The sequence below is a fragment of the Protopterus annectens genome, chromosome 3.part1, assembly GCF_019279795.1.
Source record: "Protopterus annectens isolate FY-2018-M chromosome 3.part1, PAN1.0, whole genome shotgun sequence".
NCBI lineage: Eukaryota > Metazoa > Chordata > Ceratodontiformes > Protopteridae > Protopterus > Protopterus annectens.
The window spans coordinates 523,613,080-523,685,168 of record NC_056732.1 but is presented as its reverse complement, the minus strand read 5'-3'; positions in this window follow the sequence as shown (position 1 = coordinate 523,685,168).

Sequence of the window (72,089 nt, the reverse complement as noted above, 5' to 3'; positions counted from 1 at the left end):
TAGGTTTGATGATGGTTGGGGGATTTTGTCTTAGTCCAGAGTTGCCAGGCGCTGCCTCTTTTGAGCATTAGAGAGTTAGTGGGTTGGGGTAGCCAGAGGGATTTAACTTTTATTTTCCTAAGAGAAGCAAGAGAGTTAAGTATTTTTAGAAAAGTGTTGTTGAATTTTTGTACAGCCTCATCTAGATGTAGGTATGATAGGAAAGACCAGTTTTGGGAGGAGAGTGTGTTTTTGAATGTGTCAAGGTAGAAGTTTATGATCCTGCCGTATTCTTTGAATTTGTGTGGCATAGGATGGTGGGGGGGATTTATGTATGCAGATAGGAGAGTGGTCACTAATGGAACCAGGTAGTGGTATAGGTCAGGATTTGAAACGAGTATCTGTTCAATGATATAACTGGTGTTGGTTGGTTTGTTGAAGTAGGTTGGTGTGGAGATAAGTTGTGAGAAGCCATGCAAGTTAATGCAAGAGCTGTGGGAGTGGGAGATTAGGGACCGCGACCTGATATTGAGATCACCTAGTAAAGTGGTTTCATTGTGTATATTATGTGTGAGCCAGGAGAGGATGTGTTCCAATAGTGGAATATTGTCACCAGGAGGGATATATATATATATTGCAGCTATGGTTAGTGTTTGTGGTCAATAAATTTGCAGTTTGCAGTTAGGAGTTCATCAGGATGAAACATGGGGGGTGGGTTGGACATTGGGTACAGGTTGAGATGATTAGAGCATAATATGGCAAGTCCTCCTCCTTTCTTGTTAGGTCTGTCTAGGCAAAGGATGTTGTAACCAGGGGAGAAATTCTTTTTCTGAGATGTGAGGTTTGAGCCAAGTTTCTGTGAGAGTTATGATGTCAGGAGAGTATTTGGCCATCCATGCATGGAATTCACTATTTTGTTAAGAATGCTGTATATGTTGAGTGAGGATATGGTTAGGTGTTTAGAGAGAGAGAGATGGGATGATGGGAGGGAAGATGTGAAGGTTGATTTTTTTGGATGTGGTGTTCGACAGGGGACCTGGTTGAGGTGTATATCACCTGAAAGGAGTAAGATATTGTAGAGATAGAGTAATGAAGGAGGTGATCGGGGGGTAGTGATGTTTATTTTTAGTTTTTATGGGAAAGGAGGGTGGAGGGAAGTTTTGATCCTAGGAAGGAGTGAGTTGGTGGTAAAAAATAGTGAGGGGATATGGTGAATGAGTAACAGGTTTGTATGTCTCAAGTATTTTGTGTGGAGATGGGAGAAAGGTGTAGGGGATGTATAGGGCTATGATAGGAGGAGAAGAGGTATAGCAGAAGAAGAAGAGGTGTGAAGAAGAGGATGAGAAGCATGTTGGGTTTATGATGAGTCTTACTGGTGAGCTGATTAAGCTGTGTGGATAGAGAGGGAAGTGAGTGCACAGGTGAAGGTGTAGGTGAGTGTTTTGAGTGAGAACATTTGGGATGAGTTTTTGATTTAGCTAGGAGAAATAGTTGTAGGGAGATGCAAGGAAAATGGAGGGAGGGCAAGTGAAAAGAGCTAGTGAGTTAGAGTATCAGGAGAAAGTGAAAATGATAAAGGTAAGCAGTGTAGAGTTGGTAAAGGAGGTGGATAGGGAGGGATGTAGAGATATAGATTGAGTTAGAATGGGTGTGAAGATAGGGAGATGTGTGGATGGAGGGAGATTTCTTAGAGTGTGGATGGATGAGGTGTGTGGAAGGAATGTAGAGGAGATGTTTGCTTTGCAGGGGGAGTGTTGATAGATAAGAAATGGGAGGGAAGAGGATGGGTGTGACTGGTTGAAAATGTGTGTACGAAGCCTAGTTAGTGCAGGGTAAAGGACAGAGGACAGTACTTAGGATTAACTACAGTATATTTACTGTGACTAATGAGGAGAACAAGACAAGGGGGATACTTAAAGTTAGGGAATAGATGCAATTCCTACTGAGGGTAAGTGAGTAGGAGTTAAAGTTGATGTAGAGCAGTTAGGTGAGGATGGAAGAGAAAGGAAAGGGAAGGGGTAGACCAGAAGAATGATGTGTGAGAAGCCTTAGCACACAGAATTAATGCAGTACAAAAGCAAAGGATGTTAACATACAATTAAGTTTTGTTCTTCGCAGGACCACAGTTTCTTGACAGGGAGGGAGAGATGGGGTAGTGGCTGAACTGCATTTGGACCTTTTTAACTGGAATGGCCAGGTCTTGTACCAATTAGGTTTTGTTGTTCACAGTTTCTTTGCAGGGAGGGAGAGATGGTGTGTCAGCCGAACTGCATTTGGATCTGTGTTCAGTTAACTGGAATGGCCAGGTCTTGAACCCTTAGTAAACAGTGGTCGTCAGTCTTATAACATAAAATAATGGCTTCCACACACCACTGGGACTGGGCAGAAGAAAGTGAAACAGCAGAATGGCAGAAAAAAACGTGTTTTGCTTTGGACTGTGTGAATTTAGGACTAGGGAAGCAAATTTAAACATCATATTGGAAATGAAATGAGCTAGCTTGGCAGATAAAGCTTAGTGCTGATTTTCCATCTAAACTTAACAACATAAGCATTAAAGTATTTCAAAATTAAGAAGTTTTCTATCAGAATAAATTTTAACAGTTCCTAAGGAGTAATTGACGTAGGTATTAGCATGTGTATTTTAAACAGGTATTTAAACAAGGAAGGCTTGTATTGTATTTTATAAGAAGTCTACATATTGTAAAAGTGGTGAAAGTGCTAATAAAGATTTATTTTCCATAATTCATCCTGAAACCTCACTTTCTAAGGTTTGGGTATATCAAAACTCTAATCTCACCAGGATTTCCCATTATGTTTTTGCTGATCTTCCCTCTTACAGTTAGCCATACATTTTGCATATTTTCCCATTACATAATACACACACTGCTCTCTCAATTATTTTATTTAATATGTTACAAATTTTAACCGGCATAATCTTGGTTAAGTTATGTTTGACAAGTGACATTATTTCCAGTGTATGTCATCTTTGTTTCCTTTTTTTCAAATCAATGTAGTAACACTGGAGTGCATTTCTGTCTTATAACCCCAAATTAAACAGTTGCTATAACACACAAGCTAATAACACTATCTCTCTTCAAATTTTTCATGAAAATCTTACATTGTATTTTGTCCATTTTAAAACAGAAAACAAAAAGACAGAAAAAGATAAAAGCAAAATAGAGAGAGTGAAAAATGACAACTATCAAACAAAAAAATAAGAAAATTGTAGCACAGTCAAAAATACATTTTCTTATATTTGGTAATACTATACCATAAAGCTGACACAAAGCTAAGAAAACATAAGTGCACCATTGGTCCAGTGGAAACAGAGGTAATGAGGTTTTCCCAAGTTCTAATATACAGTGTTTTGTAGGCATTATTTTCAAATCTGTCATCACCTGAGTTTATTATGCAGAAATAAAATATCAAAAACTTGTTAGGTGTACATGGAACATCAATTATTGATATTAAATAAATAAATCCCTCATTTTATTCCACTACTGAGTAATCTGTGGGCAATTATAATAACTCTGCATTGGGATATTCATAGTATATGCATTGCAGATCTATTTTATAACTCATTTTCCATAATCTAAAAAGTGAGTAATTGCATACAATTTATAATTTTATACTATATAGAAGCATTTTTATATATAGAAGAAAAATAGACACATTAGAAAAACTAGTCAAGCATATTAGTTTTGTTCATATACACAAATCTACAAGCCACATTTAATCTAAAAATAGTCAAAATTACCTTTCATCAAAACACTGTTCTCTCAAATCAGTAAACTAATCATGAAAGGAAAACAGTTTTCTTTTCTGTTCAATTAAACAAAAAAAGGCAACTAAATTGCAGAAAGAATTTGTCTGCATAGTGATATTATTTCGGAAAGGGTGTTTAGCACCGTAATGTGTAGAGATGGAGCTATGACAAGGGTACAGATATGGTTAGGGTTAACACACATGAGCAAAGTGGTGCAGGGGGGTGAAGTGAACACTCTTTCCCTAACAATACCAATAAACAAGATACAGACACATGCACATACAACCACACTTCAGATATGCCAGTATCAAGCATCCCAATACATCTATTCCCTTCTCTAGCTGTAACTCTATTCCTAACCTGCAAATTATATTCACAAACAGACGCAGATATAGGCACACACACACACACACACACACACACACACATGCAGACGCGCGCGCACACATACACACACTCAAACCCAGTGCAAAAACTTTTATTACCCACTCTGACTTACTCTACATTTGATGTTGCACAACTATTCCAGCCTTCAAACATATGAACATTCAACCAACTCTGTTACAAGAAATTTTTTTGAGCAATGATAAGCTTAGCCAAGTATATGTATCTAAAATTGACAAATCTTACTGCCGAAACTGAAGCTGTAACCCAAATATATATTTTTAGATTCATAGATTAGTACCAGGCTAACTGCCCTTGCAAGCCATTTTAAGCCTAGCCAATTATCTAATAAAACCCCAAGGTACACCTTCATTCATGTGTGCAAACTCTAACCATAACCCTGCTACAGCCTCTAACACCAGCCTTTTACATTGCCTTAACAAAAAAAAAAACCCTAACAGTACCATTATTTAGACAAAGTATGTCTTTGTGAACTGTTAGCTGTTTTTAGTTCACCAATAACAAAAGGAAAGAGCTTGTTTTCCTTTTGTGATTGGTTTGGTTTTGGTTACATTTTTTCAATTTGTGTGGGTTTCAACATGTAGAAATAAATGTAATGTGCATCAGTGCTTCTGCACATCAATAAATGATAAACTCATATAGTATTATATGCATTCATCTAATGCCATTTGGTCTAAACTTAGGCTTTATTCATTTGGTCTGAGTAAATTTGATCTTAACTTAATCGGTCTATATACAGTACTGTAAGTTTGCATTTTAAGTATTACACTGATGCTTGTTTCATAGAGTAATGCACTTTTTGACCACTTACATTTAGTTTTTTGATATTATTGTAAGTGTTTGTTGGGTTAAACTCGCTTACACATTTACACGTATGCTGAAATGTGGGTGCTCTTTGTGAGGTCTCACATAGTCAGTTATGCTGTTTTCCTCACTGCTGTGCAATTTTGGAGATGAAATATATAATTAGCAAGGCAAGGGCTGTGTAGGTGTGTGGGATATTACCTCCTGCAAAAACACTGTGTTTTTTTAAGGTTTAGATTAAATCAGTTTAGAAGTATTGAATTTAAGCAACCAGAACATGCATGGAGTGGTGCACAAAAGCAACTGGTAAAACAAACACCTGAAGCCAAAATCCCACAGCAGTCACAAAATGAATCAGTGTTCCAGTACTCCAATAAAGATATAAAGTTTAATGACAAGCAAAAATCCCAGCAGTAAATATTACCTACTCTCCGGATTATTTACTGCTGGGATTTTTGCTTGTCATTAAAATTTTTATCTTTATTGGAATACAGGAACACTGATTCATTTTGTGACTGCTGTGGGATTTTGGCTTCAGGTGTGGTGTTTGTTTTACCAAGTATTGAATTTAGACAAAGAGATTTTAGATGAATGAACACAGACTCATATATATGTGTGTGTGTGTGTGTGTGTGTGTGTGTGTGTGTGTGTGTGTGTGTGTGTGTATGTATATAAATATATACATATATATATATATATATGAATATATATACATGTGTAAATATATATATATATATATATATATATATATATATATATATATACATATATGTATATATAAAAATGGGTCTATTTAGTTTTATTTACATTTCAAAATGTTGAATCTCATATGGCCAAGACCATATGATTGACATTCTGAAATGTCAAACATTAGGCGTTGCAAGACTACTGTTTGCAGTAAGATTGCGGTACAGTTGGGATCAGGGAATTTGTTCTTTTCCCTACTGAAGTGTAGTCTCAGAGTCAGTATATATAATTAGCAGGAGTGAGGGGTTGCAGGGGCAACAGTGTTTTTTTCTTATTGTTGTGTTTTTGACTTTTTAGAATGTCAGTCATATGGTCTTAACCATATGAGGTTCAACATGCTGAAACAGTGATAAAACAAAATAGACACATATAGACAGGGAGATAGATAAAAACATACATACATGGTTATACACACAGATTTATACACATACACACACATACACACACACACACACACACACACACACACACACACACACACACACACACACACACACACACACTCACACAGGCACACACACACACACACACACACACACACACACACACACACACACACACACACACACACACACACACACACACACACAAAATGGATAAAACAGATGTGACAGATACATACACAATCATTCACACACACATATCTATATCTATATACCTATATCTCTCTATATTGTATAAACTCCATTGTGTGACAGCTGTTTCATTAACCATAGTTGAGCGACTAAGCAGATGATTGACAGTTATGCAAAGTCACATGATTCCCATGGTTGATGAAAATGCCCTTTTCCTAATTTTGTGCAATCTTGGAATTAGTATATATAATTAATAGAGGGTGGGGTGCAAGGGGGTTGCCCCCATCAAAAACCATGTTTTTAGTAATTTTTTGTTTGTTCTTTTTCCTTAGTTTTGCATGCTCCAAGATTTTTCCTTAGTGCATGCATAGTGGTGTGTCAATGTTGGTACTTTCAAACATGCCGTTGATGAATTATCAGTTTACATTTCTTTGTGTCATGCAGCTCAGGTAATCACACACACACACACACACACACACACACACACACACACACACACACACACACACACATATATATTCTTACAAATTTAAGAAACAAAATGTACAATTACCATAGAACTAATAACCCCTTTGCAGATTTTTGTCAGTATTTGGATGCTTAAGAAAAGTAATCACATAATGTTTGACCCCTATGCTACCTAATCTAAAGTCTGTCAGAAATACTAATCTAAAAAAAAATGAGCTACTATTAGGACCATAACTGGTAAGAAGTCTTGGGATATCATCCTTAGATTCAGTCCTAATGTGGCCATATTCCAAAATATATGTCCTAGCTTTATCCCCGGTTACATGACAAATATTCACATTCTTGCCATTATAGCTTATTTTCAGAGAAGTTGTTGTCAAGGTCTGCACCTCACTTTCAGAGTCTTACACAGTACTACAAATTTTCAGAATCCTTAAAATCTGAGACTTTTGAAATGTTCTTAACCAGATATCTGGAGTAGCAACTATGCACAGCCATAAGCTAATTACTCATTTTTATATGCATTTTTAACTGCACCAGTTCCTTCTTTTTTAACTAAACCATCCAAACATTTGATGGCCTTTTTATGAAAAGTGACACTGACAGTAAGCAAGATATTATGCTCATTGTTGTTCAAAAAGTACACAAACCTTGTAAAAGTAATCACATAACGTTTCCACACCATCCAATTATCCAGAAAACAATGTCAGACTTCAGTGTGTGGTAAAATGGGTTTAGTGATTCATGATTAATGTATAACTTAGCCCATAAAAATATTAACATAATAGGATGTGAAATTCTCACTGATTGCTGTTCCCTGATTTGAAGGCAACACTCCCCTTTGAAATAAAAAAAGTTCTTTGTTAATACTTCTTCCAGCAAAATATGTAAAAAAAAAAAAGCGTTGAATTCAACAGAATACAAATCTGAAATGTCCAGAAAATTCTTAATGGCTCATATATTCCCTGTTTGTGGTAAGATAGTACATAATGCTGTAACATCAAGGGTACTCAGAAATTATATAGCATCTCTTACTATATTGTCCATGCTTTTAAGAAGCTCAGTGGAATCTTTCAGTTAGCTAGAACATAAGCCATTAACAGTTTTAAGTAATGTTCCAAAAAGGCTAATAAATGCTCAGTCAAATAACATATAACAGCCCCTAAATGTCTGGGGGGGTCCTTATGCACCTTCGGTAATATGTAAAATGTTTATGGAAGTGATTCTTTAACTGCCAACTGCATCTTAACTTCACTAGAAATGATACCCATTTCCCCAGCCAAACTAAGAACAGTATCTACTTTTCCCTTGAAGAAAGAAGTTGGACCAAATCTAATTTGTGATTAAAAAATCCATTTGATAACTGACTACAAACCTCCCTATCATAATGATCTTTTTTCCCATATGACCAAAGCTCCACCATTGTTGGTTTTGCTTGTAACTGTGTCATCAAAATTATGAATATTTTCCAAAACTCCTTTTTCCTATTGAGATAAAAGTTATGACCATGATTTTCAAAAATATTAGCTACATTGTTATTCAGCTCTTTCATAATGTGTGCCTCAAATAATCTTACTGTGGGAGTTCAAACATTTGATTTCTTAAAATTAAATTCCATATCATTATTACTACCTTTCCCAGTAGTCTAGTTGGGGTGGGGCAAAGTAGGCAACTGCCCTGAACATGAAGTGTTTGGGTTGCGATCAGCCATCCAAGACTGGTCCTAATTGCTTTTACTGCATGCCAACTTTTAAAAGCTGGTATTGCATTTGCAATCAATCCTGAGCACTGTACAGCTCCCTCTGTGGTATAAACTGTAGCAACTGCACTATTGCAGTTTGCTACAGTTTTTGTTTCTTTCATTCTCTCACCCAAGAAAAATGTGAGGAAGGAGGGACAGGGCACAGAAAAGGGACCTGATTGGCACCTGCATTTCAGGAACCCCAGGTACCTAATCCTCAGCTGAGGAAGGGTTGGGTGTGATGCAGAAATAGGACCTGGTTTGCTGAATGTCTCCTGCATTTCAGGAGCATCAGTTTTTATTTATTTATGTATTTATTTATTTATTTATTTATTTATTTATTTATTTATTTTTGCAAGTGGTGGGGCGTACGTTCATTGGACTGGCACAGGACACTATTTGGACCAGCTATACCTCTGATCTTTTCTAGGATGCATATGAAACCATTATTTTAGATTCTGTCTTCTGCTAAAAGTGTTTAAATCACAAACTTTATAAGTGCAAGACAAAAAATGCAGGTACAAAAATGAATCCTTTATTTAATACAGAAATAACTTAATCTAAAAAAAAAAAAATCTGTTATATTAACAGCCAGGTTTTGTTCTACTTAAACATCTGAAGCATTTTTAACATTTTTTCTATTATTTCTGCCCCTCCCCTTGTAGAATTATCAAAAGGGGCAGAATCAGGAGCCACGTTAGAAGCAGATAGTAAGTTAGGATGTTTATTAGCTGAAGATAAGTCATAAGGATCCAAATCAATGCACATATTAGATGACCATTCAGAAGCTGAGTAAGTATTTTTTTTAAAGCAGACCCCCTCAAAGGAACTCTTTTATAAACATTTGTCATGCCCCTATTGTTTTTCCCCTGTTCAGGTGTTTTGCATGCAAAATGCCCATCCCTCTTCTGCCTTTTTCCATGTAAAAGCTACCTTGTCTTTATAGTCCCTCATGTCATACTCCCATAGCCAGCCTTAGGCATAGGCCAACTAGGGTGCCGCCTAGGGCGCCGCTCTAGTAGGGGCACTTTTCCAGTATTTATTTGGTGTAGGTAGACCAGGATGGGGGCACCAGGTGGTGTAGTGGAGGGGCACCAAGGAGCCCTTTTGCCTAGGGCACCAGTTGACCTAAGGCCGCTCCTGCATATTCCTTACAAGTGCTAACAGCAACCTGGTTTGACAATGGCATCTTCTTTCCAGCACTCATCACCAGGGCAGTAGTATACCTCACACAATGCTGTTCCTATGATGTACATTATGTAGAAAAAAGTGCTCCCTTAAAGAAAGGATTTATGAGCATGTTGCAAACATTATGAATGGGAATGTTAACGGTGCACTATTTAAGCATTCAATTATTTGTAGAAACTGCAAGTTATTTTTGTTTTTTTGTTTTTTGTTTTTTTTTTTTTTTTTGTTGTTATCAAAATATACAGCTCTGAAAGGGGAGGACACTGTAAATGGTGGTTTTAATCAGAAGAATTGCAGTGGCAACTTCAGTGTCACAAAGTGTCAATGACAATGTTTCTATATTGCCAGTGTTGAAATTAAAATTTTTGGAATAGTAATATAGCAAGTGTATGCAATGGTACTGACTCGGTGTTATTTACTGTTTTATCAATTTAATTTTTTTGTGACTGTTAATTTTATTTGCTGAATTTGAATAGCTGATGCTGAATCCACAAGACTGATAGTTTTAAAGTGAGGTTGAGAATAGTTTTAATAGTTTGATAAAGTCTGTTTGTTCTTATGGGATGAACGCATTCAAATGTTTTTGTAATAAAACACATTTTCTTGTGGAGACAAGTGGAAAAGTTTCTTTTAATTACTAGACATTTTTTGTCCAGTATTTTGGCTATGGATCTTTTTGCTATATAAATAGAACATGTTGGAGGACTAGATGTGTATCACAGAGAATACCTTTTCTTTGGAATCATCTTCCTCTCCACGTAAATTACTTTCCTTACTCTATTCAAACATGACCTGGATGAACAGATGGGAAACCACACATTTCATCCCTGGTTTGCCATCCTTATCCCTTATGGATAGGAATAACATGTAAATATTCTGCCCAGCTCTAGGTTATTTGTTCTTAAATTACAAGGGCTAAAAACTTCATGGGAATTCAGAGCTAGGCTTCTAAAGATCATCATGGATCAATAACATAACAAGTACCTATGAACCTATGGAAGGCAACCAGCTCTTCATTTGCTGTTAAGGACAGTTTAATGCTGTAAATATCTTGTTCATTAACTATAAAGCATGATATTTGTTATTATAGCATGGTTAAATGTGGGTTTAAAGAGCTATCTGTGTGATAATGCTGATAGCCTCTGCCAGTGCATTCTAAGCATAGCAGCTGCACCTCCTGTACTATGAGGCTTTATTCAATGTTTGGTGGTTCCTTCCTAACAAGTAGTGAGAAGTTTGTATGTTTCCAATTCCTATTTATAGTTCTGACTGGAAGGAAGGACTTTCTTCAGAGCAGACAAGTGTATCATTCTTACTGGGAATGGCATAACTGCACAAGGAAGTTTCATATACATTCACTGGCACTTAACAGCCAGCTTCCAAAATGGGAAGTGTGCTTTGGCAGAGATGCAGTTCAGCTGCTCTTTCTATGCCATGGCTTTGACATAATTCTAAATTGTAAAAGAAGACTCTGCCTTTAGTTTTGCTCTCTTCCAGTCCCACCTGCTTGGTGTTGCAAGGCTTCAGCCAAAATGAAGTCCTAAACACTTTATGAGCTAACGTCCAATAGAAGGCTGCCTGTGTGTGTGTGTGTGTGTGTGTGTGTGTGTGTGTGTGTGTGTGTGTGTGTGTGTGTGTGTTTTTAAAAAAAAGTTAGCTTAGAAACAAAAAAGGCCAATTTAAACAGTTTTAAAAGTAAAATTTTTTTTTTCCAAAAAAAGGTTTTTTTTTAAAATAAATTTTTTTTTGTTTTTTTCCATTTTTCAAAAAAAAAACTTTTAATAAAAAAGGCCCCTTTTTGGTAAAAGGGGGGGGGGGGGGGGGGGGGGGGGGGGGGGGGGGGGGGGGGGGGGGGGGGGGGGGGGGGGGGGGGGGGGGGGGGGGGGGGGGGGGGGGGGGGGGGGGGGGGGGGGGGGGGGGGGGGGGGGGGGGGGGGGGGGGGGGGGGGGGGGGGGGGGGGGGGGGGGGGGGGGGGGGGGGGGGGGGGGGGGGGGGGGGGGGGGGGGGGGGTTTTTTTTTTTTTTTTTTTTTTTTTTTTTTTTTTTTTTTTTTTTTTTTTTTTTTTTTTTTTTTTTTTTTTTTTTTTTTTTTTTTTTTTTTTTTTTTTTTTTTTTTTTTTTTTTTTTTTATTTTTTTTTTTTTTTTTTTTTTTTTTTTTTTTTTTTTTTCCTTTTTTGTTTTTTTTTTTTTTTTTTTTTTTTTTTTTTGTTTTTTTTTTTTTTTTTTTTTTTTTTCTTTTTATTTTTTTTTTTTTTTTTTTTTTTTTTTTTATATTTTTTTTTTTTTTTTTTTTTTTTTATTTTTTTTTTTTTTTTTTTTTTTTTTTTTTTTTTTTTTTTTTTTTTTTCTTGGGGGCCTATGACTGAAGTTTTGAAACTTCAAAACTACAATAAAAATAGTAAAACAACACAAAAAACATTACCTTCACATTTTTACAGGGGACAAGCAGCCCTGCACTCCCCATACCCCTGCTAATTAAATATACCAACTCCGAGATCACACTACAGGGAGGAAAACAGCAAATCCTGAGCTCCACACTGCACAGAAATCTCAATGCAAAATGTTCGAAATTTCCAAACTTCGATCATATGGTCTCAGCCATATGGGTTTCGAAGTTTTGAAAGTTAAAACAAAGTAGACTCATATATATATATATATATATATATATATATATATATATATATAAGCTCATAATCTCGGAATTCAAAATACTAAGTCCAAAATCTTGAAAGTACAAAATACTGAAAAGTCAAAATACTGAATTTCATGTTGTTGTGTCTTTCGGCTTTACCCGGTTAGGGGTCGCCACAGCGGAACTCCGGTCCACTAACGATTGGCAGCAGATTTTATGTGCCAAGTTGCCAGCCCTGACGCTCAACCTTCAACGAAGGTACGCCCATTCACACATGTCTCCACACAGAAGACGCTTTAGCTGAGTATCGAACAGGACAACGTCTTACTGTGAGGCAACAACGCTACTGCAGCACCACCACCACAGTAATACCAAAAAAACAGAGTGCACCAACACTTACAATATTCCAGCACAACTACATAACAAAACATCTTACTCTTCTCCAACTATAAGCAGGGGTGGCAAGCCCCCCTACACCCACCATGTGTGGGGCTGCACCTCTCACACCCCCTGCTACTTAAATGTATCAACTCTAAGATCGCACTCCACAGAGGAAAATGGCAAACATACCATTACGTGCTTCACGACTGCCTGTTGTAACCTTAGTCATGTTCCCTTTTAATATGCCACACAACAACATAACTCATCTTAGTGTACTAAAGTGCAATCTCGGAGTTGATATATTTAAGTAGCAGGGGGTGTGGGGGACACAGTCCCCCACATGGGAGGTGCAGGGGGCTTGCTCTCCTGCTAATAGTTGGAGTAACTAATATGGTTTGTCTTTTATTTGTTTCTCTATGTACTTCTGGTGGAGTAGAGTAATTTTAGTATCCTGTAGTTTTTTTTCGATATTATGAAATTCGGTATTCTGAGTTTTCAGTATTTTGAACTTTCAAGATTTTGGACTCAGTATGTTGAATTTCGAGATTATGAGCTTTCAAGATTGAGAAGTGGACCCATATATATATATAGATATATATATATATATATATATATATATATATATATATATATATATATATATATATATATCAAATAGGAATATGTCAAATTTGTGCTTATGCATGTACGTTATGTTGCGGAAGTGTTTGGCTGGGATGGTGTCTGCAGTTTAAGGTGAGTGAGTGTGTGTGAGTGTTTTTCTAACTTGTACGAGAGGGTTAGGGTAGGGAGGTGGAGGTATGATTGTGTGTGTTGGCTGTGTGTGATTATTTTTTTCTTTACTGTTTGTGCAATCTCGGAGTTAGCATATATAAGTAGGGAGGATGGGGGGTGCAGGGGACCTTCCCCCATGCATTTGTGTAGTGTAGATGTGTGTGTGTGTGGTATTTTGTTGTATTTAATTGTTTTGTGGTGTGGGTGTTATGGTTTGTGTGTTGTGTGCTGTAGTGTGTATGTTCGATGTTTTGATTTTGTGATTGTGAAGTGTTGGTGGTGTGATGGTTTCGGCTTTATACTGTCGAAATGCTGAAATTCGATATTTCAGCATTCCAGTAATATGAAGTGAAACCATATATATATATATATATATATATATATATATATATATATATATATATATATATATATATATATATATATATATATATATATATATATATATATATATATACATACATACTGATGAGCAGAACAGTATTTATGAGTATAAATGGAAGCTGGAGGAAGATATAGTTTTATTACAGTCAGATGGTAAATAAGTAAGTTTCCTTGATCTTACAGTGAAATACTTTTTATGACTGTTAAATTGTATTATTTTGTACCATAGTTAAGTCCACACAGAAGAGCTGACTGCATGATATGTTCATGAATGTATCATTTTTTAGAAAATTACATAGAAAATTTGGTAGTGTAGGAACTGTGTAGGCTGATGTTAGTTATATTTTAAAACATTGTTTTTGGAGTGTAAGGCTTCACAGTTCTTTGAGACTTAGGGAATGGAAACTCTTCATTAAAACAAATGACAGTTTCTACAAATATATTTTAGAGGTTTTTGTGTGAAACTGTCAGTGCTGTGTGTAGTGTATTCGGCATATCATTTTCTGACAGCTGATTTGTGATTGTGCTATGTTTTATGCATTAGAATGTACTTTCCGTGGTGGACTTTGCTGTTTCTCCACAAATGTGTGACTCTGGACTCATGTGGTGAGTGCAAAAAAATAAATAAATAAATAAATAAATAAATAAATCAATAAATAAGCATTGTTTTTATGTGTTAGTTCTGCCAATAAAACTGTGTTTGTGCATTGCAAGATCCAGTTTTGATGGTTAAGTTTCAGTATGTTGGCACTTGCGTGTTAGATTATTGGTGCACCAGCATGAATGTGAATATTTAACCCGTAAGAATCCAATGCACGTAGCATCAGGAGCTATATGCATCATGCAGCATATCAGGAAGTTTCCATGGTAGGCAAATGGTCATAGTGCCCCAAAAAGAAGGTTGAAGTCAGAGTGCATATTAACAATCTAGTCCCACTGATTATTTTCACAAAAGGTACACACAGAGATTAGAAAGCCAAATGACTACAGTATGCTCACGTTCCAGAAGTGTGCTCCTCCTCTACACCCATAAGTGTTGGAACAGAACTAATTACTAAACAAGTCGGTTTCCTAGAAGGGAATGCAGTTGAAGACAGATGAATGAAGGCAGATGACTGTATGACAGATATGCCAATCTCAAGACTCAGCTACAGGGGAAATTAGGATTCTAGGTTATGTCTTCTGTCTTGATAAGGTTCCCTGCCTTTCTAAGTTGATATCCTTACTCTATATTGAGACAAGCTGTCCTGAAAACAAATGGGAAGAGGTCGCATATATTACAATGGAGAAATCTGCATAATAATAATCATATAATGATCAGCATCAGAAGGAACTGCTGGATTTTTTTCTGCTGGAACAAGTAGACCTGTGGAAGCCCAGAAACCAGAGTAACATAGCATTACCTTCTTTTATCATGAATTCTAAGTACATGCTTTTGAGTACTTTTTTGCATTGCTTTATAGAAAGTAACTGTAATATTTGGGTGGAGACAAAAATTCAGTAGTTGCCGTGACAGCTTGGGAAGGAATCCATTGAACCTGCTTTTGACCTGTTTTACACTGAAGACCATACCATGAAGTATGTCTTGTACTGTCACTGAGGAAGTGAAGGATTTTATCTATGATCAAGTTTCACCTTGCATTCCTAGGTTTGATTCTCTCAGTTAACTGACAACTTACCTGCTCTGAGAATCATTTTCAGTCATGACTTATTTGAATAATACTTTTCATAATAGACGAAGGTCCCTTCTCAGGAAGTCTGTTGATCTTACAAAGCCATTTTAACTGATAAATTGTGGCATAATCCTTGAAATGAATTTCATCCTTACACTTTGAACCAGACAATATTAACTGGTTCAAAGGCTACATATCTGCTAAATCCTTTCGAGTCAGATTAGGGTCTTTCATTATCTTCTTCAGACAAGTTAAGTTCAAATGTTTCTCAGTGCTCAAGTCCTGGGATATTACTCTGCACTGTATTAAACTATATTATACAAACAATCACAATTATTAAACTTTATTATACAATCACATATATTAAACTGTATAATACAAACAACTGTACATATTAAACTATATTATACAAATAATCACATCTCAGCCATGGAAGAGATAGAATCTAGTTAGTCCTAGAATGGTTTACCCACAGGGGAGAAGCCAAGTGGGCAAAGTTTGCTGGGTGTGGGTAAGGCTGAATTTCCAACAGTCAAGCAGTGGTTATTTGCATTATACACCAGAATTATTTTTAAAAGAAATGTATTATTATTTTTTTAAATAGCTCCAGTGTTTAATGAACTTATTTCCCTTAGTTGCCTTTGTGGATTTAAATGATGAAGTAAAGATGTTTGCATTAGATGCTAATTATGTACTAATTCTTTTTTTTTTTTTGACCAAAAGATTTTTATTATTTTTTCAACAAATAAATAATACATAATGAAATGCAATAAACTTTAAATTATTAATAGTATAATAGATTCTTAAAAAGACAAATATTTACAAAGGCCTGACACCAGATATTAATATTGAAGATCCAAAATTTCTTAGTTTTCAATCATTTACTTTAACAATTGATAACACTGATCCTCAGATATAGATCAATATGCAAAATCATTTTAATCGAATGATTGTTTTTTTCCCAAACACCTTTATTGAATTATCACTTGTGACATGGTGTTAGGATAAATTCTCAGTTGTTTTACTTTGGTATCTTTAACTGCCATTTCTTTTAGAAACAAGAAAAAAATCTTTAAATACTGGAGGTGTAGATGTTCACCATGTTTTGTAATTTTTTTTTCTTGCAACAGCTATAATGGACCAAACAATATTATAATTCACATGCATCAAATCATTTTTATATTTAAATAAAATTAAAAAAATTGTTAAAGAAAAATTGTCATTAAATTAATGCTTGTAAAAATTATTCTATCTTAACGCAAAACAAAGACAAGGAAGGGCATTCATAAAATATATGAGCCCAATCAGCATTGCTATTTTATGAACATCTCCAGCAAGAGATATTGTTGTTAGCATTTATTTTAAACATTGTATTCAGCATTAAGAAAGTCCTATGTAGAAATTTCCAGGTGAAAATATGCCAGAATTGTGACCATGATGTGTGTTTAATAGAATATAACAATTGAGATCTATCATGGAGCTAAGTTGAGATTCATTTCCCAAAGTGATATGATTCCAAAGTTTTGCATTTACATTTGTTTTATATTCAGTGAATATTTTGTAAAGTTTAGACATTAAATTATTTGATCTTTTATCTTTATATAAAATGTCATATAGCAAATAAAAAGTTTAGGTTCCTTTTTATAACAAGAAATTGAAATCAATAGGCATAAATCATTTGTATATGTTTTCAAATTATGTCAGCACAACCAATATTTAGAGTTTAAATTAAATTCTGATATAAAATGTTGGATTTCTTTAGATTTCAAATCTTTAATACATTGATACCAACAGCCAAATCCACAGTCTCCTAAAGATCTGATAATTGATCATTAATTTTATTGTGAAAGGTTTTTGCAATGTTGAAAGGAATAATAGACTCAAAGCAAATTTTAATATCAATGTTAGATTCAGGTTAGGGTCTTTTCATTATCTAAAATTTTAGCAAAGGATTTAAGTATTCTGAGTCTGTATGACAAGTTAATTTATATTGTACTACATTATAAAGATAATGCCAAAATAAATTATTTGAGTTAGATATGTTATATTTAGAAACATTAATATTATGATTATCTAAAAGATTAAAATGCAAGAATTTCCTATTTGAATTATAATTGGGATCAATGCAATTTAGTATAAATATAAAAACTGAGGCTTTTACATAAGAATCCATATCTGGAAAATGAATTCCCCCTTGATTCCAAGATCTTATATGATGCAAAACAGCTATTCTGGGTTTATGAGGGAACAAAGAATGTTTAAAAAAAGATTATTTATTTCTCTAATGTACTGTTTATGTGAAAAAAGAGACAGAGCTTGAATTATGTATAATATTTTAAGAAAAAGAATCATATTTATTAAATGAATTCTGTCTTTAAATGAAATGATAATTTATTCCAATTAGAAATAAGATTTTTTATTATGTTAATAATATTGTCATAATTGACAGTTCTTATTTCATCTATAGAAGAAAGTAATTTGACACCTAGATATTCTATATAATTCACCTGTAAGCCAATGATATCATCTGCAAGACTGGAAGCGTTCTTTTTATTTAATACTATAAATGTAGATTTGGTCTGATTAAAATAAAGACCAGAAATAGATTGAAATGTTTCTATTATAATTTCAAGTTCAAAAACAAAAAAAAATCATCAGCAAATAAAGTAATTTTAGAGAAATAAAAGTTTGAAATGTCTATTCCTTTGATTTTTTGCTTTTGTCTAATTCAAATGCTCACAGCTTTGATAACTAGTGCAAATGGAATAGGAGAAAGAGGACAACTTTTTTAGTGCTGTTAATTATAGAAATACATTCAAAAATGAAAGGACCTATTTTTACATATGCTGAATTATTTTATAAATATTTTTAATAATGAAATAAAAGTTAAAGGAAAAATCAAATAATTTTAATATTTTTAATAAATAATCCCAATTTAAAGAATCAAAAGTTTTTTTAATATCTAAACTAATTAATAATTCTTCAATATTTTTCTTATTTATATAGCCTATAAGAGTTAAAATATGTCTTATGTTCTCACGAGTTTGCCTTTGATACATAAAACCCATTTGATCAAATCTATTACTTCAGCTATGGGTATTTTTATTCTGTCAGTAGACATAACAATCGTATAATCATTATTCAGACGTGAGACAGGTCTATACAAAAAACAATTTACAGGATTTTTATTTTCTTTTAATATTGGTGAAATTTTAGAGTATTTCCATGAAGTGGAATCTTTTTACTACTTGAATTTCAATAAGGGTTTTATGAACAAAAGATAGAATATTAGGAGGAAGTAGCTTATATGTTTATATGTTCATAGGTGTGTACTAGGCTAATGGCCCTGGAGCCTTTACAAGCCTAGCCCATAGGATTACCATACCACCCAACCTTAGTTCCCAGTGCCTTTGTTGAGTAGAGCCACTGGAGTGATCCTCGAGGTAAATTTCCCATCCACTCATTAAGATTTCTCTGGAAGAGGGCCAGTGAGGTGCTCTGTTTGACATGTATGGGAAGTCTATTCTATAACATGGGCAGCCTCTGAGTTATGAACCTGTCCCTCCAGCACATTCTTTTGATTGTGGTAATGAGGTTGAGGTCTCTGGAGCATGTGGTCTGGAGGGATTGGGATTTCTTTAGATGTAGCATTTCTAACAGAGCTGGGTCAGACATGGCTTTGTAAGTCAAGCAGAGATCACCTCTAAGTAGGTGATATGAGACAGAGAATAGTAGGAGTTTTTTGAGTCTGTCCATATAGAACAAGTGTTTAAGGCCTAGGATCCTCTTTGTGAGGTACTTTTGCATCCTCTCCAGTTGTTGCAGGTGTCTAGTGAGATACATGCCAAATGGGTCATTGTACTCAATGATTGGCCAAATAAGGGAAGAGTAGAGGGAGACAATGACCTCTTTCTTCCTGGATGCAAAACCCTTAGTAATGAGATATGCCACATAGAAGGACTTTCTGACCACAGTGGCAATGTGGTGGTCAAAAGAGACATTGCTGTCAACCAGTGTTTCCAGATCTCTTATAAAGCCTTCTGTATTCAGTGGACTACCATCGATGTGGTAATTCATGGGAAATGTTTTTTTTTTCCCAAAGGGGATGATGAAATTTTTTGGCATTGAGATTAATGCCATGGTTCTGACACCAGTCGTTGGCCTAAGTGAGGCCATTCTGTAATATGTCAACATCACTTAGGGAGTTAATAATGGCTCCTAACTTGCAATCATCTGTGAACTTTGTCAGCCAGAGTCCCTTCATGTTGGCCTGGACTTCTGAGAAGTAGATACCAAACAGGAAAGGACCCAGTACCGATCCCTGTGGAACTCCACTTATGACTGGTCGGCAGTCTGACTTGGAGTCAGCTACTTTCACACTGTGGGTTCTACCTGTTATATAGGGGTTGATGCCTAGCTTAATGAGTTTTTCAGGTCTATATTACAAAATCGAATGCTTAGATTATCAAACACCTAAGCATCGAACTTGTAATATCGAAAGCAAAAAACAGCGAATGGCCAATTTAATGCAGGGAAAGATTTCCCTTGGCCGTTCATTGGATTTTGCCATTTTGTCTACTGTAGAGCGATCTTGGAGTTGGTATATTTAGTTAGGAGGTGGGGGGCACAGCCCCCCATGTCAGGGGTGTGGTGGTGAGGGAAGCCCCCCCCCCACTTAGTTTGGGTGTAAAGTTATTTTTTTCCATGGCCAACCGACATGTTTTCATACACCATTCAACATTTCTGGGTTTGATATTACAAGTTCGATGTTTAGGGGTTTGATCACCTAAGTATTCAATCTTGTAATATAGACACAGTTTTTCTATGATTCCTGAGTGGGGAATGGTATCAAAGGCATTGGCCAGATCAAGGCAGGCTGTATGAACCACCTTGCTTTCATCCACAGCTCTGGTGACTGACTCAAAGAAGTTGACCAAGTTGAGGAGGCATGATCTACCCTTCACAAAACCAAACTGTGTGGGATCTAGAGTTTGGAGATTCCTATTGCCTTGTTTATTAGGTCCATGATGATGAGTTTCATAGCTTTGCATATCAGACTTGGCAGGCTAATGCGGTAATAGTTCCCAGGGTCTGTAGTCACTCCTCCTTTGGGGAGATGGATGACTATAGCAGTGCACCATTCATTAGGGACAAAGCCTGAGGTGAGGCTGTGATTGAACAGGGCACACAGGTGAGTTACCAGTTTACTCTGAGGATCATGTAGAACACAGCCAGGGATATTATCAGGTCCCATAGAAGCTGTATTCTTGGCCTTGGACAATTTCAGAGATTAACCCATCTATTCCTGCGGCATTATTAAACGTTACATTTTTGATTTTATCTACAATTTCTTTACATGTAATGGTTTTGTTTAAATTGTCTTTTAAGGTTGAAGGTATTTTCTTAATGTTAAAGTTATCATAAATAAATGTATAAATACCTGGTTGAATATTTTATTGGTGTTTAAATTAGTATAATGTGATCTAAAGGCATAAAGAATTTCAACTATATCCATTGTATTTTTTTTTTATTTCTTTTATTGCTGACTTCTAGGATGTTGTTAAATTTAGATTGAATTTTAATTCTCCTTGAAAGATTATGCATATATTTAGAGTATAGAGCTTAAGAATTTCATTTTAATTTTTCTAAAGCCAAATTTGGTTTGTGAGTTAAAATATCACAATATTTTTTATTTAAATTTTCTATTTCTTGTATCTTAAGTTTGTTATTTTTAGTATATTTAGATTTAATCTGTACTAGACAATTTTGAATATTTTAAAGTTCTGAATCCCATTCTTTAATTTTGTTTTTATACCAAGCTAAAATTTTACCACAAATATAGGTGTTTAACAAATCCCATATCATAATATTATTGACACTTGAAGTATGATTAATTTCTAAAAATAAAGTTAATTCTGAAACTATCCAGAGTTTAAATTCTTTAAGTTTAGTTATATAAGCTGGCATTCTTGTTATTAATAAAAAATCTTTTCAAATGTGGATGTTTAAAATAAGGGCATCATTATCTGAAATAGGACAGGGGACTATAGCAAAGTCTGATATACTGAATAATAGATTGTGTGAAATTAGAATACAATCTATTCTGGTCTGTGTACCATATCTAAAATCCTGATGAGAAAATAATAATGAATTAGAATTTTTCATAACAAAAGTATCATTTAAATTAAGTGCTTCTATCCACTTATATAGTACTTTAGCTGTAGAGGTTAACATTAGCTTTCCTTTTCTGGTAGTATCTGATTCATTTAGTAGACAATAAAAATCCTCACCTATAATTAAGTTACCTTTACATTTCTCGAGAATTATGTCAAGATGTTTTTACCAAGATTTGAAAACCAAACCAGGAAACCAATAAAGCTGAACTAAAGTCAATATCCTATTATTAAACGTAATTATTATAATAGTTAACAATCCTTCCTGATCTTCAAATTCACATATAATTTGAGGAAATTCTGTGGGATTTTTCCATAAGATCATGACACCTCTTTTCTTAGACTTAAAATTTGATTCAGCTAAAATTGTAAATTTATTTGGATTCTAATTTTTTTTCAGTATGCTTAATGTGAGTTTCTTGTAGTAAAACTATTTGAATTTTATTTATTTTTAAATAATGCATTACATTCGTTCTTTTCTTTGGACTGTGCAATCCATTAACATTAAATAATAATACAGCTGTTTCCATTTAAGAGATTATTATATAGAATTTCAATAAATGTATATTTTTGGAGCTAACTATATAGAGAATCAGGCCATAAAAATGAGAAAAAAAGAAAATACATAATGAATGTGTAAATAATCAAAATTAACAACAAACTTGGAATTATCAAAATTCCTAGTTTAATAGCAAAAAAAATGAGATATTAGACTATCCAACCCAGTGAAATAACATATATACAAAATAGAGCCCTGTAATTACATAATACAGATAGAGACCTTCTTTATATATTTTCCTTTATCTTTTCTTTATCCTTTCTTCCTCCCTCTAGTAAATTACAAAAGAAACAAATGCATTCCACCAGCATTATACCACTCCCTATATGCTCAAATAAAAGCAATATTTAATCAGCTATTTTATTATTTCATCATTGAAATTATTTGTCAAAGTCACAGCAGAAATATGGCATTAAATTAAAACATTCAAATACATATGTCTAATAAGTTCATCTAATACAAGACTTCTAAGTCTGATTTTTGATGACTTTTCCAATCTTTCAGTTGTGTGTTCACGCATCTCAATGGTCAATATGTAATTTTGTACAAACTGCCAGTAGATATATTGGCTTAATCTATGTATGATTCCAACGCATATTATTATTACCCTGAAAAAGTTTTAACTAATGCCAATTAGTGATAAAACTTGTAACATCACCTAACTAACATGGGAAATATTAAATTTGCATATGAAATAATAATTCTCTTTCAACTTATAATACACTATGATATTTCTTTAATTACAAACATATTTTCCTGTCAAATATCAGAACAAAAAATGATCATGTGATACTATTTCCTGTACCATGTCACAAGTATAGTATTATCATCTCATCTGTCATTACTAGAATTTTCTTATATAGTGACTGAAGACCCCATATTATACTTTCTTGCCATTCTTATTGAGTCTCACTGACTTATAATGTTCATAGGTTCATAGGTAGGTACTAGGCTATTGGCCCAAGGGCCTAGGTAAGCCTAGCCAACAAGGTTCCCTGCCTTATGCCACCCAAGAAAGTTATTTTCCTGTGCCCCTGTTGAGCAGAGCCACAAAAGTCATCCCTGGGGTGTATTTCCTAGTTCCCATCCACTCATAAAGATTTTTCTTGAAGAGTGCTAATGAGGAACTTTGCTTGACATAGATGGGTAGCTTGTTCCAGAGTATGGAAGTCTCTGGGACAGGAATCTACCCTCCAGCATGTCCTGTTTATTGTGGTGACAAGGTTTAGGTCCCTAGAGTGTGTAGCTCAGAGGGATTGGGATTTCTTTAGGTGCAGCATGTCCAACAGCTCTGGGTTTGACATAGCTTTATATGTTAGGCAGAGATCACCTTGGAGTAGGCAATATGCTATGGAGTAAAGCTGAAGTTTTTTGAGATGGTCAGTGTAGGGCATAGGTTTGAGGCCAGTAATCCTCTTTGTGAGGTACTTCTGTGGCCTTTCCAGCTGCTGCAGATGTCTTGTGAGGTATATTCCAAAAGGAGCATTGTACTTTATAATGGGTCTAATGAGTGTCAAGTAGAAGGGAACAATGACCTCTTTTTTCCTGGATGAGAACCCTTTTGTGATGAGGTGTGCCACGTAGAAGGATTTCCTGACTACTGTGGTGATGTGATTATCAAAGGAGAGACTACTGTCCTCCTGGGTCCCAAGGTCTCTTATCATACATTCAGTGTTAAGTAGACTGCCGCCTATGTAGTAGTTCATTGGTACAGAGTTTTTACCAAAGGACATGACAGTGCACTTTTTGACAATGAGCTTGAGGCCATGGCTCTGACAACAGGCATCTGTCTCAGAGAGGCTCTTCTGTAGGATGCCCACATCATTTGGGGACTCAACTATGGCTCATAGTTTGCAGTCATCTGTGAACTTCATTAGCCAAAGGTCTTCTGTGTTAGCCTGTACTTCAGAGAAGTAGATACCAAACAGGAGAGGTCACAGGACTGAACCCTGTAGTACTCCACTTGTCAATAGTTTGAAGTCAGATTTGGAGTCTGCAACTTTTACAGTGTGGGTTCTGTCAGTGAGCCAGTTGCCAACCCATCTTGTGATTTAAGGATTTATACCTAGTTTAGTGAGTTTATCTATAATTCCAGAATGGGGGATGGTGTCGAAAGCCTTGGTGAGGTCAAGATAGGCTGTGTGAACCACCTTACCCTCGTCTATAGCTTTGGTGACTGCCTCAAAGAAGTTGAGCAGGTTCAGGAGGCATGATCTACCTTTCACAAACCTCACCTGGGTGGGGTCCAGAGTTTGGAGGTTACCAATGTCTTTGTTTATGAGTTCCATGATTGTACGTTCCATGGCCTTACAGACCAGGCTCGTCAGGCTAATAGGGTGATAGTTCCAGGATCAGTGGTGGCTCCTCCTTTGTGGAGTGGGATAACTGTTGCTGTGCATCATTCAGTGGGCACAAAGCCTGATGTGAGGCTATGACTGAACATGGTGCTTAGGTGGGGAGCCCGTTCATTCTGAAGTTCATGTAAAATGCAGCCTGGGATGTTGTCCGGTCCCATGGATGTTGTGTTTTTGGCAGTGTTATCCATTAGATCCATGTACTGTTTAGAAAATTGACATGTTACAGTAGTCAAGCTGACTCCCAGAAAGCAAAATAAAGCAGAATCATACTACCCATGGTAGCCCCTTTTCGGGGCATTTTTGAGTATAACAAACTTGAAAACAAAAATAGTAATAGCCACTTACTTTGATACAGAGACATTGGTAATACAGAAAAGGTCAAGATATGCTGAAAAAATATATTTTTCCAGGTTTTATGAATGGTTCTCCTTTAAAAGATAGCCACATGTATGCAAGTAAGAAGTTTGATTATGAGGAAAGTGAAAAAATAATAACTGAAATAATGCATTCCAACTTGTTGCTCCTAAAGAGTACACTGTCTCTAGATAAGCTATAATGACCCTTTTTTGCATACTTCTAACATTTGTGAAGAAAGTTAAAGACATATTGGCCACAATGTCCACAGCCCCTACATAAGATATAATGACCTTCTGTGCATACTGATGAGGTCTGCTTGTGAAAAAAAAATTAAAAGTGGTAATTACCACATCATCCCCAGCTCCCCACACAAATTCCAGTAAGCTTTGTGCACCCTTCAGAGCAGGGTAAGTATTAAATTAGATGTGATTTATGCACAGACTGGTATTAGACCTATGTCAAAATCCCAGAGGTGTGGAGGCCACCAAGCACTAGAAGAGCAAAGGGTCTGGCTGTCCTATGATACATTTAAGTCTTATTTTTGAAAAATTGTGGCTTGCTAAATCTTCTGGGCAGCACTAAAACAGTTACGTGTGTGGCTGGCAGTATTGTATGTCTCCAAAAATAAAAATTGAATGACACTTTTCAACAATGGTAGACACACACACACACACACACACACACACACACACACACACACACACACACACACATGCACACACACACATGTGCACAAATAGAATCACAGCCTGAATCTAACAGAAGATACAGAAACATATGAACATGTGTCATACTTTTCTACAAGAAAAAATAGTAGAACATAAAATCACCTATGTCATGTCTTTGGGGTGTTAAAGGAAATCAGTGCACATGGATAAATCCATACAGAGGCAAGGAAGACATGCAGACATTACAGAGAAGATGCCCTGACTAAGAAATCAACCACAGCCATCTGCCTTGAAATGACAGCACTACTCACTGTGTCAGTGTTCCAGTGATTACTTTCACACTTACATCCTGTTCCTGACAGCCCACTAAAGATCATCATTTACAGAGCATAGTGCAGATTTGTGCGATGAAAGTGAAATTATGACCAACTTGTTGCTGTTAAGTATACAGCTACACTTTCCAGCACACACACACGCATACACAAATGGACATACACACACACACATGCTCATGCGTGCCTACACACACTATAGCAATATTAGTTTTAAAGTTATTTCAGCAAATAATTCCAAGACAAAGCAGAACAGTCTGCAGTATATATCCAATCCATAACTTGCACTATACTGTTTATCTATTTATCCATTCACTTGATTGAAGCCCGAACTACTAATTTTCCATTCCGTTTTATCTAAGAATATGCATAGCAGAAAGCAATCCATAGGTTTATAGGTTCATAGGTAGGTACTAGGCTATCTGCCTAAAGGCATTTATAAGCCTAGCCAGAATGTATTAGCTTTCGCCGCCCCCCTAGATTAGTTCCCAGTGCCTCTGTCCAGCAGAGCCACTGAAGTGATCCCCAGGGTAAAATTTCTGTTTCCCATCCACTCGTCAAGGTTTCTTTTGAAGAGTGTTAGCGAGGAGCTCTGCCTAATGTAGATTAGAATCTTGTTCTAAAGCATGGGAAGTCTCTGGGACAGGAATCGATTCCTCCAGCACGTCCTATTTATTGTTGTGGTGAGGTTTAGATCCCTAGACCGTGTGTCTCAAGGGGATAAGATTTTCTTTAGGTGGAGCATGTCCATCAATTCTGGGCTGGACATGGCCTTGTATGTCAGGAAGAGATCACCTCTGAGTAGGCAGTATGCAACTGAGTACAGTTGGAGTTTCTTCAGTTGAGCTGCATAGGGCATCTGTTTGAGGCCAGTGATCCTCTTGGTGAGGTACTTCTGTGGTCTTTCCAGCTGTTGCAGGTGTCTTGTAAGGTACATCCCAAATGCATAAATCCATAAATTCAAGGATCACCTCCTGCCTATTTACTAAGCTTTGCATCTATTTAGAAGCCAGCAAGGGAAAAACAAGGAAAAAAATAATAAAACAAAAAAAAAACTAAGCATCAGAAGCTACTGAAGGGGGCAACTATGAAAATGTACATTCTGAAAATGAACAATGAGCTCGAGCCAAGTAAGAATTACCTCAGATTGTTTAACAATTCAAATAAATAGCTATCAGAGGAACTGGACAAACTGAAACGTTTTTCACTACTAAAGAAATTACAGATAAATAATGTGCTTAAGACATTCCCTTACAACTTCTATAAATAAATCATTAAATAAAATAAATAAAAAAACATTCAATACAAAACATCTCCATATATAAAATATATCACCTAAATCCCTTTTTCCTTTCACCATAACAATGGAAAGATCTATATTTAACAACATAGGAAACATATCATTACTATGTTAAGTACGTACATGTAAGACTACATCACACATCATCAAGTCTTTCAACTCATTCATTCATATGGTATATTAAAAAAGCAATTATTAATAAAATAGCAAGTAAATGAAGCATATAAAAACATTAACTTCTATTTTATGCAATTTAACTTTATTAAATGCATACATTACCATCCTTGCATATCTCAGTGTAGTAGTCCTTTCGTTTAGCATATTTGTAAGAACGTGAAACAAGTGATCAAACAGAATGAAAATAATAAATAAACATTAAATATGCAAAGTAAGTTACTTCTGAGCAACATTTTTAGAGGTTTTACATGAAGAAAGTATAAAAACTTCAATTTTAAGTTTCTTCTTTTTAATATCAGTCCATATATTTTTCCCCGATGTTCTTTTCAAAGTGGAAGCAGAACAGTCCATATCTTCAATTTAAGGGAGCAAATTATTGTTTTAACAAATGCAGAAGCTTTCTCTAGACTATCAAAGACTCTTGTTTTGTTAGAGAGTTGTATTTTTTATTTTAGCTGGAAAACGTTTCTGAGACTTCACTCCATTTTGTCAGAAAGCATTTGCAAGAGACTAACAGGTTTTCCTTAGTTATGTGGTTTTCAAAGAATAGTCATTATCAAATCTAATATACGATTTTGTTTGTATTTTAATGAAGCTTTCTTCCATGCAGATGTAAGAACCAACTCTTTTATCTAAATTAGATAAAAAATTATAACAATGGACCTCGATGGAGAATTTGAGGAAGAAGGGATGGGCTTGCCTATGGCTCTATGGGCTCTTTCAATGATGTATGAAAAACCTTCCTGATGGTTTAATATTTCAGGTAGCCAAGAGTTTATAAAGGAAATTAGGTTTTCACCTTCTGTTTTTTTCAGGTAATCTAAAGATTCTTAGATTACATCTCCTCTATCTAGTTTCCAAATCATCTATCTTGTTTAGGAGCCAAGTATTTTGTTTTAGTAAGAAGTCTGTTTGTATTTCTTCCTCATTTAGCCTGCCATCAATTTCATTTAAGGAATTATCCATATCAGATAGTTTTGCTTGTTGCTATTGTAGTATCTCCTTGAAAACTTCATTATGTTTGACCCAACTCTCCTTCAGATTTTCTAAATTGTTTTGAAAACCATCCATTTTAAGAGACAGTTCTTGAAGTGATGAAGTTATTTGTTGCAAGACCTTTTACAGAGATGCTTCAGCATGAAAATGTTCAGTGTTGCTCATTTTCACCCAGACATCTGGTCTCTAAATAATTTTGACAGGAAAACATTTAAAAAAAACTTCTTTAAACTTGGAAAATAAACAAAAAAAACTAGATAATTAACTATAATACTATGTAAAAATATTTTCAATAAATTAGTTTTTTCCTGTAGTTAATGACGATATTACAGAGCTCTGAAAAGATGCTGCTTTCAGTTAGCCATCTAGGCTTCACCCCTCCATGTACCAATTCTTGAAACAGAGTGAATGAATTTGTTTGCTACTACTGAGCCCTAATTCAACAATGGATACTTGTTGTAAGTTTTAATGTAGTTTATTAGAAATGCCTGAGTACATAAAATATAGAGTGGAGTGTAATCCATCCTGCAGTATAGCTACTTTATTTATTTTATTTTGCCTAATTTTTATGATATTACTATTTATTTTACAATAGCAGAGCATGTGAGTGTTTAATTTCTAAGCTAAATGGATCTTTTTGCAATAGTTGTAGTTTCTCACTGCTATAAAATCTCCAATTAGACAGTCAAATGGCCCATTTTAGGACCATTTTTAGATGCAGTGTATAATTTTCTGCTCACTTCTTTCTCTAACATTATAGTATGTATAAGTGACCTTGTCACCTTTAGGTCTTCTTCTTTTCCAAAAGGATGTTATCAATCTCCTAAACTGACATCAAAATAAGTAGTTAGCACTGAAATGGAACAAAACTAAAGTGATACCTTTTGGCAGTACAGCTGGGCTAAGAATCAATTTTCACACTGAGTAAACTACTATACACAATAAAGCATATTGAATTAACCCATCTTTTAAAATAGATGATTTTTTTGAAAAAAAGCATGTTATGGGTTGCTGCTGTTATTATTATGTTGTATGTGCAACAGGCTTTAAATCAGGGTGCTGCTGCTATTGCTGCTGTCAGACTTCAGGCAAAAAGAAGTGTATTTAGACCCCATTTGACTTACTATGGACTGCATGACACAGAACTTGTAGAGCAATACTGGGTGGACAGGGAAACAATAGAGGCATGTGAAGTGGATTGTTACCTTTTTCTTCTTTCATTTGCATTGTGATATTTATCGACCTTCTATCCTTTCCCTTCCTCACGTACAGGGATTTTTGGATGGCAGACTGTCAGCCCACCTGCATATGGTAAGCACACATTTGGTTATTGTTATTAGTTTATATAAGGTAGACTCACATCCATATAAGAGTAAAATGTGTGTTACTTTAGCATCAATTAGAGTTTAATATACCCTTCATATAAGAAAAATTATGTGATCAGTTTTATTCTCTGTTTCATTTTGTTTATGTTTACTGCTTGTCATCATAGGTGATCCTGACAGTGGAACTATGGAACTCCTACTACCTGATGTCAGAGTACTACTAGCTTCTGATGATGATGATGATGATGGCAATGAAGAGACACAGTCTGGGGTTGCAGAAGGTCAGTCTGACACTGAGGTTGTGGCTCCTACATCCCCTGCTGAGAGTTTGGACATGGTCAGTATGCTTACACATACCCATGGCATGCAAACCTCTGATATAGGATGGGTTGAGAGTGACATAGTAGCAGGGCACCTCCTGTAGCCACCTGTTCCCAGGCAACTGCAGTTGTCCTACAGTGGGCACTTGTCTGATGTATCTGAGAGTAACTTATCCCATGCTGTCCAACAGCATTGATGTCATTGACCACCTGCTGCCATACCCTGTCTCAAGCAGAATGGTCATCTCTACCTCTCCCTAAGAGAAATGCTCCATGGCAATATAAGGCTTAGATAATGACTTCATTTTCTGCATCAGTGTATGGTGGCTTGCTTGATACAGACGTCTTCTTGGATGCCATATCTTTGTATGAAATGAAACAGAAAACAGACACATAATTAAATATATAATACACAGGCATGATGGCTATGGACTCAATTATGTACAAATATATGTATCTGTCTGTACTCAGCAATTTAAAAGGTAATTCTCCCTTTGACTATACAAAAGTTAGGATAGCCACCCCCTCAACAAATATTGTAAATGAAATAACAACAATCTATAACAGCTTTGTTATGCAGATAACAGAGTTTTGTGTAACTGTGTAATACATTGTAGTGTTAACAATACAAATTCACAGTGTAGCAGTAGAAATGTAAGACAACTTTTATATGTGCCATCTCCACTGATGTAGGGGCAGTGAGAATGAGATCATAGCACTTTTTTCTTTGTGTTAACATATGTAAAAATGCAAGAACTTGCTGCAAAGTTATAATGCACTCATCTGTAATAACTGTGCAAATAACAATTAAATGCAACTTACAAACTCTATGTCAGGTAGCATTCTGTAGCATACGTTTTGTATTGCAGACATAACTGATACACCTGGGCTATGGCAAAAGTAAAGGGATAAAAAATTTAAGAAAAAATAATGGTTTGGAGCAGGCATTGCAATTCACCCTTTAATGTTACAATAAAAGGTTTATGTAAGAAATACCAGCACACTTTGATGATAAAGCAGTGTAGAAAGTAGATAACTCCCCAAAACTTGTGTTTATTTAGCAGTATTGAGCTCTCTAGATCCAAACATTTATCAAACAATGCAAATTTTAAAATTCATTTTTATCTTCAGCCCCGTGAACGGAAATACAAATGAATGTTTAAAAATACTTTAACCCCCAAAACTTAAAAAGTTGGGGGGTAAACATAAAGAAGGAGCTAAAGGTTTTGATGTCATGAAGGGTAGCATTTAAATTTTTTTAATGGGATGTTCTGTAAATTTGCAGGAACAAAGGGGTTCCCTTGCCCTTTTTGTAATTTAAAAGGGTTTCTAAAAAGTTAAAAATTAAAAAAATCGAAATATTTCAATTAAAAAGACACCTAAAAACTGTGTTTACTCCCCAATTTTTGCCTTACTAAAATTTTTTTTATTTAGAAATGCTTAAGTTGATAAAAAAAATTCCTAAAAGAAAAAATTTTTTGAAAAAATGAAAAAATGAGCCAAAAAAAGGGGGTTTTTTTCTTTTTTTATGTAAAAAAAAGGAAAACCCAAAATTTTTCAAAAACTTTTTTCAGAAAAAATTTAAATAAAATTTTCTTGAAAAATGTAAATTTTTTTTTTAAAAAACCATTGTATAATGTTTACCCGTGGAAATTGAATTACTTTTAAAGATTGTTTTAAATGGTTTTTGGCCAATCCCAAAGGTCCTGTTCAAATAAAAAAATGTTAAACATTCAATGTAATTTTTTAAAAGTTTTCCCTTTTTTTTTTGTTTTTTTTTAAATTTTCATTTTTTCCTGAATGGGTGGTTCTGTGGGGTTTCCCCCCAAAAAAAACTGAGAAATTTTATTTATGCCAAAAATAATTTAAACTGGTTTTGGGATTTTCAAGTTGGTGGTCAGATAAAAAAAAATGCTTTGCTGTCAAATTAAATGTATTGAGCTTAAAGAAAAAATCAAAGTAAGATTTTAAAAGGTTTCCAGAATTTTTTTGATGGGGGCTTTTAAAATTTTAAAATTTGGTGTATGTTCTTTGGGAAATAAGTAAGGCATATTTTAAAAATACGAAGAAAAATTTGAAAGGTGTCAAAATTAAAAGGTATACTTCTAAAAAGGGGGGGGGCATGGTGATTAGCACTTTATACAAAATTTCATTTTTTTCAATGGGGGGGGTTTGGTTTAGCTCATTTTTTGATTTTTTTTTTTTGTTGGTTTTACCCCAAAAGCAGCATGGTGGATTGCACAATAAATTACCCAGGTGTGAGTATGGGTTAATGTGGGTTAGACAAAATGGGTTAGAACCCAATCCCCAAAAAATATTTTAAATAGTCTGAAGGGACATTAAACCAAACATAGTAAAGGTTATGTTTTCAAAAAAAAACCTTTTGATGTTCCTATGTCCCATTCCCCGGCAAGTTAATGTAGTATTTTTTGTGGGCAAGGGAGTGGAAAAGGGTAAGAAGGAATGCATAGTATCCCATTTTTACAAGGTCAATTCATTTCCTTAAAATTTTAAAAGAAAATCTTTTTTGCTTCTAAATTTTGCCTTCTGCATTTCATTTTCATTCACAAGCTTTCATAAAGAAAAAACTAAAAAAAAGATATGTTGTTTATGTAACAAAAATGGCGCTTAATTACGCACTTTGATATTATAAAAAATATTATATTGCTCAAAAATTTTAAAAATTTAACACTACAGGTCAAAATTGGTAAATTTTTTAACCGCTGAAAACAAATATTTTCCCTTTTAATTGTGGATGGATTGGAATAATTTTAGCTTTGGGGCAAGCCCCCCAAAATTATTGATTTTTCTCCCTGGAAATTTATTTAGAACACAATGCAATTAACCCAAAAATATATTTATAAATTCTTTGTGCCCCGGGGAATCAAACTTTAAAAAAAGGACATATCAAGTAAATCCCCAAAAAAAATTTTAAAAGGGGGTCTGAATTCATTTAACACATTTTTGATCCTTATTTTGGGAAAAATTTAAAATTTAGCATTGTAACAATTGGGTTTATGTCCATTTATTTTTTCCTTAACTCAAGGTTTGGGGGGGTTAAAATAATTTTTATTTTAAATATAAAGGGTAATGTTACTTAAAGTATTCTTTTAATTTTATCCCAAAAATGCTTTTAAATTTTTTGAATTTTTCTTGGAATATAATTAATAAATTTTTTTTAATCCTTTTTTATTTTCTTCCCGAAGGGTAAAACGTTCCCATGGGGAAAAGGTTTTAATTTAGGCTCCTTTGAGCACAAATAGCTGGTATTTGGGCAGGATAGCCCAAAGGTTAAAAAAAATCAATAAAACACTATAATGTCCAAAACCACAATGAAAAAAAAAGGAAAAGAAGCAAGAACAGTGTTTTTAACTGTTTAAATCAACGTTTTAAAAAATGAAAATAATTTTAAATTTTTATTTGTCTAGCCAGGGAAACATTTACTCCCCAAGGCTTTTAAAATTTGTTTAAGGATGTGCAAACATGAGCAACGGGTTTTCCCACACTCGGACAGATAGGGAAAATTCAGGGGAAAAATTTACCGACTCCTTTTTTCAAATTAATGCAAATGAGAGATAAAAAACGATCTTAAATTCCCAGTTAAAAACCCCCTTTCAAAGGGTGAAAAACAATTTTAAAATTTTGTTAAACCAAAAGTAAAAAAATTATAAAGTTTAAAAATTTTTTAAGCAATGTATCAGAATTTTAATAAGTAAACTTTTTTATTTAAAGATATATTTTCTTCAAAAATCGTAATTGGTTAATTTTTAATTTAAAGAATTTTAATTTAAAAACATTCAAAGTAAAGGGCACAATATTTTTTTTTTAAAATTATGGTATCCCCATACTATAGGTTTTTGGGTTTTTAAAAAAGGGTTTAAGGGCTTTCCCCTTTTGCACAAATAAGGGTTTTTTCTGTTAGGGTTTTTCTCTTAAAAAAGGTTCACATTCCAAAATTCATCTGAAAGTTTTTGGTTGTTTTAAATACCCGCCTTTTTTGTTTAGCTTTACGTCCCCAAATTTTTAAAAAAAAATTTGAAAAGGATATTGCTGGGTAATTAAAAAAACCCTGCCCCCCTCTTTCTCCTTATTTTAAATATTAATCTTTTGCATCTTAAAAAAAGGGTGGGAATGCCAGTTTCATAATTTCAATTTTCCAGTTTACTCAGGGTTAATTCCCCTTCAAATTTTAATTGTAAAATACACACAAATGCCAAGATTTCCCCCAAACTAAGGTTAAAAAACCTACCCTTGTTTTAGTTTCATTTTAAAATTTTTATGGTTTAGTCCCGTAATGCTTTATGTCTTATGCCAGTGTGTCCAAAATTATTGCTTTTTGTGAAAACACCAAGGTGTTTTTTTGCCCGAATTTAAGCAGATTGAACTAAGTAATTCGGGTTTTGATTTTTTGAGAAAAACTAGGGGAAAAACCTGTAAATTTGGGAAAATGGGGTGGGGAACTTGGCATTTTAACATAGTAATTACAATACTTTAATAGTTTCCACCCCCAGTCAGCTGGCTTCCCGATGGGAGTAAGTCACAATTAACCTTGGAAGAAAGCAGGGTAATATCTGAATTTAGGAGAAAACCCCTCTTTTGGTCACCCATTGTTTTGTTGGATTAAGATTGCCTTCATTTTTTTCTTTAATAATATTTTTTTTTTTTTATTGCAGCCAAAGGAAATATGAAAACCCTGGGGGTCCAAGGGGGTTTCCACCCAGAACAAGGGAAAATGAGGTAAATTAATCCAGCTTCTTTAAATTTTTCATGTTTACACTACCTTAACCCTTATCTCAAGAAGGCCTTATTACCGCTGCGATTAGGTGGAAAAAGTTAAATTTTGGGGGTTTCAAAACCCCAAAATAAAATTCTTTTATTCTGCATGTCTTTTTTCCTGTTCAAAAAAAATTTTATTTAAAAAATTTCATTTGTCAATTTTATTTATGGGAAAAAAAATTCTTTGTTATTATAGCATGAAGTTTTTATTTTTGCAATTAAAATTTACAATACATGTGGGGGGCACTATAAAATTTCTTTGTTTATGTTTGAAACAAATATTTGGCAAGGGGGGGTGGGGGTTAACCCCACCCTGGGTTGTATCACTTCCTTCTGGGTATTCTTCCCCCTGCTTTTTGGGGGGGTTTTTTCCACATTAAAGCTTGCATTTGGGGTGTTCCCTGGGGTTTGTGAAAATGGGTCGTCCTATCGCTTTCAGGGCAAAAAATGTTAAATAAATAAAAAATTTAGAAAAAAATTAAATAATGTTAAAATTTTAATTATTCTTTTTGTTCCCCCCCTACTTCCTTTTGGGATTGTTTTATTAATATTTGTTGTTTCTATCCTTGAAAAAAAAAAACGGGGTAAAACCCCTTTCCCGAGGGCCCCCTTATTCAGATGGAAGAAAAGTTCAGGATCTTTGAGACCCCTTTTAATGTTTTAATTTTCAAAAAAAGATTAAAACCCCAAATGGCCAAAATACGAAAAACCTTAGTTTTGTACATTTGCCAGAGGGGGCCCAAAACAATGATCAGTGTGGTAAAAGCTGTTTTAAGCTTTTGCAAAAAAGTATTTTATTTTTAAAACATGGTTGGGGATTTAAAATTGAAATTTTTTAGTAAACATTTGTAAACAAAAATTTACAGTTTTGGGCCCTTTAAAATAAAAAAGGGGTTAATTGGGGAATTAACCGTTTTTGCTGTTTTTATGTTCATTTTTTTCAACTGTGGGCAGTTTTTAACTGAATTTTTTTTCCTAATTATTTAATCAAATGAGATTTTTCTCCCAAAAAAAACAAAACAAAAAAGTCAAAAATATGGTTTAAAAAAAAATTTTACTTAGCCAAAAAAATTTTCCAAAAAATGAAATGAAAGGGGGTTTTATTTTTAAAATTATTTACTGATATAAAATTTTGACCCCTATTTTTTTTTTTTTATTTTTTCCTCAAACCCGGGGGTTGGGGTTAACCAGATACCGTTTGTTCATTGTTTTTTATTTTTCTTCAATTAAAAAAAATATTAAAATGTTTTAATCACCACCTAGTTATTAGTAATTTTTAATCCAGGAACACGCAAAACTCATTTCAAAAATTGGCCCGTAAACTTTTAACCCCATCCCGTTTTGTCCATGTTTGTTCCTCTTACCCCCATTATTCTAATAAACCCTTTTTGTAAAAAAATGACAAAAAGTGATTTTTTTAAAATAAACCCCCATGGAGTTTCCTTTGCCCAAAGACAATTTTGCCATTTTCTATCGCTTTCCCCCCTTTTTGTTACCCCCTTTACCCTTTAAATTTTATTTTTTCAATTGTTTTATTTAAATGGTGTAATTAAAAATTCCTTTTTTGTGACAATGCTCAAATTTACAATTTTTTTTAAATTTTAAGGGGTTTTGGGCCTTATAATGTTATTTTTGGGGCACATTTTATTGTATTTTTCAAGTTTGAGTCTCAATTTTTTTTTTTGTTAACTACTTTGTTTTATTACCCCCTGATGTACACTTTTTGATCATTATTCTTTCTCAGTTAAAGTTGGCAAGTCAAAAACAACTGGTAAAAAATTTTAACATTATGGAAAGGTTAATTTTATTCCTTACCATTATCTGTATCTTTTCATTTTAATAATTTTTTGCAATTTTAAAAATTAAATGGGATTTCAAATTGCATTAGAGGGAATAGTACATCACAGGCTTAAACTGTGTCCCGGTTTTAAAATAATATACCCATGTCTTCTTAGATAAAATTTGGGGGTTTTTTCTTCTCAAATGCTCTAAATTTAATTCAATTGAAAAAAAGTTTTTCTTTAGTCTCCTTGGGGTTTTGGTACATTTAATCTTATTAGTGTGCTTGTTTTAAACCCCAAATACTTTAAGCCTTTTTTACAACTTTTTGCTTGGCAAAGCCAAAACATTGCTAACAAATTATTATCATCTAAGCTTTGACCCGTGGAATTACTTAGCTTGGGGTCAAAATAAAAAAAAAATGAAATTTTTTTTTGGTTGCACAAAATTTTACTTTTTAACCAAAAGGAATTCTTGAATATGGCTTTAAATACTTAAGACTTCAAGTTTAACTTCAACTTGTCCCGTTGGTTTAAATACTCCATAATCCATAATGTTATTCCCTCCTTCCAGTTACTTCTGTTTTTCCCTTAATAAAATTTTCAATATAAAAAACAATTCTTAGGCAGGGTGGCGGAAAATTTTATTAATCCACTGGTTTCCCCTTTAGGGCCCCCCTTTCTGGCATATCTAAACTTTGAAATATTTTTAAAGGGGCAATCTTATTTTAGTTGGCCCCAAAAAGTTTTTTGTAAAATTATGCACAAACCCCGTTCAAACAGTTTTTCCCGTTAAAAAATTTTTGGCCTTTAGTAAGTAACTAAAAGGGGGCTATGCTCAAATAAATTTTGGCTTTCATTTTTTTCCCTTCCCTAGGGAAAATTTTTTCTTTGCCCAATTTTTTCCCCCTTTTTTCAAATTTTTGCATGATAATCATCACAAAGTTTTGTTCCACATAAAAATAATTTTCCCGTGGTGCTTCATCAATGCTTGGTTTGATTGTGAACTAAAGGTAGGGGTCAATTCCTGGGAAAAGTGTGTTAAAACTTTGGACCCGTTCCTGTAGGAAATATATTTAACCCGCCACTTTTTTTCCCCCTTTTTAAAGAAACATCCCCCAAAACAATAAAATAACTCAAAACTCCATTATTCCCTTAAGGGGGGCATTTTTCTGGTACTTGCAACTTATGTAATTTTTTGTTATTTTGGATAAAAATTCAACCCGTGGGGGGGCCCAAAAATTTAAATATTAGTTCCCCAAGCAAATTTTCCCGTTTATTTTGGCTTCCCTTTTGTGCAGATTTTTATACCTTATTATTTTTTTTGGGGGGGGGCTTTTTCTCACACACAAAAAACACGGGGAAATTTTTCCTTGGGCCCCTCTGAAAATTTTTTTCCAAGTCGGATTTTCCCGAAAAAATGTTTAAATAAAAAAAAAAATTTTATGTAAAGGGGGGGGTTGGTTAATGAATATTCCCCAAAAACTGGCTTAAACCCCACCGGAAAAATTTTTGCTGAGATCCCCCTTTATCCCCCCTTTTAAAAACAATTCTTTTAACAAAGGGTGATAGAAACTTGAACCCCTTTAAAAGTTATTAAAAATTTTCAGGAAAATTGCCATGTAAATGTTAAATTCTCCTTTTCTAATTTAAAAATTTTTTTTTGGTTTAAGGGGAAAGTTCCATTTTTCAATCTGGGGAAACATTTTTTTTTTGAAAATTTTGGGGGAAAATAAGAGAAAAACGTGAATTTTTCCGGCTACACCCTTTGTAAACACAGTAGGCATTTTTTTAAAAACAATGTTCATTTTAAAAGCAACCCCCATGTAGTTTTCACTTCAGTTTTTTTTATAAATAAAATATGGGGGCCCTCGCATCTTAATTTAATTTCTGAAAAATTCTGTTTTTAAAATTTTTGTGGCAATTTAAACCCCCAATGGCTGAAAAAATTTCCAAATTTCCTTTGGAAAACCTGTTTCATCCTTCATTGTGTATGCCTTTTTCCAGTGTAATCCTGGGCCAGCTTGTAATGTACTGAAACATTAAAAAACAAAGGGCCCGTATATTAAATATGTGATTGTTTATTTATCCTTGGCTCCTCCCAACCCCCTTTTGTTATTCAATTTTGGGGTTTAAAAATTGGGAAAATTAATTAAAACCCGACCCCGGGAAAAAAATTTTGGCCACACAATGATTATAATTACCAAATGGATTCAACTGGACCAATCCTTTTCTATTTAAGGTGTTTAAAAATTGTTCTAATATAATTTTTTGGCCGTGTTATTTCTTACCTTTATTGTGTGAAAATGCAAAACTATATGATTCAGTATCAGGTTATTGTGCATTAAAATTTTTTTTTTAAAAATCCCCAAAAAAAATTTGAGTTCTGGTTTTAAACATCCTCGTTTACCTAACTATATAGGTGTTTAATCCGGCATACTGACTTTATCTTATGTTTGTTCAAATCCCCCATTGTCAGCTTAACAGTTTTTTTATTTGATTGAAACAAGTTGTCAAACAACTTTTTTAACATATAATTTATTTCCCTTTTTTGAAATCTAAATTTTAACATAAAATGTTTTATTCATGTAAAGTACATTATTACATTTTTTACATAACACATTTTAGGGTTTTCCGTCAAAAATAGAAAATTCTGTATTTTTTTCAGTACAAATTACAAACAATCATGTGAACCTTACATAAATTATTTACAAATTTTATGCATTTTAATGGTTATTATTTCCAAATATCATGTATTTTCGTTACAAATTAGGGTTAAATCCACATATGTCATTTTCATTTTTGGCCTTTTATTTAATATATTAATGGGTCCACCATATTTTAAAAGTGTCATTTACATAGTTTACAATTTTTACTAAAATTGTTTACCACACATAATTTATTAATAAATTAATATATGTACACTTTTATTAAATTCCCTTATGCGTGGGTTTTCCCCTTTATTATTGGGAATCAATGGTTCTGTTCTTCCAAAGGGCAAAAATTTTAATCTGCTTTCATAAAAAAACCCTTGTACTGTTTTTTTTTTCCAAACTTTTTTTTTTACAATTTACAAAAATTTAATTTTATAAATAAAAAAATAAAAAATTTTGCCACTTTAACAAATATTTTAACAAAACATTAAACATGTTAACAATCACACAAAAAATCCGATTTAGTTAAAATTATTTAAAAAACCCTTTTCCTTCTCTTTGGAGCTATGACCTGGCACATATTTTGTGGGGCCTTACACACTGATAAAAGTAATTTGTACAATGTGGATTCAAACCTATATAAAAAGAGAACACATATATTTCCATATACACATTTTTTTCCTTATTGCCACAGAAGAAGTGTTTGCCAAACATGGTCATTTCTAATATACACCTTAAAGAGTGACTGGTGTTATACTTCAATTAACCATGTATGTGTGTGACATGACAAGGTCCTAGCTTATGCATTCTCAAGTGTGATGCAGGAGTAATGTGTGACAATATACGAGAAATGCATATTACTTTCACAGCAGATTTTTGAGTTCTGGTTCAGACCACACAATACATTCTGTTTTACAGTTATACTTGTATTATGGGAGGCGTGTAGATGACTGTCAGTAAACTATGAAGGCCATCCCAAGTCTGAAAATGGATTTATAGTTACATAATCACCATTGTCATGCTACACCAGTTACACATATAATAGATATGATACCAAGTGTATGCTCAATCAACCTGCTATACATATAATTACATAATCCTAATTGTTATTCTACAGCAGTTACACATATAATAGATATGATACCACATGTATGCTCAAGCAACATACTATACATATAATTACATAATCATCATTGTCATGCTACTGCAGTTACAAATATAATAGATATGATACTACGTGTATGCTCAATCAACATGCTATACATACAATTACATAATCACTGTCATGCTGCAACAGTTACAAATATAATATATATAATACCACTTGTATGCTCAATCAACATGCTGTACATATAATTACATAATCATCATCGTCATGCTACAGCAGTTACACATATAATGGATATGATACCACATATATGCTCAATCAACATTCTGTACATATAATTACATAATCATCATCACCATGCTACAGACACATATAATAGATATGATGCTGCATGTACACTCAGTCAACCTGATATACATATAATTACATAATCATCATTGTCATGCTACAGCAGTTACACATATAATAAATAATAATAAATATAATAAATATGATACCACATGTATGCTCAATTAACCTCCTATGCAGTTATTGTTACCTATCTTATCTATTGTGTACCTCAATGTATTTACACCTGTGCTACACACACACTTGGGTCACAGGTTTAATTTCTGCTGTCATTATCTTCCAAGTTGCTGACTGCCTTGCAATGCTGCTAAGCTTGTTTGTGCTTCTTAAGGCAACTGACATTAATTTTTAAATTTCTATAAATTTAAACGTGTTTACATTAAGCCACATGTCACACAAATATTAAAGACAAAAATAAAAAAAAATCAAGTTAAACAAATGTTCAACAATCACACAACTCTGGATTTGAAGTATCAGAGTAATGAAATTACAAAACATAGTTGGGTTGCGTTATCTCTCTCTACCACAGACACATCTTGGCAACAGCAATCAAATAATATGCATAGAAGTTTCCTCTATAGTATTAACAGGACATACATTTGTACATTCTCAGTTGGTTGTACATGTGCGGCTAACATATTTAGTGCAATGAGGGATCACAAAACCATTTATAAATATGTGTGCACAAATGCAGCTCTCTCTTCTCTTTGTATTGCGCTCATTCTTCCCTCATCTATCCTATAATATCAGGCATGCAGTCTATAATGCATTTTGTATCATTTTTCCTAAAATTTGTGATAAATATACATGATAGTGAACAACAGTTTTCAGCAAAGGCAGGAGAGTTTTGGTATCAGTGACAAAAATTATAAATGTGGGGTGTTTGTCTTTTTTTAATACTTAAAACCTCATTGAAGTTAGTTCCACATTTTGTAAGTGTAACCTCACTGACACACTCACTACAGTGAATGTTGTCTAAATTGCTGTTGTGTTGTCCTTCTCTCTCTCTCTTTCTCTCTCACTAATAATTCACAGTTGCAAGCTATTAGCACCTAACAATGGTGTAGAGCCTACACTATGTTTACAACTGCTACACAAAGTCAAAAATTTGGTATTCAGCAATTCTAATGAGTTCACACCTCATTTGCATTTTCACCATGCTCAGAGGGCTGAATCTACACTATTAAAAGGCAACTGTGTAGCTATGGAACTTGAAGGTGAGGAGACTTGTGTATATGCACAAACAAGATTCATATTACTTTGAAAGTGATTTCTATACAGAGAAGGCTTACTTTTGATAAGGTATGTTTGTATTATTCAAGTACATTCTAGATTTTGTAAAATGTTACAAATGTATTTATATATCCAGGAGAAAATGGAACTTTTATCTGTATGCACTTCTTATACTTCACAGTTAGCATAGGCAGTTTTGGCAGGCATTTACATTTGTGAGATAGACAGGTTATACTTTTCAGCACAAGTATATTTTAACATTTCATTTTTCAATGTCCTATGTTATTGGAGAGAAAGGAAATGTACATGTCACTGACTCTGGTGTTATGCTTCTAAGATGGCCCAGGGCAACTTCCATAGGAGTGTTGGGCATGATGAAAAGTGACTGCCAATCATAAACTGACTTTTCTGTTGAAAAAGTGTAGACATCCTGATGATTGCATGAAAACCATATATGCATTACTTCTGTGGTATTCCTTGGTTTGTACAAACTTTTGTTTGTTTAGTGTTTTGGATTGGAGGGAGCCACCTACCATTCTATTGTCCAAAAACAGAAGTGTGTTCCAAGTGCTTTTCTGTTGAAAATGTGTAGACATTTCAGTGGAAAGCATAAATACATTACTTATGTGGTATTCTTTGGTTTGTACAACCCTTTGTTTGTCTATGAGGGGGGTGGTGGGCCAACCAACTAACATTCATTTGTACTAAATGAAAAGTGCATTTCAAATGCTCAATGTTGACAAAAGGGTATACAGACTGATAATGTTTTTGTAAGAAAGACATTAGTTATGTGATGTTTTATTTGTTTATTTATTTTATTTATTGACATTTGTTGACTGGGAAGGTCCGACTGGATCCAGAACCCATTTTTAGCAGAGGCCTGGGAAGAAAAGCTCCTCATGACATTATGTATGCAATACAGTACACTATAACACATTGAGAAAAATTATAAATTGTATGACCACAATGTCAGAGAGAAACAGAGGCATTTACAATAATTTCTAAATATTGAATAGGTTGAAAGATAAGAAAGGGAAGTCACTAGAGGGATAGTTTTAAAGGAAAGTTTATAGGAAAGGTAGGTTTGGGGGGTAGTATGATAGTTAAGGTTAGAAGGAATCAATAGTAAGAATAGAGTTGTTTAAATAACTTTTAGGTCAAAAGAGTTTCCTACTGGTTTTGAGGGGTACAAATTGAGGTAAACTAGAGGGAAAGCTCAAAAAGAGTGAGATGGTTTATCTATTTGGATAGATGCAGGGGCAGTTTACTATTGTTTCTTCGAATGGAAAAACATTTTCCGTTCAGAAAAACGAATAGTATGAAACAAAACGAATGGTGACAATGTCAAACCAAATGCTCGACGCATTTGACTCGACATTGTTGTCGAAACCACCACATGATAGTGATAGCCATATAGGAGCTGATGTAAATTAGACTCCTATACGACAAATCACGTTTTTGTACCCCCCCCCATGTGGGGGGGGCTGTGCCCTCCACACACCCCCCTACTTATATATTCTATCTCCAAGATCGCACTACAGTGGGGATGTGGATGAATTTCCACTCCCCACTATACTGCGATCTCCATGCAGACACCCGGCTTACACTTATGCAAATGCAGTAGTGCATTCGCATAAGTGTAGTTGACAATCTGTTTCACAAATGTTTGTGTGCTCGACATTCTGATATTTGGCACATTGCAGGCGACAGAATGTCATTCGCACAAACATATGTAAACCTGCAGGGGCATGCATGAGTATTTAGTAGATAGTTCTTTAGGGTGAGTTTAAATTTGTTGAAGCAGCCAATGGTGTTTATGCTGGTTGGAGTGAATTCCAGAGTTTTGCAAGAGCATATGTGTAAAGGCAGTGCCTAGCTCTTTTGTCTGCTACATAGGTAATTATGAGTTGTTTATTTTCAGAGGGGATGGATCTGGTGGTAGACACGTTTATGTGCTATGGACAGTTGAAGGAGGTTAAGGTGATGTGGAAATTCCATCCAGTTTAATTCTCTTATGGCTTGGCAGTGGTGTGCTCGGTAGAAGCTGGTAATTTTATGGTAACAGGACTGGAGTTTATTTTTTAGAGATGAATGCAGGCTGGTGAAACTGGGGGCACCGTATAAGAGGGAGGGGAGAAGGTAAGTGTTGCAGAGAGCTCTTTTGTTGGTGCTGTCCATGAAATGTTTATGTCTGTATATGGTTCCTAGTTTGCAGTGTTTTTTAATGGCATTACAAATATGGTGTTCAAATGTAAGTTTATTGTCAGTGGTAATGCCTAATAGTTTAGCATGAGATACAATTTCAATTTCTATGTTGTTTTGGGAGAAAATATGAAAGTTGGATGAGAGGGGATTTGCTGCGAAGAGTGGAAACTTTGTTTTTTTAGCATTAAGAAGTACTTGTGATTTGCTCAGCCAGGCTTTGATTGCAGTGAAGGTATCTTGTGTTATTTGCTGGAGGTGTTGGTTATTTGAGGAGGGGATTACAGCAGTATCATCTGCGTATTGGATAACAGAGCTTAGAGGAGAAGTAGTGTGAAGGTTTTTGGTAAAAATGTTAAAGAGTAAAGGTCCAAGTATGGACTCTTGTGATGCTCCAGTTTGGTTAGTTTGGTATTCTGATAGAGTTTCTTGCCATTTTATGCATTGTTCCCTGTTTTCAAGGTAGCTGTTAAACCACTGGTGGTAGGTGGAGTGTAGCCGATATTAGAAAGGTGTTGTAGAAGTTTTTTGTGTGATACTGTATCAAAAGCCTTCGACAGATCTAGTAGTAGTACAGTAGTAATATTACCAGAGTTGATGGATTTTTGTACAGTATCCATGAATGAGATAAGTGCAATGGTTGTACTGTGTGATGGATGAATGCCATGTTGGGTGGGGGAGAGTAGGCTGCTGTGTGTGAGATGGTGAAGTTGTTGTTTATGAATGCATTTTTTCAGGTGTTTGGATAGTGAGGAGAGGCTAGAGATTGGACGATAGTTAGAGGATTCATTAGAGTTACCTCCTTTGTGAAGTGGGGTGATGATGATTTTTTTCCAGAGGTTTTCCAGAGGTTGGGGGCATAAGATTCTGTAATCAAGCAGTTGATCAGAATGCTAACAGCAGTGAGTTTTAAGTATTCTGGTGGGAGGTCATCAGAGGAGACAGCATGGTTTTAATTTTTTGTGGAGTTTCTGGATTTCAGTGGTTGGCATTGGTTGTAGTGAGAAGGGGTAGATGGTGTAGTATTACTTTGGTGAAGGGGAGAAGATTTGTCTAAGGGGGGAGAGGATGTTTCTAAGTGAGGTCTGCTTTTGTAGTATAGAGGTAGAGGAGGAATGGAGTTTGCTAAGGGTAGGGTAGAGGAAGTGGAATCTGTTATTAATTTGTGTATGCTATTTATAAAATGTGAATTGAGCATAGTGGCTATTTGCAAACGTGTTTTGTCTCTGGGCATTGTGATGGGTTTTGTTTGGTGCCAGAGTAAAGAGATTTGTGGTACTTTTCCAGAATATATTTATCTGTTTTATCCTTCTCTGTGTTATGTCACATAGGATTACAGCACCCAAGCCTAAAAATCCAAGAAAACTCCTTTTCAGTGATACTGAGAATGAGGTCATAATACAGGCTATGAGGCTGCATGGAGCATTTCTGCTTGAGAGATGTCTGCCAGAAAGTAGATTTAGAGCCAGTTAGTCAATGATGTACATGCAGTTGCTGGTCGCAGCTACAATTATGATCAGATGTGGCATTGGGCCACTGATATGATTTCATCAGCCTGGGGTAGGGCAGCTGCAGTTGCCTGAGAACAGCTGGCTACAGGGAGTTGTCCTGCTACCAAGCTACCACTGACACCAAATGAGGAGTTCCTGTCCACTGTCAGATAGCCAGGTAGCTCAGTGGAGACTGCACACTGTGTGCTTGATGTCAGTGCTGATGTGACTGGGAGGACAAGTGTGTCCCAGGAGCAGCTTACAGGTAAGCTAACAAATGACAACTTTTATATTTGCTTGTAGAATAAAATATATATTTTGACTACTACTTACTGTGATACATTTTTTTTCCATCTGTACCTACTGAAAATTAATAGAGTTACACAAGAGAGTTGTTCAGTATACATGGGTGTGGGTGGACATCTTAGCCAAGTTTCAGTTTCAGCTATTTCTGACCAGACATATAGATGATTGTGTATTCACTGTCCCCCTGTGTTATTCCCATTACAATGCTTAATTGCTGTCCTTTCCTTGTTTCATTTCTTCCAGGACCGCTATTCAGATATATAATTATCTGTGTGTGTGAGGAGGGTGTAATGACTGTCTGTATTGCTGTACCATGTGGGACTGTGACCAGTGTTACTTTTTTATCATCTGTGTTTGTTTAATATTTAGTAGAAGAGTAATTTCATGTCTTGTTTGTTGCTTATTAGTTATCACAGGTCATCCTAACAGTGGAAGTGTAGGACTCTGCCACCTGATGTCAGAGTATTGGTAGGCTCTGATGATGATGGTGGACAAACGGAGGCACAGACAGGGGGTGCAGAGGTTGAATCTAACACTGAGGTTTTGAATCACACACTTCCTGGCTTCCCTTCAGACATAGTCAGTATGCCTACACATACCCATTCGACTGAGCCCTCAGATAGTGGACAGATTGAGGGTGGCACACTTGATCAGGGTAATGTGGCTACTGTCGCTTCTGTGCCGGTTGACTCTGGCCATAGCCAAAGGGTGGGCAAGGTACCATGCAGGAGGGATGGTCGGGGTGTTTAGAGGAGGCCTGTTGTCCACCCTCCACCTGATCCTGATGTGTCATTATGTGCCACTCAACATATGTTTAGGGCCATCATGGAGGCACAGGCATGTTCTACTAGGGCCTCCAAGGACATGCTTAGGGTTCTAGATGTGGCACAAGCTGGCATGTGTGACTGCCTCTGCTGTGTGGCTGATACAATGGATTGGATGAATGACATGATGGAATGGGCACTGTCTATGATGGAACAGTGGGGGACAGTAACCACGTGGGTGAAGGTCTGCAACATCATCTGCTGTTAGCCAATATGGATGTGCCTAATCCTAATCCTGCAGTGCAGGTACTTCCAGTGCTCTGTCAGTAGTTGAGGTGTCCATGCCCAGACATGGTAGGCCACAGGTTCATGGACCTGGGCATAGTCATGAGGACAGCACATCCAGAAGACATTGCTCACATTCATGTAGCACCAGCACATCTGACCTTGGGCATGGACAAGTTAGTGCAACTCCTAGCAGAGACAGTTCTTGCAGTCAAGGGCAACACCGATGAACTGATACCTCTACCCTGCATGGCCTACACCTGTCCAACATGACAACATGTAGAGCTAGCACAGACCTTGGCTGTGTTCTTGTAGGCACTCACACACACACACATTTCACGTTCAGTGTCCATACAGGCACCCACACATAACAGGTACATGAGGCATTTGCAGGCTTGCAGATAATTCTGTCTCAGTGGCCATTTGATAATTAGCTACATTTTTGCCTGCCTGTCTTTCTTACTCACACACATTCATTATTTTGTGTCAGCCTTGGCCTGCTGCCCCCCACTCTGTACAAATGATGATAACTGTACCATCACCTTGTTTCTGTCTTTTGAATTCAGGGATACATATGTATTTTTTCTGATGCAGAGGGTGCATAGCTAACTGAGTGCTTAATATATGTATTGATGATACTATTTTGAAATTTTTATTGATTTCTTACAGCCTTTTTACTGTTGTGATTGCTACCTTGAAATCATTGATATGTCAGTAAGGCTTATTCTACCACTTGTAAGAATATTGGGATAATTAGACTTTGGACTGCTTTTTCTGTTGTGGGTATTTTAGGTGCATGAGGCATGTTTGCTAATAAATGGCAGAAATCTATCGACTTAAATCAGTCCCATCATGTCTTGGTGTCATTACTGAACAACTCACACTCACATTCTACTTAGGTATATTTTTAAGTAACAATATACAAGTATCTAACAGTCATTCATGTTCTTACCCATTTATTTTCCTATTCCAAGTTCAACACTTACCTTGATAGTCCTTCAGTTACAACTGTTGTAATTTGGGGCTGACTCTGTCTGATGTTAGCAGAACACAGCCATTACATGGGTAAGTAAAGGTTGTGAGTGTTGCCTGGCATCAATTTTACTGCATGTGCATAGAATGAAAGTTGTACCTCTTAGGTGGTCAGTATGTGTGCTATCCATTGCTTCCTGTAGGGTGAGGGCATCTTGTGCACACCAACATCTACCTACACCAACAGTAGCTTGTGGTTCCCCTCTGAATCCTCACCTGCATGTGGCTGTGGTGACCTTGCCAGTGGTGGAATGTGTGTTCCTTCCCCTTGGTGTTCCTGTTGCAGCTGTTTTCTCAGGATAATATTGTGTGAGACAGCACAGATAGTAATACTTTTGGCACAAGTATTGGGATTGTACTGCAAGGCAACCCCCTGATGTATCTAGGTACCGAAACCTTAACTTAAGCAGCCCAAATGCACACTCTATGATATTTCTTGTTTGAGTGTGTGCCTCATTATGGCGTTCCTGTGTGTGTGTGTGTGTGTGTGTGTGTGTGTGTGTGTGTGTGTGTGTGTGTGTGTGTGTGTGTGTGTGTGTGTGTTTATGTGTGTTTGTGTGTGTGTGTGTGTGTGTGTGTGTGTGTGTGTGTGTGTGTGTGTGTGTGTGTGTGTGTGTGTGTGTGTGTGTGTGTGTGTGTGTGTGTGTGTGTGTGTGTGTGTGTGTGTGTGTGTGTGTGTGTGTGTGTGCGTGTGTGTGTGTGTGTGTGTGTGTGTGTGTGTGTGTGTGTGTGTGTGTGTGTGTGTGTGTGTGTGTGTGTGTGTGTGTGCATTTCTGATGGGCGTCATCATCCATGGTTCGAGTGCATACCTTTCATCCCGTAGTAAATGGCCTTGTGGGACATCCCCCTAGAAAACCTCTGGTAGAGTTGTGAGTTGTGCCAGATATGGGTGGCGTGGTAACTGCTAGGGTTGCCAGCACACATTCAGGATAACTCCCTTAGCATTACACATGACCTGAGTGTTAATGGAGTGGAAGCTCTTTATGTAGACCCTTGCCTGTTTCCCAGGTTGTGCTTTGATCTCAATGTGTGTGCAGTCTATGGCAATCAAGTCTTCAGGGAAATGTGCAATGGGGTAGAAATCCCTCATAGTTGTAGGTCTGTCCTTGGGGGGTATGGAGAAAATATATATAGCCACTGGCATGCTGTAGCATAGCATTCAGCAACTGATGTACTATCCTGGATGCTGATGCCTGTGACACCCACAGCATGTCTTCTGTTGGTGTCTGGAAGGCTCATGTAGCTAAAATTGTAAGTGCTACATATACCTTGGTCTCCACAGGTATAGGTTTCCATCAGTTTACCTTTGTTCTCAACTGAGGACAACAGAGGTTACAGAGTTCTGCATTCTGTCTCTACTGACTCTGTCATGTTCTACTATTTCTACCTCATGCAGACCATGAAAAGTTAAACAGGGCCTAAACACCCTTTTCCTTCTTGCCCAAGGTCTATCAGCAGCAGCAGCATAGACTTTAGCCTGTTGCACATACACATACAGAACAGCAGAAGCAGCCCCTAACATTCTTTCCCTCCAGTGTAGTTTCTGTGGCTGTATTCCAATAGGTTTTGGAATTCAAGGCAAAAACCTACCCTAAATGCACAGGATTGCTTTATAGCTTGTTGAATAACTCCGCCATCTTGGATTGGTTGATTAGCATACATTTCAGATGCTTATGCTGCAATTAGCATGCCACAGTATTTACCATGTTCTCACGGCTCTACACAACATGTAGAGATGCTTACTGAATACAAATAAGTGTGCTAAAGTGTGTGTGGCACTGCACGATACATATATGGTTTTAGCAAGCCATGTAGGGTTTATTGAATCCAGCCCTTATATAATAAATATGAATTGTTTAAACATTTGCATTAAATCATCACATCTATAATTATAATATGAGATCACATAAATTACTAGAAAACAAACTGTAATAATGGTTTACATTATTACTGTTATGTAGTACACATTTTCTTTTTAAGAATTTTTATTCATGTCAACATTACATAAGTTGTTTAAATCCAGCCTTCCCTTAAACCTCACATCTCCTTCTAGACACTATTCTGCACATATTGTTCCCACAAATTCCATTTATTTCTATGAAATTTGTTCCTTCCATTTCATAATGCTCTCACATCCAGTTCTTTTTTCTCCTGTTTGTTTGTGTTTGTGTCTTTCAGCTTTTCCCAGTTAGGGGTCACCACAGCGGAACTCCAGTCTGCTAATGATTGGCAGTAGAGTTCTATGTGCTGGCTTGCCGGGCCTAATGCACAACCTTCAATGAAGGAACGCCCGTTCACACATGTCGCCACACAGAAGACGCTCTAACTGAGAATCGAACGGGCAACGTCTAACTGTGAGGCGACAACGCATTAAAAACTTCTGTTATGTTTAGTAAAGATTTTGATTTCCATTTCTAGCAATTGCTCTTTGTTTACAACCAATAGTACTAAACTTAGCAATAATAACTATAAAAAAAGACATAAACAATTGTCATGAATCAGTTTATTTTTGTAGAAACATATTTTATTGAAAAATTAGGCAAACTATGCTAGAGTTTGTGTTATTTTATAAGATTCTAATTTGAATCCCATTAAACAAGGGTTAGTGTATAACAAATATAGAGGATTAATTATAGTTAATACTTTTCACAGCATTTTTTTTTTTATTTTCATTTGTGACATTTGTTCTTTGTTTTAAGGACAGCAAAACAAGGATATAAATCAGTTTGAGATAAAATATTAAAATGTAAACTATGCATCTTTCTTGAGAAGGAATAAGAGGGGGAAAGAAACATTACGTGGAAAATAATTTAAGTTATACATATACAAAGATTTATTTGTTATTTATTTCTTTTATTTATTTCTTCTATTTTATGATTTTGTTTTACTAGGTTAGTCCTACTGGGATTATGGACTATATTCAGAAGAGACCAGAGGTGGTATTCATATGTGTCAGGATAAATTTGTCCAAGGCGCTGAGGAAATTTCCATACTCTTTGACTGATGGTATTGGGTAATATACTCTGATCAGAGAATGGAGGATTAATATTGGGGGGGGGTGTCTGGTACTGCTGCTGAAGCTGTAATGCCTAAAAAAAGCAGTGTTTTGATTATTGTTTTGGCAGTCAGGGCTAACTGATGAAAGTTTGGTGCTGGAAGAAACGGATACTTAGAGTGCTTATAGTGGTAAATATGGTGAGTGGGTTAAAGAGACAGAGGAACTGCTTATTTTGGCTTCTGTTGTTCATCAAGATTCATTTCAGCAGAGTGCTCTACATCTAATGCTGTTGTTGCTGGAGATGCTGAGCATTATATTAGCAGTGTAACTTGAGACCACAATGCTCCAGCAATGCCTTCTTTTTTGGATGATAATGCCATGACTTCCATTTGTGTGTAGCTGTCACTACACCTTAGCTTCTTTCTGCAGCTCCAGCAGTAGTTACAGATGACTTGGCTTAGGAAAAAGCAGTGCAGATATCTTTATTGTAGAAAGAAAGTCCATTCATGCAATATTCTTCACTTCAGATATGACTGCAGAGTGGCCTGGGAGATGCATGACACTTGATATACTGTCTAAGGGAGAATAGTGAGATTGGTGTGCATTTATGTACACACATCCCTTGCAGGTATGAAAGCATTGCTGTAAAGGTTAAACATGTTTTACTGGTTAATATGTGCATCATCTAGGTGGGGGATTTCAATATGAACTTGTAATATTGATGGTGGAATGTGAGGGCACATGTTAGAGCCCAGGTCAATATTCATAAATTTGGGCAATTTTGTTTGGGTAAAGAAATGGGACATGCATTTCATCAGGAAACATTACAGCTCAGATTGATTATAGGTTTCATACTAGCAATGTGAAAGAAACATAGTGCTGGGACACTGATTTTCTGTTTTCAGATCTTGTTATCTGTAGTGAATTTCTTGAGGATATTGCATGATTTTTGTTGGGAAGGGAATCAAAAGTGTTGAATATACATGTTGAAGCACTGCTACTTTCAAAAGGAGGTAGATGCCTAGTAGTGCAAGCATTTGTGTTTGGGACAATATTGTCAAATGTGAAATGGAGATATAAATGGAAATTTAAGTATAGATTGTTCTATGTATTATAAAGTAAGCTGGTACAACTAGCAGACAAACAGGAATATTGCAAACTGATGTATATCCTGACTGGTATGTATGCAATGTTTACATACTGAAGGTGGGAAGGAGTTATAGATGAAAGTGCAAAGAAGGAATATGGAAAAGGTCTGCGATTTTTGAATGACTGAGGAGACATGATAGTCAAACGATCAGTAATTATTAGCTAGAGTGCTTAGATCACTTATGACATTATCTGATTAGAGGGGTCTGTCACCTATATGATATCTGAAAATGTTTTATTTAACAAAATGAACTATGCTACATTTTGAGAAAAAGTGCCCTTAAACCAGTTGTTAACATGGTCTAACCCACTTAGGACAATACTAATGTACTGGAGAGATTTATTTTATTTTATTTTATTTATCCATTGTTGACTAGGATAGTTCCACAAGGGTAGTGTCCTGTTTTCAGGGGAGAATTAAAGTGGTGTTTCTTCTATAAGGGTAAAATGTGGCCAGGGCATCAGGAAATTTCCAATACACATTGTGAGCAGAGATGCTGTGTGATGTAAAAATTCCTGCTTCTGGTCTGGGCACGGAGGTGGCTCAGAGAAGCAGGAATAAGTATGGAGAATGTCTGTGGTAGAGAAGAAGCTATTGGGAGAGATTTGGGCACAGAAGTCAATGATTGTGTAATAAAGATGAAGGTAGTTTAGTCTTCACAAGAGATTATGTTGTTGGAACAAATTGTAATGAAAGGAGAGGACCGGGGAGTCAAAACATTCAAGAAGGGTGAAATACAGGAGGAGAAAGAAATGAAGGTGACTAAGTCTTTGCAGAATATAGAATTACTGTTTCAGAAGAGATTGTTCAAGGGAGAGGCTAAATTGCAGTAGGGATGTATTGTTACAACCCTTCAGTTTGGAAGTTTGCTGAATGCATATTTAAAAGACTTCATTGACCAGAGTGAACCAGAAAGTGAGAAGGTAGTGTTGTGGGGTGAAATAAAGAAGACGTGGAACATAAAAAGAAAAGGGAAGAAGTCATATGTGCAAACCATAAAAGAAGGAGAAAGAAGGGAAGAAAAGTAAATGCAGGTAAAAAGAAGATGTATCATATAAGAATAAGCAGCAAGAAGGAGAAGGAACTTGGTAGGTATGAAATTTGGGGCAACATTATTGCACCATTGAGTATTGCTCTGAGGGAGATAAGAGCATGTATTCATATTAATTAAGACTCCTTTTGTGACATTTTTTTAAATCAGGACAGTACATGGAAACATTTTTAGAATAATATGAAGTAAATAAAAATTATAACCCTTAGAATTTATAGGTTGATCAAGCATTTAACAGACAGACAAAAAAAACATGTGCAATGTCGAACTGAGGTAAAAAAAGAAGTATTATGAACTATTTAAAGACCGTAAGAATGTTATGGGCATTACAAATGAGAAATGGTAAAAAGAACACAAGAACAACAAATCTACCACAAAATCAGCCAGCATGCATTTAAAGACATAATAAGAGATATAAAATATTTTTTTAAAGAGAAAAAAGGTATATAAAATTAATGAAGAAAAATAAACAAATGTCATTTAAATAAAGATATTTTGCAAGGAAATAAAGAAGAAGTAGCACCATACTTAAATAAAGTGCTTAAAGAAAATAGAAAAGTAATAACAGAAACAAGAAATGAAAATGGATATATTGTTAAGACACGGAAAGAAATAATGGCTGTAATAAAAGAATATATAAGTAAGACATTTTCAAAATACAAAATGAAAAGAGGACATAAATGGAGAGAAAAACATTAACTAAACAAGAAAATGAGGTGATAGAAAAGAAGATAGTGGAAGAAATAGAAAATATATTAAAGTCAGTGAATCTGGAATCAGCATCAGGTTTGGAATGCAATTGAATATTTAATGTATAAAGATATTCTAGACTGGCAGAAGAAATATTTTTCAGAGGTGCTAAATGAATGGTTAGAGAAAGGGTTGTAATAAGAAGGAATATGTATTGGAGGTATGAAACATATATGGAAAAGGGGGGAAAAGAAGATATAAGAACTGGAGACCAATAGTGTGGAATAACATGGGGTATAAGATATTAAGTTAAGTGAATAAGTTACTGAATGAAACAGTATTTGACAAAAAAAAAGTTAAAGGAAGTCAAGAACTTTTCATATTAATAAGGGAAGTGGTAGATAATGCAATAAATAGAAATTCAGGGCTTATATTTTTGACAGTAAGTGAGTGAAGCATTTCATAAGATACAACATGAAACTTTATGGAAGATTTTAAAAGAGTTTAAGTAATAAAATAAATATATTTGTTCAGTATATAAAAATAATAAAATAAAATTAGTAATAAATGGCAGGTTAAGTGCATATATATATATAAGAAGTAGTATAAGACAGAATTATCCAGCAAGTAGTATTTTATTTGCATTAATTATGAATGCAGTTGTCAACAAAATAAATTTAATTTTTAGAGTAGCAGAATATAATACAAAAGAAAGAATTCAAGTTCCAGTAATGTTTTCTTATGCTGCTGATATAGTATTAATCATTAAAAAGGAAGAATGGATGAAGATAGCTATCAGGAAACTTAGCTAAGAGTTAAAAGTAAGTGGTTTATGTATAACAAAGGATAAAATACAGGGTTAGGACTAGTACAAAAAAATAGGAGGGATTCAGTTTAATAGAGAAGAAATAGAAATTTTAGGTATAACATTTGGCAATAAGCAACAGAGAATAATACAGTGGCAGAATGTGATTCAAAAAATAGGGAATATATGTTTGTTCTGGAGAATATGTAAGTTGACATGTAGGAAAAAATATATTTTATCAATTCTGTTATATTAGGTAAAATAGCATATCTAGCAAGTGTGCTTATGGTTCCTGCAAAATATGAGAAAGAATTACTGTCAGCAGTATTTTCATTTATATGGGGAACAAGATATATGTGAAGTATAATGTTTGCAAACATGAACTTGTTAATACAGTTTGATTACTTTTATATAAATGTAAATATGTCTATGTCACAAGCGATAATTCAATAAAGGTGTTTAAAAAAAGATTAAATCTGGTTAAAAGAAGGATATTATATGTTAAAAACAAGAAGGGGATTAATAAACAAACCAAATGCAGATGAGCACCCCAATGGAGACGGAAACAAACGTGTTCAAAAAGTAAAGCACTTGTTCAAACACCATCCACGTTGTTTCCTGATGACTATAAAACGTATCCAACACTGCAAACTCAATAACTCCAAGTACGAAACACAACGTATACTTTAAGTTGATTAAAAAACGTTTTAATAGCACATAGAGTAAGCACTTTCGCCAACAGGCTTCTTCAAGAGTCTGAAGAAGCCTGTTGGCGAAAGCGCTTACTCTATGTGCTATTAAAACGTTTTTTAATCAACTTAAAGTATACGTTGTGTTTCGTACTTTGGATACGTTTTATAGTCATCAGGAAACAACGTGGATGGTGTTTGAAGAAGGGGATTAAGTTTAATTAATCCTATTATTCCTGTAGCGTCATTGAATTTATATAAAGTGTTGACATGGTTAAAGGAAAGGGATAAAGGATTGATAGTGGTAATAATGATAAAACAGTACAAAGAAATTTGGGACAAGTTGAATAATTTAAAAAGAGGAAAAGGATATTTAAGTATAGAAATGAAAGAATATCAAGATAAAATTCTGTTATGGAAATTTAGTATATGTAATATAGAAAAAAAAATAGAAGAGAATATTATGGGGAAAATAATGAATAAATAGTATTGTGTATACTTGTGGAAACATTTAGAGAAAATAAAAAATAAAAAATACAAAGGCAAGGATAGAAAGATATGAAAAATATTTTGAATGCACAGATTTTCTGTGGAGATTAACAATAAAAAAATTACCAGTAATGTCAAACATGCCATAAAGAAAAAGAAGAGAGAGTTTGTAATTATTTTGGCAAGGTAGAAACCACTGAACATGTTTTTTTTATTGTAAAAGGGTAAGGAAATTATGACAAAAATATGTGAAAATGAAATTATGAAAGGTCTGAAAGGAATGAAAGATATAAATATGGACATGATAGAGTATGGTTATTATGGTGAAAGATGGAAAAAGGATGTTAAAATATAGATAAAAATGTTTTGTACAATATGGATTATTTGGAATGAAAGGCTGAATGAGATAAAATTTAATGGAAAATGGATATTGTCAGAGATATTGAAAAAGATACAATTTTGGTTATGGAAAAAGAGTAGTGTGATTATTTATGTGACTAAAAGGTAATCCCTGGGATTCAGCAAGCAGCCGTGCAGGAATACGTTATTCCTGCATGGCAGGGACCATTCCTGTTCCATGCATATTTATGAAGGTGAGCTGCCATGCTCTAAAACGGACATGGTTCCATGTACAAGCATAGGGGGTGTGTCTGAGAGCAGAGCTCTCACAATACACATGCCCCCTGCATTCCACAATTGCCTTTTGGCAATTAAAAATGAGTGAGAATGCTCGTAACACCCCAAACCTATAAGGATAACAAATCTGGTCAAAGGCATAAGGGACAATCGTCCCTACCAAGCCAAAGATTGTTAGGATAACACAGGTAGCATAAGCACATAGTGCACACCTCCTAACCCATCAGAGTAAGGAATGTGGACAAAGCCAAAAGGGATAATTATCCCACAAAGCAGAAAGTTGATAAAATAGGTTCAGCATTAGCAGGGATATTCTGAAGGGTATAGATAAAATAACACAACAAAAAATCTGTTTTTTTTATAAATGTGATAAAGTTTAAGCATAGCTGCTTGGGTGTGCCCATTGCTTAGCTATGCTTAGCCCAGCTTAAACAGCACAAGAAGTTAAATAGCAAGAGACATCCAACATAAGCTGTATTGCAATAGTGTAGTGGTTAGAGTGCATGCTTTGCAAGCAGCCATTCCTGGTTTGATCCCCACCAATTTGCATTTTACATGTGAAAACAGTATATAAACATGTTTTTATTAGCTACTAAATTACATATATTTGTTAACCATAGTACTGCATTAGGTTTAGATGTGAGGTGTCAGTTTAATAAAGTTGTAAAACCCCCATATAAACACAAGTGCCCCATACAATATAGTCACACATGAATAAATGTAATGAAAGTACATTGGGGGATGTCAGGGACAGTAAATGAATTTATAATATGTAATGAATGAAGAATCAATACCATACAGCAGATAGTCTATAAAATGAAAAATAAACAATGCTAAGCATTGCACAGCTCCGCTTACCAGGTGTAAGCATTGTGTAAATATGACTGCTAAGCAATGAGTAGCCCAGCTAAATGGATTTGCCCATCGGTAAGCAGTTCTGAACCTACTCCTTTAAGCACTGCCAACCTTAGTTAAGCAGGTTTGCCCGTAGCTTAGCTTAGCTCAGCATATTCAAAACCATCCAATCACTGCAAAGGGTGAGAAATCAGCCATGTTTAAACCCCACAGGTGGGAATACAGCTCAAAACTGGTTGCAGCTTCCCACTCTATGCAGTATGGTAGGAGCTGGTGAGGGCATGTGCTTCCATTGGCAGTGCTGGGGCATTAAGGAGTCCAAGGTCATGGAAGGACTCCTGGTACAAAACCATGATGAGAGACTGCTGCAGGGCCAGTACCAGGTCTCCCAATATAAAGCAGGAGCCTGGGACTGTCTTGCCCATGATCTCACCAGTGCCACTGGTATCCCTTGGACTGGTGAGCAGGTCCGGCACCACTATGCCGACCTGAAGTGGAGAAAGAGGGAGATCTTGGACGAGTGGGTCCAAGAAGCAAGGCAGAGGGGTGATGTCCCAGCAGTGTGTAAGTACTCATACTAATAACTGTTTACTAATGTCCAGCCTGTGTATATGATGGATAGGTATGCCTAAATATTTCTCTATTTCCCTTACAGCTGCAACTGAGTGGGCTTTGAATCAGGAAGCCCATGCTAGTAGGCTGCAAAGGCTGTATCGTGAGGCTGGTGAGTAACAATCCTGCTTGTAGTAGTCATATCAAATAAATATAAAGTAGTAGAAAGTCACCTGGCAGTATAAAAACTGTGTATGGGTTGTACTGAATAAACCAGACAATATGACAGTAATAGTCCCATATAGGTCATATTTAAATAAAAGTGTAACTGCCTGGCAATAAAGCTCTAAATCCTGGACTGGTTGTGTTTACTCTGGTATTGTATGGCATTTATTGTTGCATTCCCTGAATAGTAATGTTGTGTTAACCGCTGCTACCCACACTGAGCTACATAAAAAATGTCTAGGAATGTCTGTATAAGACTGTTGTAAGTGCAAGATCAGATTGTACAACCAAGAGAGACTTAGAAAATACTGAAAAGATATATGGCGATATCCAAATAGCACACTCTGCTGTGACTTAAATTGTTGTATTTTTAGCAGACACAGCCATGGTTCGAATCCTGGGAGTGGTAGTAAGATGTATGCATAATCATACCTCTCAACTGTACAGATTTTTCCGAATGTCCAGATAATTGGCTCATATTTTCTGCCTGCTCCTCTGTCCCCCTAGCAAATCAGTGGGATGATCTCAGAATTGTAGTCATGAAATAATGACATACATTTGATTTTCAGACCTCAAAACCTTCAGAAAATGTATATTAAAACAAATCCTGCCACTCTAGCAACTCTCCAAGTTTATGACAGCAATATTCAAAACATGTCCCTATTTGTACCCCGATGTTGTCAAGCTTTGTCCAGAGTGTGTGCATTAAGAGATTGAGAAGTATGTGCACAATATTAACTTGTAATCTGGGAATATGTGTAGAAACAGTCAGGTAGTGTTAGCAAACATTCCCTCCACAGGTCTGTTAGATAAAAAAACTGTGCCTGCCAATAAAGATTTAAATCCTGGACTGGTAGAGTTTACTCTGCTATAGTATGGCCTGACACGTAGCATTCAGTAACATCTGATATCAGAATAGTACTGTTGTGTCAACCATTGTTTCTCACACTGTGCTACATAAAAATATGTCTAGGAATGTCTGTATAAGACTGTTGTAATTACAAGGTCGGATTGTACAACCAAGCGAGACTTAGACAGAAAACACTGATGGAATAGACAGCAATATCTAAATAGTGCACTCTGCTGCGACTTAAATTGTTGTATTTTTTGCAGACACAGCCATGGTTTGAATCCTGGGAGTGGTAGTAAGCTGTATGCATAATCATACCTCTCAACTGTACAGATTTTTCAGAATGTCCAGATAATTGGTTCATATTTTCTGCCTGTTCCTCTGTCCCTCTGGCAAATCAGTGGGATGATCTCAGAATTGTACTCAAGAAATAATGACAAACATTTGATTTTCAGACCTCAAAACCTTCAGAAAATGTATATTAAAACAAATCCTGTCACTCTAGCAACTCTCCGAGTTTATGACAGAAATATTCAAAACATGTCCTTATTTGAACCCCTGTGTTGTCAAGCTTTGTCCACAGTGTGTGCATTAAGAAATTGAGAGGTATGTGCATAATATTAACTTGGAAGCTGGGAATATGTGTAGAAACAGTCAGGTAGTGTTAACAAACATTCCCTCTATAGGTCTACCAGGTAAGAGATGTAGAATTTAGTTATAAGACAGTTTTGAAGTATACACTGTGTACAAATATACCACTGCCTAAACCAAGGCCATAGGGTATTGTAATAATACCTGTACCTTAATGATTAGAGCAACGATCATTAAAGTTGTGAACACTGCAAGGATATAATAGTTCTTAACTGACATCTCCCCCCACCATATCTGCAACAATAATCTGAACACACAACTCAATGGGTATGTTTACACCAAACCTACTGCTGGGGACATATATCCTATTGTTCAACAAATATTGAAATGTGTTTCTATTCACGTTCTATGTTGAAACACTATCATTGGTGGCCTGTTGCTATCAATGTAACCTGCATGCCATTGTAATGGCCACTGTGGTTCCATATATGCATGTGTTCTGTTTGCTATGCAACTGTTCCAAATCTGTTTTTTTGGGTTAATGGGAATATCTATGCATGCGGTTATAACTAATCCTGGATTGTGTTGACTATTACTAACCCACATATGTTCGAAAACTGCAACAAAATACCATGTTTGGGAAGGCCAGTCCCAGCAGACTCACCTCTCCCACCTCATCTGGCCATGGCACCAGATCACAGCACATCTGGACCCACCCTGAGACCTCATCATCTGTTGGTCTTGCACCACCTTCAGCTGGAACAGCTTCAGGGGATGGGGCTTGCCCCCCCCCAGGAGCAGGCGTGGACAGGATCCTGTCACCCAAAGTCAGGTCTGGGGATTGGTGCATAACAAGCTCCGAAGGGAGTTTGGAGATCTGCTATGCCAGCTTGAGGGCTGCGTGGCACATTTACAGGGTCAGCCTGCCCCTCTTGCTCAGCCCCCCAGCACAGCCACCTTCTGGGCCATGAAGATGCAGGGGTGACTGCCCATGGGTGGGGACCTCAGTCCCACTGTTTCCATTTGGGGTTCATGGGCTTCAGATTTTCAAACACCCCTCCCCTGATGAGGTCTCAGACCTTTTTTCCTGTTTATGTCTTCCATGTACCATGTCCAGGGAGCATCTCCCTGCATATACTCCACAGAAGAGTGATATAATAATAAACTTCCCTGTCCAACATCACAGAACCCTCTTTGGACACACAGCCCATGATCTGCAGGAGAGGACTGCCCTGTGGAATGAGCTTGTCCAGAGGGTAAATAATGTCAGCCTGCATAACCGCAATTATAAGCAGGTTCAACATCGTTGCACTAATCTCATCTGCCATGCCGGTCAGCATTCTGCTGTAGTTAGGAGGGAGCAGTTAGCCACAGGTGGGGGGGGTCATGCCATCCAGCCCCCATTGACACATGCTGAGGAGCTCTTTGCCAGCCTTGGGGCACCCACCCGCAGGCCAAGCCAGGAACCTGATGATAGCATTGTGGAGGTGGGTCCTACCCACTCAATGGACGAAGAGCATGCAGGTAAGGCCCCAGGGCACATTAGTAGACCGCTGTTGCTTATCCATCTTCATCTGTAAAGTATCTTCATGCATATGTCAGATAACATCTTCTGTTGCTGCAGTGCAGTAATGAACAGATGTGCATAATCTCTAATATTATGGGTTTGTACTGTTGATGTACTGAAATGCTGCTCCCACTCTGTACCAATGCCACAGCTGTGGCTACTGACATTACATCTCTCACACAACTATGTAGGTCCCTCTGGTATATAACTGGGGCAGCAGCCTGTAGCTGGTGAGTATGGAGTTGTTTTGTTCAGGTTTGTCAATACACCGGCCATGTTATGGCCATGGTATTTGCCATGCACACATTTAACACACCTACCCATAATGCATGCTGTACATGTTCACTTATTGTTGGTGTTAACTGCACTGCATCACAGTGGTCACCATGGTGGTGTAACTGAAGGGTATGTAAGAGTTCTGCAGTATACCAAACAACCTGTCAGTGCAAGATGTGTGGATAGAGATGAACATAATGGTGGGACAAATGGCCTACAGTAGGGACATGTCTGAAACATTACCCTTATACAGTGGCTACAACAGTGTATACACCACTATTACAATGGCAATTGTTACAGATCTACACAACGGCATATCACAATACCACATTCCACACCTTTTACAACCTGTCATGTGATCCTAACATGAACAATGAATGTGTAATATGGAATCCTATGTTAGGAGAACAAATATGGGGAATACATACCTTAACAAACACTGGAAGCATATGTGTGCACACACTCCAAATAACATATTGTGGAAGCAGCTTTTGAGGGACTGACAGCATTCACTCTTCTTGAGTACACACCTTCCATCAAGTACAGGCCCTCAATGTCACACCAAGTAATGATCTGCTGTCCAAGAAGTATGTCCATGACATTTGCCCACTCACCTGCAACAGAGGAAGCCGTGGCTTGCACACATCTTACAGACTATGGAATGGATCCTATATCCAAAAGGTAGCACACAGGAGTGGGAGACATAGCCTTACCTCACCATTGCATATACCATGGCAAACAGTGCAGACAGTCATGTATGTGACTATGAAGTATGGGACAACATTAATGTAGAAAATAAACAGATGCTCATCCAAGACAGATGGCAACACGTTGCAAACTGGTCATGGAGGCTGCCCAGAAATATGCAGAAACACTGAGGGACTTGCAGGAATGTCTAGCAAGCACTGCCTGTGCAGTACCTGTGTCAACAATCGCCTGGACTCTGCATAAGTGTGGCCTATGGGTTAGGGTAATCAGATGGAAGAGTTGTTCCACAGAAAACATCATCCAGGGCTCTCTACAGGTAGTATATGCATAAAATCAAGTCTCCCAAAGCCATGTGTTGCAATGTGTAATGGCTGAAACCTATAGACAGTATTAATAAAGATACATGTGGTGCACAAGCAACACCTCACTCCACCACAGGCCCACTATCCCCATCTGTACCTTGCTGGTGCCAGTGTACACCTTTAGGTTTGCTGTTCATTAGCAGGAACTAGGCCGATAGACATGGTGTTCTGAATTTGGAACACTGCAAAATGACACTCATGCATGGCCTGTAGTTGTCAAGCATCTGCAATAAGGCTGATGATGGGGAGGGGTATCATCCTGCAACACAACAGTGAACTGAAGCATACATCCAAAGCTCACTAAGAATGGCTGTATCTGAACACAGTCAAGGTCATGAATTGTGCTAGACATAACCCTGACTCCACAGCAATAGTGAAGGCATTGAGTGACCTCCAGGGGCTGTGCACATGAGCAGATAATCCTTTAAAATGAACTTTTAATCCAATTGATTATAAAGACAGTGAGCGCTTTCACGTTATCACAACGTTTCATCAGACTTTAAGTAAAAACCATTAACTGCCAACCATAAATAGTAAATTCAAACCCTTCTGGCCTGTGGTTCAACAGAAACACTTGTATAAATATATGTATTATATTAATATTTATTGAATGCACATGTGTCTTACAAGTATTTCTTATGATGCATGCTTTATTTATGTATATATTTCGAAGAATGTTGTTTATAAAGCATGTCTTTTTAAATTTTAAATTTCAACATGATGTCATAATTGTTTCTGTTGAACCATAGGCCAGAAGGGTTTGAATTTACTATTTATGGTTGGCAGTTAATGGTTTTTACTTAAAGTCTGATGAAACATTGTGATAACATGAAAACGCTCACTGTCTTTATAATCAATTGGATTAAAAGTTTGTTTTAAAGGATTATCTGCTTTGGTGTTTCCTTTTTCAGCTAGTTTTGGATTTTTCTATGTTTATTCTGAAAGGCACTTTATCCAGGACTGATTGAGTGTTTTTCTTTTCATTTGGGCTGTGCACATGAGCTGACCTTGCAATCCGGTAGAGTTGGGGGACATTTGTAGTGTGGAGTGACCAAATAATGGCAAGTGAAGATGGGGCATGCTAGTATACCCCTTTTAGGAATAGCGACTGCTGTAGTTCACTTAACAGGTGCTGCAACAAACCATCGTGTTAAGGGTGTGCACACTTATCCATCCCACATATTGTATACATCTCAATCAGCATCTGTACAACTAACACATTTGTTTGATACGGCATTTGATTGCACAGGTCATATGTCACATATCAGGTGTGTGTAATGTTAACATATGCAGTTTTGTGGCCCCATTGTATATCATGGAAGAGGCTGGCATATCAATAAGGGTGTGTACACTCCTCATAGCCACAATAAGCTTTGCAGGTTGTCAGTGTCATTGGATTTTATTGCTTATACATACACTGCTGATGATGAGATCTGCAAATCAGAGGTCAGGCATTCACTATTGACATCTGTCCTCATATCATCCAAGGTATGTGTCAGACAAATACATAAGGGCTGTGAGCAACAGAGCAAACATAACTGCCAACAAATACACATTCAGCAATGGTATGTACACTCGTGAGGTATGGTGCACAATACATTCCAGGGTGCTGAACAGGTGCACAGCAATACTGTGTACATGGGTGCAGTGTGTTCCAGGGGAAGGGGCATCACCTACTAACAAAACTCATGCATCACAGAGATGTATAATGTTGGTAACAAGAACTGAGTATAGCTGCAGTGCATGCTGTTGAGTGCCCTATGTCATGTATGTTGACTGGTGGGTAATGAGAGGTCTGTGTAATATCTTTGTGCCACCTCACCTGTAAGTGTGTGTGTGTGTGTGTGTGTGTGTGTGTGTGTGTGTGTGTGTGTGTGTGTGTGTGTGTGTGTGTGTGTGTGTGTGTGTGTGTAGAGGTAAGCAATGACATACATGACTTAAATTACGTTTTTTGTTTTCCCCCTCACAGGTGGTGAGGTGGGTCAGGGTCCTTCCTGCAGGCAAACTGATGTTAGTGTCCATACAGACTCTGACAATGATGATAGGTATGGTGAGGCACAGGCAGGGTTGTCAGGGGCTGAAGCTGTGCCATCGGTTGACATCCCACTTTTTTCCTCCCCATCCCCGCACACAGTCACAATGCCTATACATACCCCATCACCAGTGGACATTGATGAGGGACAGTTGGCGGGTGGTGGCATGGGACAGGACAGTGTGGTGACTATGGCAAGTGTGTCTGTACACAGCAGCCATAGCCAGATGACTGGTGAGGTACCACACAGGCAGATGTACAGGGGTGCTCGTAGGAGGGCTGTTGGCCATCATGCCCCTGGCAGAAGTGCCACAGCAGGTGTCACCAGACGCATGTTTCGGGCCATCATGGAAGCACAGGCACATATGGAACATTATAGCAGACAGACTCTGAGGATCCAGAGGGCTACTCATTCTGCAGTACTTGACAACATCTGTGATCTTGCAGGTGCCCACCGTTATTTTGCAGAGGTCCTGGATAGACAGTTGGGTGAGATGGTGAGAATCCTCAACCGTGCAATGTCTGTGTTAGAGCATATGGTGGGAGTAGGGCAACAGCCATGTGGATGTAGGTCAGCAACACCAACAGATGGAGGTCTATGTGGACATGCAGCAAGTCAAAGGCACTCCCGTAGTGGCAGTACCAGCACCAGCACTGCAGGGGGAGTGCTGTCCACACCACAACACAGCAGGCCACATGCATATGGTCCTGGTCAGTCCCAACAGGGACCTAGATCCAGCGGACATTTGTCATCATTTTCCCGGTCAACAAATGTTAAATAAAATAAATAAAAAATCATCAGGAGAGAGTACCATATCTGGGCTTGTACCTGGTAGTGGCTGTGGAACCCCTGGCAGGCAAAGTTCTTGTGTCCATGGCCAGACACAGTGAACTGTACACCCTGCCATGTATGGTCTGCAGCTGCCCAACAAACCCCTGCATAGGGCACCAACATGGCAGAACTGTGTGCATATATACACACACACATCACCAACACAGCTAGGGCACCTCCATACCTACACACACCACATCTGCACAGCCCAATTGAAAATGAAACCCCTAACACACACATGATGTCAACCAAATGGCTTAGCCTAGGTCTCTGGCAAACCCACAACACACCCTGTGCATATGATGATGCCTGTTCCACATCCCTGTCATCCATACCATCGATGCAGGGACATGCTAACATGGTTCAGATGCACAGGTGAATGTACTAAAGTTTAGCAATGTAATGATGTGCAACATGTTTTCAGCTGGAAAGTTTAATGCTTACATGTCAGGATGTGTAGCTGTCCAGCCATGATGCATTATAGCTGTTATTAACACTGACTGATTGTGGTCTCCATAATGTATTCAGTTTGTGTTGTAGGTATCTATGTGTCAGCAGGATGTTGGTCTGCTGTTATTTCCTTCAAGGGGTATGGCATGACACATTGACTGTGTCATATCTTGGGTACAATTGCACACAAGTACCAGGTCTATATAACAGTTACTGCATGTGCCACATGGCTGATAGGTCTGAGGGGTGTATACAGGTGAGTGCATGGTGGCTGATGTCAGCATCCCTTCTACAGTGGACAATGGTAAGTGTACTGGGTGGCACATATCAAATGTTTGTGAATAACACACCCACAGAGGCTTTGGTGTTGATGCAATACACGGAGAATACTGTACACCTGGATATACTTCATTTTGCAGTGAACTCATTTTAGCCTATGTAATTCCACCAAGACAAAATAGGCAAAACATCACATCAGTAAATAATCAGTCTGCCAGTTTAATGTCATTGATGATGGTACTGGCAGGGTATATGTACGCTTCCCCAATGTAGTGCAATCCTGGAGTTGGTAAACATAGGTGTGCTGGTTTGGGTGGCACAGCCCTCCACTTTGGAGGGTGTGGGGTGGCATAGAACCACACATAGTGTGATTGACAACTACTTAACCTATTAACATAAACTGTACAGTATTACAGCAGGTTAAGCGGGGGAATACACACAACAATAATCTCAATGAGGGTGGCTGTGCCCACAACATCCACACCTGACTATATATACCAACTCCAGTATCGCTGTACAGTTGTACATTGTGGAAGAGGGCATTTACATATCTACTACTAGTTTTGATGAAATTAATTTCCACAAGATGATTCCTTTGAAATGTTAGAGTTTGCCAGTCAGTTCTTGGACAGTTGACCTCCTGGAACATGTATTTTCTGCAAACTGAAGTAGATCCCTTCACATACACACACACACGTACTTGGCAACACTGAGAGTAGAACCTCTTCTTTGGTACTTATTGCTACTAATGTGTTTGGCCTTAATTGCACACATCATACAGCTTTTAGGATGAGGTGTGTCCAGAGTTTCTTGTTAGGTGAAGAACATCACCAGGCCTTGTACAGTATGGTAATGGGAGATGTACTGGGTGTTAATGAACAATACATAGTATGACATACTGTCATATACACATTGACAAACACATAGTCATAGATACATCTGAGAGACCTGGGTTTATCAATGCTAACTACCTTGTCAGTGAGTCCATTCTGTTACAGATAATTTGCTCACAGCACATGCATCATTGGGCTGGATAGTGTAATCAGTTACCTGTATGGTTGATGGTGACAGTGGTCCTCATACAGTGGACCGTGGGACATGTACTAAGGGTAACATGGTGTAAAGACAGTATACCCAGCACCCACACCCCACATTGGATATTTTACTCACTGAAATCCATGATAATGCTCTGACATACCCACAATCACACATTGACCAGGACTGCAATACAACCCCTTGTCTATCTAATCAGTGCTACTACAGGGATATGCATTTATTGCACATGCCACAGGGATAGTAGGGTGGGGAGTTGTCATGGCTCTCCTAATGTCAGCAACATCACTATCCCTTATAATGTATGGCAATGTGTATTGTATTTGGAGAATGTGGCCTCAGAATGCTGTATCCTACAAATATACACACTTGCACACATATACACACTTGCCAGGACTCAGAGGGTAACCCCTGCCTATCTACCCATTTGTACAACAGTGTTATGCTGGTACTGCAAGCTCCAGGTAGCCCATAGGGTGAGGAGTGTAACAAGGCACATTTAATGTCCATTACAGCAGCAGCCATTTCTAACTATGGCAATGGGGGGTGTAGTGGGTGAGAAAGCCCTCAGGGTATTATCAACTACAAGTTTACAAACACACAGACACTGTTATTCTCAGTAGTGCATATTGACACATTTGTCAGTACTGGGGTCCATTATTGCAGGTGTTCCTAGGTGTGTACCAGGATAATGTCCATGGAGAGATGAGAAGAGTAAGGGATGTGGGTACAGTGGTATCATGCTACCTGACTTTTGTCAGCAGGCCATCTATCAACTGATGCCACTTGAGTGATCCCCAGGTTGACAGTTAAATGCAACATCCAATCATCTGGTTTTCTCTTGCACAGGGTCAGTGAGATGTTCCAATTGACATGTATGCAGCGTATATTACATAACACGGCCAGTGTCTGGGTTGAAGATCTGTACCCAAGCATGTTCTGTTGACTGTGGTAATCTAGTTGAGGTATCCATGGCATGTGGTGCATACAGGTGGGTTTACTAGCTGTGGCATTCATAACATAGCTGGGTAGGCATGTCAGTGTCAGTCAAGCATAGATTGCCTGTAAGCAGCCAAGATGGATACCTGACATCTGCACATCTGTACAGAGGACAGACAGAAATCAGCTAACAAACAGGTTATGCATTAGGATGAATGTTTTGACAGACAGATGTCTGACACTGATAGGTATGCCATTACTACATGACAGCAGCCCTCAATGACATGTCTATACACATAGTAGTCTAGAGTTAATATCCACATATCAGATCAATATCCAGTAGCAAATACTTAATAACACATAGCTCATACACCAAGAACATGATAGTCAGTATTCAGAGTCCAGCTTTGCATGAAGGGGTGTATGGTTCCAGTACTACAATCTGTAATCTACTCTTAATTGAGAAAGCACTGTTAACAATAGTAACATAATGATACAATACATGCAAGTGTGACTATATATAACCTGGGATACTACCCATTTATGAAACACATACAAAGAGAAAAGATTGTTGTACTAGCTATATAAACTCAGATGCCCCATACAGTATACTCGCACCCCTTGCTACTGTAATGACAGACATAGAAGCATGTTATGTACATAGAATGAAATACACTTATTAAAGATGTCATTACCCTGCTATTTCATCAGACTGGAATGTGATCACTGGTTACCAGGGCTAGCAGGTGTAAGCATTGCTTAAATAAAAATGCTAAGGACATTTGTGCATTGGTAAGCGAAGCCTACACAATCTAAATGCCTTATTGTTTAACCATACATTAGCAGCGCTTACCATCACGCAAACCCATGCAAACTCACTTAAAGCTGCTCAAAACTGCCTTAACCACTCTGTATCCAACAGTCCTTGTTCTGCCTAGCAACAAAATAAACAGCCCATGCAGGTCTTGACCCCAGGACCCTGTACATTGTAGTCAGAGCAGTTAACCACTAAGCCATCAGAGCTGTGAAAATGTTTGTTGTTTTTTCAGATATATCTGTCAGTACACATACTGAATAGCAGTGAACAACTGCATTGACTTCTATAATTGTTTAGTACTTGTTAGTGGAAATAGTGTTGAAGCAGTATGTTGTTATATCAAAATATACACATATCAGATAAATATGGTGAGATACATCTGGGAAGGTATATACAACACTCATGTTTACACATAACAAGGATATGGAAATATATATATATATATATATATATATATATATATATATATATATATATATATACACACATATGTAGATATATGTATACATATACATACACACATATATATATATATATATATATATATATATATATATATATATATATATATACACATATATATATATATCGTATATATATATATATATATATATATATATATATACATATATATATATATTCATATATGTATATATATATATATATATATATATATATATATATATATAGATAGATATAGATATAGATATATATAAAACTTATGCCCATAACATGTAGTGAAGTCATACCTCAGCACCAATAGTCACAACCTCTTAGTGCAAGGGGATGTAATGTAAGTATTGCAGGTATAAATGTAGAATGTTGCTACTAACAGGGGTTGTGTCAACAGACATATGTGGGAAGTCACTTATGATACTGACATGTACACCATCTGTTACTGACAGACATTATAAGATCATCATAGTGAAGTACCACAGGATCATTACTGACATCATAAGATCATCATAGTGAAATGCCACACAAATCACAGTAATGATCCTGTGGAATACAGCAGAGATATGACCAATAAACATGGACAGTCTGACACAATCTGGTCAGTCCATAGGTATACATAGAGCTCCTTAGTGCAAGACATGTGGACCAAGACTTACAAAGTGGATGTCTGTAGCCATGTAAATGGGGATATCACAAAAATACTGGAATAGATAAGCTCACACAGTTGAAGCTTTCACACACTCCTGTCTATCCTAACACCTATTAACCAGGGAGCAGAGGTCCCAAGCCCACATACTTCCCATTAGTTAGTGAAATACATCTTCGCAGCATCCCACTGCTTTTTCAGAAATACACAACACTTATGGTGGCCAGGCAACAGTACATCTGACAAATATCTGGACATAACATCAGACTAGGTAAATACACTGAGCTGCTAGGCATGTCACAAAGCACTGTGCAAACTATAGGCAGACTGCCACAACACTGACCCAAGTTTCCTATGGGGGAATACACATGAAATTGCAAATATAGCAGGCACTACAGGCATGTAACAGCATGGAGTAACAGACACCAGTGTGAAAATGCATACCCACAATCAATCTGAACACACTCACAGTCAGATTATGGTAAGCCTAATTAATAATACAGTATATGAACTGTGTGAACAAAACCATCCTCATATGTGCCACTCACACACTAACCCTACATATACTGGGCCAATATACAGTATAGTCTGATGCCTGACTGTGGTATGGGACATGTGTCAGTCTGGCCCTACAAACATGTATGCTGATAGGGTACCATAAACTGGAGCAGCATGCAACGTCAGATAGAACAGAACCAAGAACAATGACATCTACCACAGTCTGTGCACAGGCCAAGTAACATATTCACAATACACACTCTGTCAACAATCACCATAAGTGCACAGACCTCACTACTGTACAGACTACAACAGAATGTCCAGGTTTTGTCCTCAAATATAAGGCCTACTATACATAACATGTCTAGCAGTCTGATATCTCACTGGCTTGTTATCAGGTATGATGTCAGTAAATAATTTATTTATTTTATATTTTTTATTTAACATTTTTTGACCAGGAAAGTCCAACTAGATTCCACAGATCCTGTTTTCAGTTGAGGCCTGGGGAGAAATGCTCCAGAAGCATGTCTTTAGAATGTGGGAGGAAACCGGAGTACCCGGAGAAAACCCACGCAAATGCAGGGGGAACATGCAAACTCCACACAGAAGGCACCCCATCCAAGAATCGAACCGGAGAACCTCTTGCTGTGAGGCGACAGCGTTAACCGCTGCACCACTGCACCGCCCAACCGCTGCACCTCTTACTGCGTGACATATGGACAAAGGGTGACAGACTTGGGGGACGGAGGCACAAATACAGGACCATTATTGACATATTACTGTGATAAGCTGAGAAAATTCCTGGTGTAACAGGGTTTGTTGTGACATATCTCTTCTGAGGGATTTGAAGTCAGTAACTCACATGAATATCACCATGTACTGAGTGCAATCATCAGAGTATGCTACTGCATTTCTAAAGATAGGAAATGTATGAGTAGCACACCACATGTAAGACTCCAAACTCTGGCCAGTCTGCAGATAGTCCTACAGGTGAGAGTTTCCTCAACCACATAACACTGTCATGCCAGACTTTAAATCATGTAGAAAAGCCATATCCACACAAACCCTGTTAAACCAACATTACTTCAAATGTATAACAACAATACTTACATTCTGTCCCCATGTCTGGAACACCCTCCCCCTCCTGTTTGTTGGCCTGTTTCCACAGTGTATGTTGTAAGATGTATTTCCAACTACCCTCTGTGATGCTGTTTGTCAAACACCCACATGAAGTCCTGCTCACAGTGAAGGAAAAGGGCCAACACCCACATGAAGTGCTTAGTTATAGGAGTGTGTTTCCATGCAATTGGCTATAGGAATGATACCACAGCTGTTCCACATGCAATTAGCAAGTGGGGGACTGCAATTTGTGTACAGGCCATCAGCTGATCATGAGCATTACTTGCAAAGCTCAAGCTGCTGCGTATGCAAAACAGATGTACTTTTCCACATCCACCAGAGAGGGAGAGAGAGAGAGAGAGAAGTGTGTAAGAGAGTAAGAACCAAGTGCGTTTGTGTATGATCTGTGAGAGGAGA